Genomic DNA, 72,089 nt, shown 5'->3' with positions numbered 1-72,089 from the left:
GCTTCTAATGAACAAAACAAGCCTAGGTATAAATGTTAAAGGAATGGAAACTGAATATAACCTTTGCATGGATACTGCAAGCCAAGGCCCATGAATTTTTAACAACTCTGCTTGAGGATTTGTTGTCCAATAATTCCTCCAGAAGGTCATCTGGTTTGAAAGGTATTCACACACCTCCCAAATAGTATGTATGGATTCAAGCCAACAAAGTACCTACCATCTACTATGTAGTAATTATTTATCTCTTCCTTCAGAAGATTGTTTCGTGCAAGTGCCTTAGGAGAGTTTTTATGTGAGATCAATAATATTTTTGAATTTCTGCATGACCAAGAAAAATGCCAGAGTTAATCTCAGGGATGGTTAATAAATGTGACACTTAGGGAAGAACGGGATTAATATAATAGAGATGAAGTGAAACATAACATTCAAAAAAAAGACACTGTCAAGGTTGATATGCCCATATTTAGATTTACCATCTGTATTTTGGTTTATGGGAAGACACATGTATGCTTCAATTACTTCAACCCTCGTCATGCACATACACATACTATGCTTTTTTACTCCATTCTTGAACAGAGTGAAAATGCAGAGGAAAATAATTACAGACAAATCATAGGAAGAAAAGGTAAACAGACTGTGAGGAATGGTGTCTGCTATACTCACAGATCTACTACCATGCATATAAATCCACTCTTCTCCTTCCAGACTTGCCTGAGCAACTCTCTTGAAAACATATTTAGCAGCTCTACGGTTTGAAATGAGCAAAGTAACAACATTTTTGTGCATGGTTAAAAAGCAATCTCATCTCCACTCCCAAAATGCCTTGTTCTGCTTGCCACAACTTGCTCTGTTTGAATGGGTTTACAGACTGTCAAACTTCGGATTAATGGATATATACAAAATATGTTCTTGGAAACAAAAACAAACAAAAGGTTATCAGGAAATGTTAATACTGGAAACATGATTGATCAAATGGCTTTACCCACTCCAGGTGCTGGCTGTGATGGTGAATAATGTTACCAACAAATACAGTGAAGAAGGAAGTGATTCAAATTGTCCAGAAGAAAAAGGAAGCTAAGAAAGAACCATATTGTACATGGAAGTCAGAGAATGACAACAAATAGATGAGGAATAGGAATTGCTGTGTCTGCTCCACACTGTTCCTAAAGAGTAGTCTTCAGAGCAGATGGGAACACAGACTTGCTCCCACACAATTTACCTTCTTTCTGTAGTATCCAGGACACTCAAATGCCCTGGTCGCAATAGCAGGTTAGAAGTGCACTGATCAGCCAGGCCTGTCCCAGAAGGTCGACTCTGACTGGTCTTGTGCATTCTCTAAAAAAAAAGCATGTGATTTTGAAGAGACCTAAGGGATCCCACTCCAAATGTAGTGCAAGTCAATTGTCTGGTTTACGACATACGCTCCAAAAAGTTTCTGCTTGAAACTAGTGTGGGGGTAGTAGTGTTATAGAATCATATTTGTTGGAGAAGACCTTTAAGCTCATCAAGTCCAACCATTGAACTAGCACTGTCAGGTCCACCTCAAAACCATGTCCCTAAGAACCTCATCTACATGTCTTTCGAACACCTCCAGGGATGGCAACTCAGTCACTTCCCTGGGCGGCGTTTTCCAATATATGTGTCCATACAGCTTGAAATTGTAAATACATTCTTGTTACTTTGTGATAAATCCATGCTATGAGTGCTGAGCACCAATTATTTCAGGGAGCCAGTACAGTGTGCTTGAACATCATTAATCTGGCTCTGCAAAAACCAATGAGGCAGCATATCAGAATTCAGTTGTCTGGATTATTCCAGTGTTATCCATGACACTCCCGTAGTCAGGTCCCAAATCAAGAAAGTAGTGAATAAGTGTTCAAAAATGAATATTGAAAACAAGAAAAAATATTTTTAAACTAATTTCATAAGAATGGCTTCTGATCTGGTTGCTGTAAAACCAGAGAGACACTAAACAATTATCTATTTTTTTGAGTTTTTAACGAACATTCAATTCTCTTTTTCCATTTGCCACATAGATTAGGCCACTGAGAGACCCAAAAAAGAAATATCTTCAATGCAGATGTCAGTTCTGTTTAATGCTTTGCTGATTAATTCCTGTTTAATTTTAAATTAAATGAGCAACAACAGTAAATTAAGCCGAATATTCATGCCCTCTGCCCTACAGAGAAAACTATACGCCCCTTAAGAGCTCAATCCATCCATTGCTAAAATGGGAAATATTTAGGTGAGTGGGAAAGTGGAGACTCCTTAACCAATCACAGAAATTGGAATACAAAGCTTAGTGGCTTGGAAGAGAAAAGTGAAAATTTACTGAAGGTGGTTATGTAATTCCACCCATATAGAATTTAAATGATTCATGTGCCTGCTAGGCCTTATAAGACAATCTCTTCAGCCATATCAGCCATATAATTTACTCTGAATTCACTTAGGGATTTCATTGGCTTTTTTTTTTTTTTTTTTTTTTTTTTCCCAGAAAGAGAGCACCATCTTCAAACTAGAACTGCAGCAGATTTGTTGCGAAAGCAATAAAATAGTCTCTGGCACAGAGAGTCTTTTTCTCAGGAAATTAGAAGAAGGAAAAGTAAATCTGCTCAGTAAGTAATTCTGAAGTACAAAGAGTTGCAACAAAAGGTTTAGAAGTCTCTGTAAATGTGCAATTAAGGGAAATTAGTATAACTGTTAGAATTCCATACTGATTTTTTCCCTGTTTTCTTTCTTAACTGATTTACTTCTGTTTGGTCCACCATATTTTGAGTAATAACGGTAAATCTGAACAAATCCCTGAGCTATAAACAGGGATTTGTTAAGTGTGCATTCTGAATGGAATGAAAACTGGGGTGAATAGAAAATTGAGGCTTTCTTACTCGATCTTGAATTTATATTTTGTGCTGATGAACTCCACAGTCATTCAATAGCAAGACTTGCCGGCTAAGTACAGCAGCTGGAAACTCTTATTTGGAACAGAAGGCCAGGAAAGATGAGTTGTAAAATGAAAAGAAAAAAACAAAAACAAAACGAAGAAATAAAACAGTTGCTATGAATTATTACACTAAATGCTAATTTGTAGCTTTAAATCATTGCTGTCAGGCTAATGCTGTGGAAAACAAGATGAAAAGATACCTCACATGGCTTTATTTAATGATTTTGTCTGACTGGTAGGTATTTTAATCCATTTGTAAATTTGTACTGCAGTTGGTGTGTTCATACATGTGCACACAAAATAATATATTTCTAAGTGGCATATTTGAGAATAAGGGAAAATAATAAAATAAGGAAAAACAAATGTAAGAAGAATAACAGCATCTTTTGGATCTCATTTTATCTGAATGAAAACAACTCAAGGTAGAGAGTATATGAAATAAAGGTATAGTACACAGTCAAAACAAACAAACAAATCAACCCAAACAAATCCAAAAACTTCCCAAACCACAATACTGAGCAACATTTTCAAGAGTTATTAACAAACTTAGGAACCTGTGTCCTATTTTCAAATATGACATAAATGCTAAGGAGAGGTTTGTAATGAGACTTAGAGCATAAAAATCCCATTGTATTATTTTTTCTTCTGTTAGTGAAAATCTCAGCCAACTAGAGACCCAAAGTGAGTGTGTTAATGAAAGCCACAAAGGAAGAGATTATCCAGGCTCATATGACACATGATTATTTGCCAATTTATAGTGGTATAATTATACAACTGAGCCCACAGTTTCTTCAAGTATTTCTAAAAATGTGAATTAGATTCATAACTCACAATGTCTCAAGATTTTACTCTTTCAGGACTTCTAAAAAATTCTCCCTTTTTTACCTTTCTTGCATAATACGATTACAGACTGTCACATCAGCTACCAGCTATTTCTCAGAATTCAAAGATCCTGCTTAACAAAATACTGAAATCACATTAAAGGCACATGCTCTTACACAAACAACAGAATTACTGACTGCTTCATCATTGAGGTGAATACTCTTGCAGTTTGCTTATCTCCTTAAATGTGGGACTGCTTAAATGGAAATGCATCCTTCTGTATTTATGATTTGTCCAGTGTGTCACAGACTTGCTATAGGTTATGGTGATTCACTGCACATCAGGACATCTCTCTGAGAAAGTTTGTCGAAAAAGTTACTTGAAAGTTCATGTAGTTCTACTTCACAGTCCTATTCTCTAGTCATTTCAAAGTCCTGAGATACAAAATTAGTACAGATTTTCACACAAAGAACCAAAAAATGGGTACTTTCCCGCTTCTGAGGATATAGCTCAACTTAACTGGAAATTTGCCTATAATTTACATGTATTGACTGTTGCTGTCATCTTTTGTTTCTGATACACAAATGGATACATTTTTGCAAGGAAAAATCAGCCATCCAGAGTATCATAAAGTAGAAGAAGAATAAGATAATATTTGAAATGGATGATAACATATATTGAAGCCAGTCCTTATTTCAATGTGTTCTAATGCAGTTAGAATATAAATACACAACGTTTTAAAATAAATGGATTTGTTTCATTTTCTGCAACATTATTTCTCTAATCTGGGAGAAAGATACTTTTCTGTGGGAATTGTGGGTATATGCTGCATTTGATTAAATGATGGCAATTTAGCAATTGCTATTGGCCAAATTTTTTTTTATTTCTCCATGGAGGATGTTCAGTCCTGTCAGTGACTTATTGTTTCTACCTGTGCTTACAAATACGGTACTGTTATCCTTTCAGTCATATACCACAGCTCATACATCTGTCTCTCTATGCTTACTGTGACAACTTATCAGGAAAAAAATAACACGAAAATTAATCTGATCAGTCCATAACAGCTGCTCTCTGATGCTCCTTCCTCCTCAGAGTTTCTCCTGCTCCATCCTGGGTCTTTCCCAGGGGCTGCAGTCCTGCACATTATGCTGTGGTCTCCTCTATGGGCTGCAGTGGGACAACCTGCTTCACCATGGTCTCTTCCACAGTCTGCAGGGGAGTCTGCTCTGGCACCTGGAGCACATCCTGCCCTCCTTCTTCTCTCACCTCAGTGTCACAGGGCTGTTTCTCACACCTTTTTTCCTCACTCGTCACTACCATGCAGTGATTTTCTCTTTCACAAAGTCATCATTTACCACTTTCCACCCCATCTCCCCCACAATCATTTTTTCCCTTTCATTAATACACTTAAGTATGTTTTCCCAGAGACACCTCCATGGTGTCTGAAGGGCTCAGTCAAGCCCTGTGGTGGGTGGTTGGACCCACTGGAACCATCTGTGTCTGGCACAGGGCAGCCCCGACCTCTGATCACAGAGGCCCCCACAGCCCCCACAGCCAGTGCCTAGGCACGGACACCCAGTATAGAAACATACAATTAAAATGCATACAGTCAGTGTAGGCTAAAACAAAATTCTAATAGGAGTAACAGAGTCCAGAAAACAGACTAGTTTTTAAAAGGGAACCTGATACATACTCAGTATTTGCCAAAGGGGATTACACAACCACACGTGCCCCCAACCAGCAGAGGCCTTTCCAAGGATACCCTGTGCCTCCCTCCCGCCCTGTTCCTGTGCTGGCACTGGGCTGCATTGCGGGTGTCACAGCTCTTGGTGCTAGGTCTTTCCCACCCTGTGGCATGGTGACTAGCATTTAAAACTGTAAAAACTGTAACAAAGGTAAATAAATAAAATTGGTGTGTTCACTTTGCAAGAGATAACAGAAACTGGCATTTCTAGGCAGCTGCAGAAGCTGTTCAGGAAGCTGTTCAGTCTTCATTACCATGGTTTGTTGTCTCCACTGCCTCTACATAGTCATTTGTCTCTTCAAATGCTTCTCTCAGCTTTAATGTCTTCTAATACATTTTTTGTGTTGCTTTTTATTTTGCAGTTTCCTCTTTACATGCACCTCTTCGAATATTCTTTTTCCTGCTGTGCGTTCATCCAGGAAGAAGAAACATCACCACTAAGCAGGTATTTCCACAATGCATATTCCTTTGAAACATACATTCAACATCATATTTATTAAGCACACCATGTAATTTTGTTGTCACATAACAGTTTACTGCATGATCATGATTCTGTGAATGGGTTGTGTCACCCTACAAAGTGTTTGTTGGAATAATTACAGGCTAAATGTTGTTTTCAAGAGAAAAAATAAACTTTTTTCATAACCCATATAATAAAATGATCTACTTAAGTGTTTCTGCTCACTTCCTATCTAAGCAATTCGTCATCAGTAGAGAATCAGTAGCTGAGACCATTCAGAACAGAAAAATCTCTTATCCCAGGTCACAGGTGTGAACTACCTACTAAATGATACATTTATTATTTGATACTGCTTTTTGGGAAATGGAATTTCTTAACAAAGTTTCTTTTTTCTTCTTCTTTTTTTTTTTTTTTTTAATCAATTAACATTTCAGCCCTATTCATGTCTTTTAAATTCTTTCTTATACAGTTAATGGCATTTTGTTCTATATGGTATAAAATAAGCAGTGAATGTTAAAGACATTTTAATATCAAATTTGAGGCATCAAAATGATATCATTATAAAAAGCACAGAGATATTCCTATCTATAATGTTCTTTTTACCAAAATGCATAAAACATTTTACTTCAGAAATTACTAATGTATTTCACTGATCTAGAATAGCTAACGTTATCTTTTCAAATATCCAGTTCATAAACATTATAAGAGTTTTAACATGGTTTTATTGTTGGATCATCATAGTTGTTTGCCTCAGTGTCACATTAGAATTAAATTGAAATGTTAGATTAACTGTTTTTCTGATAAATGCTTTTGTATGGGAAATTCCTCCAGCAATGTAAAGCTGGCAAGGTAGCTTTACAGTACATAATTTCTAGAGCCATTAATGAATAAGTACATCCCAGGAAGAAAAGGATTATTAATACATCCTTAGGAGGTATCAAATAAGCACCTTTAGGACATGCACACATAATGTAAACCAGGTTTGCAATTTCTCTAAATTATGTGTCATATCATCTTTCTCTAAGAGTCTAAGAATGATAAAATGCAAACATGAATGTAGCAGAGCTCCACAAAGTGAACATATTGTAGTTGCAGCAAAAGATCTGAGACCAGATCAAAAAAGTACTAGGCACCTTTGAAATCAGTGGGAGTTAGGCGCTTACATACCTTTGTGTTTTGCTTCTGAAGTTCTTAATATTTCAACCCTGATGTTTTACTCTGTGGTGTTTCTAACACTCCCTTTTATAACAGAATAATTTCTGCTCTTAAGGTAAATTTATAATTACTTAGTGAACTTAGTAACTGCTGAATTTTCATGGCCAACAGTAGAATTTTTTCTTATCTCTCTGCTGTGCCTTTCTTCTTCCTTTTATATTCAAGAACTATAGGCTTTCCTTATGATCTGTATTATGTATCAAACACAATCATGGAATACATAACCTTTTGCACGTTTTGACAATTATGACTAATGTCATCATTGCTGAGAATTAGAATGCTGACAAATTAATAGTTTTGCTTTGAATTTCCTTGATGTCTGCCACTGAAATCTGCATGCAGACAGGCAGGTAGTTTTGTTGCTTCAAGGTAAGACCAGATCTAATTAACTCCATACTGAAGTACAAGAAGTATTCTCTGAGGTGAAAGGAAGTATAAACCAGGAAAGAAAAGGCTAGATATGAAAATATTACACAACATCTTACTCTGGGAGAAGAAAACATGAAGGTAAAGAATTTAATTTTTGTAATTGTTCACTGAGCTTCCCATTATCTAAATAATAAAAAATAATTTGGATAGCATGCAGCATATTCTGGAAGAGCATAGGAACGTGATTTCTTATGCTCTTACGGAGAAATAAGGTATAAAATATGGACTTGTATGATTAACAGTTTAAATTATTTTCTTAAAAATTTAAAAATATATAAAATATTTATCACTTAATGGGTCTTCATTATAACAAATCTAAGACAAAATATTTAAGCATTAAACTGGATTCTCTTTTTATCACTTTATCCTGTTCCTTGCCCTGCTCCACTGATGAGTGCAACCAAAGGATAAAAAAAAAAAAATAGATTCACGTGAGATACCTAAAATATGAATTATTGATGGTTACTGCCATGGGGCCAATTACTCAATTTCATTTCTTCCTTAGATATTGTACAGAGGAACAACACTGTTTCTTTGGTGTAATGTGAATATGTAATAAAAGTGCCCATAAAATCCATAGTGACTTAGCAGTTACTACCAAATATAAATTGATGTGCAATAGAGAAGTTGATTTATATCTTTTGCTCATGCACTGAAGCTACCAGTAAGTTGGTTGTATTTCTTCTGGACATTTTTAACATTGTACAGAAAAATCTTTTCTTTGTAGTGCATTTGTATTGTTGGTTTGTTTGAAGATAAATCTCATTTCATTGTATGGTTCATTCTTATTTTTTCTTGTGAAAATGAAGGTTGAAAACTGTTCAGTATTCTTTCACATAAGGGTCATGTACTACAGCTAAATACTTTGTCACACAGAGCTGCTACATGATTAACACAGAAATCTTCATAGTAATCCAAGAAGAAATTCTTTGCATCCATAGAAAGTCTGAATGAACTAAATACCACTGCTTTAGTTGGCAACTAATAATCTAGAATAATCAACTTTAAAAGCCTATATGTCGAGGGCTAACATAATGGGTTAGTTAAAAACTTATTGACATAGGCAGGTGAAGTTGTTCAGTTCATTGTGTTTGAATGTTAATTGAAAGCCATGACCCAGTAAAGCATGAATTTATGGATGATGTTGGAAAAAAAAAAAAAAAAAGTACCAGTACTTTTAAAATTGGCAAAAGTCCCATCAGACAATATTGTACATTTGAATACTTCATGACAAATATATCTGCATAATGATTTGCCTTAATCTTTGGGTTTGTGTTTTGTTGTGATTTTGGTTTTTGGTTTTTGTTTTGTTGTTGTTGTTTGTTTGCTTGTTTTGTGTACATGTTTGTGGGTTTTTTTGTTTTGGTTTGGTTTTAGTTTTGTTTTTTTCTCCCCTGGAGAAAGTACAGACAATGACGAAAAAGGAACAGAGGAGAGAAGGTGGAATGATACAGTAAATCTTCAGTGCTGTCTTTCCCTGGCTGCTAGATTCAGATTACCTGCTGATGTAGGCAGAGTAAATAGGTTTATTGGAGAAGGAAAGGATTGTGAAAATAAAAGGGCTGTCCTCTACTTCTACCCACCCAAGTCCTTGTAAATAAGAAACATTTTTCAATCATTTTCATTGATTTATAAATATTCCCATTATATTTTTCTTTCTGAGTTCTTTAATCAAAGATAATATTTTCTTACTATTAAAGTAATAAAAGAAGAGCTGAAAAATGGAACATACTTGAGAAGAGCATTTTGGGAAGTTCTTTGTGTTTTCAGTGTGTAACTGAGAGGGGCAGGTTGGTACCTGAAATGGATGGGTGACGTTGAATATGAGCCAGCAGTGTGCCCAGGTGGCCAAAAAGGCCAACAGCATCCTGGCTGATATCAGGAGTAGTGTGGCCAGCAGGACTAGAGAAGCAATTGTGCAACTGTACTTGGCACTAGTGAGGCCGCATCTTGAATACAGGGTTCAGTTTTGAGCCCCTTGCTACAAGAAGGACATTGAGGTGCTGGAGCGTGTTCAAAGAAGGACGACAAAGCTGGTGAGGGGTCTGGAGTGCAAGTATTATGAGAAGCAGCTGATGGATCTGGTGCTGTTTAGCCTGGAGAAAAGGAGGCTGAGGGGAGACCTTATCGCCCTCTACAGCTACCTGAAAGGAGGTTGTCATGAGGCGGGTCTTTGTCTCTTCTCCCATGTAACAAGCAATAGGACAAGAGGAAATAGCCTCAGGTTATTTCAGGGGAGGTTTAGGCTGGATATTAGGCAAAATATCTTCACTGAAGAGATTTTAAAGAATTGTAATAGGCTGCCCAGGGAAGTGTTTGAGTCACCATCCCTGGAGGTATTTAAAAGATGTGTAGATGTGGTGCTTAGGGACATGTTTTAGTGGTGGACTTGGCATTGTTAGGTTAAGAGTTGGACTCCATGATCTTAAAGGACTTTTCCAGGATAAATGATTCTGTGATTTCAACTACAGAATTAAGAAAGACAATTATAAGGATTCTTTTATGCAGAACTATAGTAGAAGTTCATTTAAATACAAGATATGCCACAAGTACTTTAGAATAAAATGATTAGTAAACTGTACCTGTGATAAAAAAATGGCTTATAACTTTCGTCTTGGAGTAAACAGCTATATATTTCCTTGATATATTATAATATCAGTAATAATCAGTAAACATTGCATATAAGCAGAAATTATTTTGCTTTTTCTAAAATGAATGAAGAATATTTGAGTGAAGATCTTGCAGGTCATTGCTCCTGTGCCTTGAGAGGTCACCTTCAGAGTTATTTTTGGATAGTTTTAGGTCATAACAAAATAAGCCAGGCTCTCTTTCCATGATTACCTTCCATTCCTCCCTTTTTTTGCAGAAGGGGTAGGACCTGAGGACACCCAGAAGCCTTTGTTGGCCAAGATGAAGGCCATATGTTAAGCTGTACAAATCCTTTCCAGCTTTTAGCATTTGCTTCCTTGGCATATCCCCGAGGAAACAGTGTAACAGCTTTGGAGAACTGCAGGACTGTCCTATACCTGTGATGGAGCTGGATGTACTGTTTTCTCATTTCTCTGAAAAGGAGCTTATTTTCATTTACTTGATCTTCAAGAAAATGTAAAGCAAAAGGTTTACAGTAACATCCATTTTATTGTGTTTCTAGTTTTTCGTTAATGTCCCAATTAAAAGCAGAATATTTTATTTGGTGTAAACCAATGAATGAAGAGAGGAGAGATAAGTGAAGAGAATGGCTACATTCTTTCATTTAAGAATTTTCACTGTATATAAAGAATTTTCTTCTCCCAATGTTTGTAAGAAATTTAATTTCTCCTAAGTCTGCAGTTTTAGAACTTTAGATTTTGAACAGAATGTTCCTTTTCAATGAGCGATGAATTAGTAGGCCTTACTGTGAGTGACTAATGTAAATTAATGTAAGCTGAGGACCTAGTTAAGGAAAAATAATCTCAGGAGAATGGACAAACATATTCTTAATATATGAACAAACTGTAGAAAAAAGATTATTAGAAAAAGTCCCCTCTATGCATGCATATACTGTTGTCAGTGTTTGGTTTCACATTTCATATATTGCAACCAATCTACCATATTTTTTCAAGATCATATATGAAGATATAGCAATAATTGCATCAGAAAGATTATCTCATCTTCTTTAGATAGTATAAGCATACATTACAGAGTTCTGCTTTAAGTACACATTTTTTTGCTCACACTGAACCTTCCTGAATCATTCCTCTTAAAAAAAATTGCTTGATCTATACTAATCAATCTTCATTTTACAGCCAATCAAAGAGAAAGAGATGAGAGCAAATCCCTATCATGTAATCCTTCAAAAACAATTAAAATGAGAAAAAAATCATTACAACCAAGAATTGATCTTGAACCTCCCCTGAAGTTCAGAAAATTGAGGAAGATATTTTACTCCTGTCATAATACTAAATAATTATTAATAATTATGAATTCAGGAATATTTATTCATTCCCTAATTTCTTAATTCTTTCTGGTTCTATGTATAAGTGAAAAGGCTCTAATATTAAAAAAAATATGATTCCTCTAGCATTTTGGGAAGATCAGTAATTAGAAAATGTGAGGAATTTTGTCAGTAAATAGTATTTCCTTTAGGTAATACAGAGCTATCAGGAAAGTGTGTGCCTAAAACCTGCATTCAGTACGAGCTTTGTTTGCAAGGCCAGCACTTGTAGCACACACATTATGCGAAGGCAAATGAAATGTGACCATAGGTTTGCAACAAATCAAACCCTTGTCCTTCCTTCTCTGCCTCACTAGGCAGTGGCATAGAGATACATCATAAAAACAAGAAAAAAACAGGATTCAGCTCCATTGTCTGACCAGAAAGAAGGGTCAATCAGAGTAAAACGTGCTGGCTGCACTTCATATATTCATCTGTTTGTACTTTCCTTCTGTACAGACTCTCTAAAGACAGAGAAATCAAACACACAATGTCTTCAGTATGAAAAATGTAAATTTTACTGTGCTATTAATAACATATTCAAACTTAATGTACTGATTACTGAGCAAATGATGAGCAGTGTGAAGCAACTCTATCTTCACTGAATGCAAAGGAACTAGATGGCAGAACAGTGGTTACTTTTATTGAGTTTTGAGGTTTTCCTCCATTGAACTATTTTTAACTGAATTTTTGACACACTTGCAGACAATATAATGAATTTAATTTAGATGGCAACTACTGGATACTCAGTATAAGCAGTACATTTAGGTGCATCACTCAGTTTCAGCAATCAAATTTAGAAACTTAAAACTCTCTCAGATGAGTAAATGATATTATTTTGTAGTAAAGCTAAATCATTACAAGAATATAAAATCTGTATCAGCTAATTGGACTTTACAGAAGAAGAAAATTTAATGTTGTTCAAAACAGAGTGCTGCACTGTGCCAGCATTTATTCTTTGGTGGTCTGAGTTGCCAGAGCCATATTTTATTGTTGGAAAGGATTTGGTCAATAATTTAGAAAAGTGGAGAACTCAAAATTCATAATTTGGAGTTCATGCTGTATTTCATCCTGATGCAATAAGAAGGGCAGCTCTTCAACTTTTCTACTGCACAACATAGATTCACAGAGCAATGATATCATTCAACTTGTGTATCAGAAAAAGACAGTAAAAATCCCTAAGTAGAGCTGTTGGCAGACTGTTGCTCTTATCTTTACAAAATTCACTGCAAAATTTATGGTGAAAACATCTAAAACAGTGTTATAAACAAAATATGTAAATAGCACGAAGAGTCTAAAATATATGTCAAAGTAACACTGAGCTTCAAAAGGGTATCATTGATGCAATCATGCCCAATTTGAAGGCAGATAATACACTAACTGACAACAAACAATCAAACAAACAAAAAAACCAAACCAAAACCAACCAACCAAACACACAAAAAACAGATAGTATAATTAAACTTACAATCTTATGTCCTAGAGAGTTTGCTGACATCCAGAAAATCAAACTCAAAACTCAAGCAGATAATGAATCATACCTTTATCAATTTTTTTTTTTTTTTCTCTTCAGATTCTCCAAAATCTGCACAGAAATTCAGAGGGAAAAAAGCAAAACAAAACCCTCCAACTATGACAAAAACAAACCACCTGAAACCTAATCGCACACCCCAAATAAACATGTAATAATTAAAAAAAAAATCTGTCTCAAGGTTCTAGGTTTGCAGCTTCATAAACATATAAAGACCAAGTCTTTTTATAGATTCCAGAAAAAATAAGTTGTGGGTTTTTTTGGTTGGTTGGTTGGTTTGTTGGTTTGGTATGGGGTTTTTTAAAGTTGGTTTTGTTTTTTTTTTTTTTTTTAGAACCTTTACTTCAGTTTATTTCTTTCAAGTTAAATCAGAACCTGCTCTCTGGCGTTTTGAGTGCGTGTAATTGATTTTGTTACAGGACCATTTCCCCAGATGTGATCACTTTGTTTAAATCTAATGAAACTTCTATTAAACTTGATATGCCTGAAATCATACAAACACATCCTCATCACCGTTTAGCAGCCTTGTTTAATTGACATTGGCAACTTTACACCTTTATCGCATGAATGAAGCACCATCCCTGTGATAAGAATGTGAAAAACCCTTCAAATACTAAGCGGGTTATAGAATATCAATTGAATAAAAGGGTGAGAAACAACAAAAAAAAACAACACATGACAAGTCAAATCAGTTTACTGTCCACACTCAGCAAAGATTGTTTCATTTGCATTACACTGATTTCAGCAATTCATATGTCATTTTAAATTTGTCACTTAGTTCTTCTAAGACTTCAATCACAGATGTACATCAGCTTCCACATGCAAGTATAAAACTACTCACAGCTTCTATGAGTTTGAAAAAAACAGTATTAATGGTTAGTAATCCCCTCCCTTGATAGCAGTTTTGGAAACTGTAAATATTTTCAAAAGTATTGCAAATAGTTTTGTTGTCCAAACTAGCATACTGTATAAAAACACACAGAAGGGGGAAGACAAAAAGGAGGTTACTGAAAGAATTCACACACCAGTGTTCTGTAAAACTGAGTATCAATTCTCTGGAATAAATGGAGTACCAGAAAGGTGTCTGGAACGACCTGATTTTGCCAATTTATATATTAAAAATGATAGTAAAATATCTGTATAGGCAGCAGATAAATAATGGTTTGACTCACTGCAAAATCATATTTTTAGTAGACTGTAGACATAGAAAAAAGTTATTAAAATATGAAAATCTATTAAAATGAGAGAGTATTTAATACATTTACAATATCAAGCTAATGTGAAGTGAAAGCTGTTTCAGTACATTCATTTAGTCTTCACAATAAATATAGCAGCTAGAAAATTCTAACCATAGTGTATTAATGTTACAGGAACATTCCTGTATAATAAATCTGATTTAAAGCAGGGTTTATAAAATCATGGGAGCACAGACTCTCTAAGAAGGTAAGATGAAGGCTCCACTAAGTCAGCTTTTGTATTTGCTCTAGTCTAGTGTTGATTTTTTGTTCTTGTGAAAGATTGTTCCAGAGCTGTACTTCAGCTAGAAAAACGTTATCATTGTTTCCATTTATACACCACACAAGCAAATCTGATTGTTTACAATTACCTTTCCATGCCATTATGACAGGGAATACAATTTGCTGGCATTTACCTGAACCCTTAGGCCAGTCTGTTGCTTCTGACAAGAAGAAATCTGTGGTAGGAGCTTTTGCCAAGAAACCAGCTAGGAATGAATATGAGTGAATTAATATGTGCTCTAACAACAAAGGAGAAATAATGTAAAGTTTCTTCTCACTCAGAAACAGAATCTGACACTCCATAGCAAAGATTCACGGAGGTACTGGACACATAAAATCAAACATAAGGTTTGTTCTTGTCAGCTCCATTGTTAGATGTGATGGAAATGTGTTATGCAAAATGCCCTGCAGATGAAAGACACAACAGGCAATACAAACACACAGAAAAAAAAAAAAAAGGAAAAAAGGAAAGTGTTTACATGAGCGAAGGAGGGGGAAAGAGACATGGTGTCTGAATCATTTGCAGAATAGTCATGATAAAAGATGTAAATCCTGTGTTCTGAACAACTGAAGAACAATTAATTTATCCTGCCTCACAGTGTACTTCTTCAAAGACTGACAGAACGATTTAAGGTGAAAATTCTGATTTTTTTGAGGTAGTTTGTGAGAACAAACCCAGACGTTTTTTGACCGTGTGGTTCTGGAGATATAATGGAGCATTTAGATCAGCACAGCAGAGGTTTGATCTTAATTTATCCCTCTTTCAGGCAAGATTTGTCTGCTATTATTATTATCTGCTATATATTATCTATGTATAATTATTACCTGTTCTCTATCTCGCCTGAATTATTTGTTTGCTATTACAAAGTACACAGATGGAAAATAAAACAACTCATAATTCAACCTTGTGTTTTACCTGTAATTTTTTTAAGACTTTTGGGAGTAATCTACAAAACAACTATGTATAAACTGTTAGAGCTGCACTCGCATGTAGCAGTAAACTGAACTGAGAACTTGTTGAACCTGTAGATAAGTTTTAATTTCCTCGTGAGATTTAATTATGCTGTTCAGATGGAAGGACATGTAGAAATTGCATGAAGGATTTTTTAATTGCAATAAGTTGAATTTTACCTTGATTTCACAGACTGAGGACATTTTTGGCTTTGTTAAAGTTGACTTCCAGGGTGAAAGACATGTTTCCTGACAGTTATTCTGATAGCAGATATCACAGGGGCAAAAGAGGCAGGATTGTTGTCTCCTAACAGCTGGCCAAGAAAATATGGAATGTTTATACCTAATATACTATTTTATGTATTGGACTGGCTTCCAAGAGCATGATCTCTTAGTTTCTCCGGGCAGGGCAGAAGAAGTATTATCATGTTTATAAAAACCTTAAAGAATAATCTTTAAAAAAAAAAAAAAAAAAAAAAAAAGCTTATAATATGGTTAGTTCATTACCAGTATAACAGTCAGAATTGTGATTGCAAGGAGGATTGAATGCCCCACATTATTAAAGAAAAGTTGCATTTAATTAAGATGTTACATGTAATTAAATAACAGAGCTACAGCTTCTCCCAAATGGTCTGTTTATTCAGGGCTTAGATGCAATGCAGAATTTTTCTTTATGTTTTTTTTCTCATAGTATAAATTGAGAATTAGCTGAAATGGTGTTTAATACTTATTTTCTGTTTATGCAAAAGTCACATCTGGTCTCATGACAAGCATCCACGATTCCTGTTTGCTGCCTCATGGAACAGCCCAAGCAACACTCCTAAATCAGTATGTTTCATGGAGAAGACAAGAAAATCTTCACCTTTGTTCTTGACAGGGAAATACATGTGACATTTTTAATATACATTACCTAGCATCACGGAATATCCTACATGACTCATTCACTATTGTTTGGGCCTTTTCCTCCTTTCCAGACCCATGTTCATACACAAAACCAGTTGAAGTGAATAACAACTACAGGGGTTCAGAAAGTCCTGCAACACGTATCTGCAGCCTGAAACTCCTTTTTTTTTTTTTTTTTTTTTTAAGAGAATTCTAGACTCACTGATTGTACTTGAATAAAAGTACAATAAAATTATTTTACAATTATTAGAAAGTTGACATACTTAAACTTATTTGCCTTTAAACTCATAATGTGAATGTATTGGAATGGATGCTAGCAATATGCATGCATTTCTGAGGTACCATACGCATTTACAAAATGGTTAAGCTCTTTTTCTGACCTCACTGAAGAATTCATCTGACAGTGAATCATGATAATAGATGTAGTTACATTTGCTGGAGTGTTTTCTTCTCCTTGTTTTCATCTCTTTTTCATAGTGCCTGATTTCTCAACTCAGGTTATGTTGACAATGTGTATTCACAATTTAGTTTTTCATCTGCAAAGGTTGCTATTAACCTAACCAACATGCCTTGATTATGTATGATTTTCTTTTCTGTTTGCCCTTCACTGTACCTTCACTGAGCTGGTTCTTCGCCCTCAAATGGACCAGCTTCACTTAATATATGATCACTTCTGGATCTGAAATGCAGGTCTATATCTCTCCCTAGTCTTGGATAAAAATTTCTATATTTATTTGGTTTTGTTGTGTTTTATCAAAATGAGAAGTAAAAGGTAGAAGTCTCAGGTAGATCCTAAGTCAGATTCCTGCTGTTTGTTCTGCCTTAGATTGCTGTTTGTGGTCATACAAAATTTCCCTCTCAAATCAAATTTATTTTTTCACAGAGGAAGCTCCACCTCCTTATTATGGATGCAACGAAGTTGCTGGTACTTATTTTCCATTTAATTATGCATTTACAGTACTGACACAGATTTTCCACTCAATACAATGCTGTATTTTGTGATTATTTTTCATCAATTCTCTCAAAGTAATTGTCCTCAAGGAACAGTATAACCCAAACCAGATCTGATTTTATTATGGTGTCCACAAATGTCAGCCAGGAAAATAACCTGTGGCTCCGCTTCAAATAAATATGTCATTTAATTACTACATTTTATTAGCTAGACCAAACACATACTTCCAGGTTCAACTCTATTTATGGTATACCCATCAATTAAAAAGCATACTTCTTTTCTTATAAAGGTATCCTAATGCATTCCACTGAGGACTGTATTTTTTTCTTTCCTGTATGGTACTTTATAAATGGAAGGACTAGGAAATATCTTGAAGTTTCTGACTTCAAAGTTAACTAACAAAGTTTTTTTTTTTTTTTTCCCCCTATTACATGCAAGTGGCAAAGTATGCATGAGTATCAGCATTTGCTCTTCCTCCTCTCTTCTCAATTTTTTATGGCCACAGATGCTATCGGCTATGCATTTAATAAGCCTACATACATGAAGTGCAGAAGTAGAAATAAAGAATGATGATATATTGAAAAATGATGATCAAAAGAAAATATTTTAATCTTAGATTTACATTTACAATATTTTTCTGAAAATTATGATAAAAGTTAGTAATTGATGTGGAGAGTCTCTGGCTGTGTGCTGTGAACAAGCCAGGGCTTGATGCGGCTGTGCTACACGGAAGGATTTCCCTGAGACACCAGAGACAAAAGGAAAGTAAACAGAAGCCGCTCTGCTCTCGACCCAGGCTGCAGGAGGGGCGTTGCCGCTGCGCATGAACAGTCTGTGAACAGTGCCCTGCAGCCAATCGCCATAGTGGGGGGGATGAGTGACTGTGAGTGTAACCAATTGTAGCCTGCGCTTGCCGCATGGCCTTTTGGTAGAGAGTATATAAGGCTTGGAAAAACGTGGTCTCGGGGACATTGATATTCAGTGTTGTTTAAGAGTTCATTAAAGAGTACGGATGGTAAATTCACATTGAATTAGACTCCTTACTCTCGCCCGGCCCGCCCGTTCGATCAAAGAGCTTATGCCGGCGTCTGGATTCGTCGAATTTGCTACCGCCACATTTGGTAGCAGAGGATGGTTCGTTAGCAGAGCATCACGCTTCGGATCTACATATGGTAGCAGAGGATGGTTCGTTAGCAAAGCATAATCGCTCCGGATCGAAATTACTGCGGTGAGCAGCGTTCATAAAAACGGAGCCAAGCCGGGGTGTGGGATAGTGTGCTTAGTCCGGTATCAAAAGACGGGCACCAGTCGAGCTGGCCACTCGCATCCTACGTTAAGACCGCGCTGATAAGATAATGGATATTGAAACAGCCGCGGCACTGCTGACGACTATTCTCTCTAAGAGAGGTATTGAATCGTCACAGGAAAAGCTAATCACATTGATTTTTTTAGCTCAGAAGTGGGGACACTTTGGGGAAGTTCCACTTTTGTTTTCCCCAACGGAATGGAGATCAGTGGGGGACACTATGTGGGACAAAACTATCAGAGGGGAAGAAGAGAAAGAAATTAAAGCTGTGAGAGAATTGTGGAAAACCGTATTAGAATCATTAGAAGTTAGGAAATCGGAACAACGTGCCGCCCTAAGAGCCGCGGAGGCGCTTGTCCCAGAACAAACCTGGACTGATAAAACTTGTCCAAAAGAAAAGAGGGGCCTGTGGGCTGCTCTGTGGGGTCTGCCTGCCGTTCGGGGTGGTCGCGGGGTCCCGGCTCAGCCAATACTTTCACAATCCGATCTGCAACGCGGATTAGAAACCGCGCGGCTCGTAAACAAAGAACCGGAAGTTTCCCCCTCCGAGTCTCTGGGGCAATGCGCCAAGAAGGCGGAAGTGCAACTAGTCGACTGTCCGGATGTGGGAGGCCCTGAGTGCCGCCCTCCTCCTACCGCTCCGCCTCTGCCCTGCCCCGAGCCGGACGCCCCCCCTGCCTCCGAGAAAAGCGTGAAGGCCGGGCCCGGACCGGCCGGACCGCAGCCGCCGGGGCCGGGGCCGCCTCAAACTTTGCCTCCGCAAGCACCCGCGGAAGTTTTTTGTGAGCCTCCTCCTACATCATTGGGCTCGCCCCAAGCAGTAGAGCAGTTACTGCAAGTCATTACCAACAAGCTTGAACAACTTAACTTAAGAGTGTCAAATGTAGAGAAAAATAAGGAACAAATTGAGTTTCAAAAACCAGCTTGCCTTTCACAAACAATGCCATCAAAGGTGCCTATAGACTCTACTGACCAGCCGCAGCCCCGACGTAGCAGATGGTCAGGGGTCATCAAAGATGCCATTCTAGAAGGTGATTGGTCTCCAGCAAAATTAGCCCTACCGGTAATTCAAAATATGAACACTCAGACAGCGGTATGGGAACCACACGATTGGAAAATTTTGCAGCAAGCAAAACAAACAATCACCAACTATGGTATACGTTCAGAAGCGACCAGACAAATACTGCATTGGATTTTTACCGCTGACTTATTGTGTCCCATGGACTGTCAAAATTTAATGCGCCTATTATTAACTCCAGCGCAATTCCTCCTGTGGGAATCAGCTTGGTATCAACGAGCGCAGCAAGAAACAGCAAAACACACCAGTCCAAATGACCCATTAACCAATGTGGTACCTGATGCCTATACAGGTCGTGGACAGTATGCTACCATAGAAGTTCAACTGCGATTTACAGCTGAAATTCACCGAAAAGCTGCACAACTTGCCCTAGATGCCTTCTTAACCTTACCGGGACCATTAGCTCCCTCATTCAGCGGAATACGCCAAGGCACCACAGAAGATTTCTCACATTTTATTGACCGGCTACATGAGGGAGTAATGCAAAATCCGGACTTATCAGAAGAAATGAAAAATCAAATGTTTCGGCTGTTAGCTTTTGATAATGCAAATTCAAAGACTAAACAAATATTAGCAACTCTGCCACCAGGATCATCAGTAGAACAAATGCTGACACGAGTAGCCAGATCAGAAGAACACCGAAGTGCAGAGGTGATGGCTGCCGCTTTCGAAGGGGTCATGCAGAGATCTCTCCGACAAGTTAGCCAGCAAGTCTCATCTACAATGCAACCAGTTGTAGCAGCAGTTCAGCGATCAACAAATAAATTCTGTAAATCATCATACAATTCCTGTCATCGCTGTGGAAGTAAAGAACACGTCCGTACGAACTGTACTGCAGCAGTTTGGTGTGACAGATGCCAGTCTAACACTCATGCTACAAAAATTTGCCGGAGATCGGGAAACGGTCAAGTGAGCGCGAACGGAGTGCGCGCGAGGACACAAAGAACATCTCCGAACCTGTATCACAATCAGCGACCAACTGTGAACCAGGCTTCTTTCACCTCAACAAGCCAAGCACCGCAGGAAGCCTCGGAGTTGATGTGGAGACAGCAGTAGATATAACATTGACCAATACTGCAATTCATAGAATACCAACTAATGCTAAAGGACCTTTATTTCGACAAGATAGTCTCATTGGAGGCCTATTGATTGGCCGTTCTTCTGCTAGTATCAAAGGTCTTATAGTAATACCAGGTATAATTGATGCAGATTTCACAGGAACTGTTCAAATCCTGGCCTATACTCTGCATCCGCCAATTTTTATTCCTTCTGGGAGTAGAATAGCTCAGGTAGTAGCACTGGAAAACTGCCTACCAATGCTTCCAGGAGTTCCTCCAGCATCCTCAACAGAAAGGCGTGATAAAGGATTTGGATCGACAGGTCCTGCAGTTTGCTTCACCTCATCAATGACTCAGCGTCCCATGTTACGTGTGCAACTATTTCAGTCTGATTCTACTGTTGTTGTAGAGGTAAATGCAATGCTTGATACTGGAGCTGATGTCTCCATCATTAGTCAATTCAAATGGCCATGAAATTGGAAACTTCAAAAATCAATCTCTTCCACTGTAGCTGGAGTAGGTGGTCAAACTACTCCAAATATAAGTGTTGATCCCATTTCGATTAGTTTCCCTGAAGGTCAATGTGTTACCCTTAGGGTGTATGTAATGGAATTGCCAAGCAGCCTTGAGGCGCTTATTGGCCGTGACGTCTTGGGGCAACTTGGTGCCGTGTTAACTACTTCACCTTTTCCTTAGTGGTCACTGGAAAGCAGTTGCCCAACCCTCCATTGACCTGGTTAACAGATAGCCCAGTTTGGGTTGACCAGTGGCCATTAACAGAAGAGCGACTGCAAAAGGCACGTGAATTAGTAGAAGAGCAATTAGTTGCAGGCCATATCAAGCCTTCTACTAGTCCATGGAATACCCCAATTTTTGTAATACCAAAAAAAGAGTGGAAAGTGGCGATTATTACATGACTTGCGAAAGGTAAATGATCAAATGCAAGCCATGGGTGCTTTACAGCCTGGATTACCATCACCTGTAATGTTACCAGAAAATTGGCATATTCTAATTATAGATTTAAAGGATTGTTTCTTTACCATTCCTTTACATGAACAAGATACACAGCGTTTTGCATTTACACTGCCTTCAGTAAACAAAGCGGAACCAGCTAAAAGGTATGAGTGGGTAGTGCTACCGCAAGGTATGAAAAATTCTCCTACACTGTGCCAAATGTATGTTGCATGGGCACTTCAACCTATTCGTGCATCATGGAAACAAACAATTATTTATCATTATATGGATGATATTCTGTTCTGTCAACAAGCTGAGTTCACAGAAAATTCCATAGTCCAAATTACGATCAAACTCAAAGAAAAGGGGTTGGTTATAGCTCCAGAGAAAGTTCAAAAGTCTGCACCTTGGAAATACCTTGGTTGGTCCATTTGTGATGCACAGATTCGTCCACAAAAAATTGAATTACATACTGATTTACAAACATTAAATGATGTCCAAAAATTGTTAGGGGACATACAATGGATTAGAAATTGCGTAGGCATTACTAACAATGATATAGCACCTCTTACTTCACTTCTAAAAGGAGGTGATCCAGCTAAGAAAATAAGCTTAGAGTCCGTGCATCTCAAATGTCTTTCTGATATTACACAAAAAGTACAGACAAATTGGTCTAGCCGAAGACTTTCTGATCGACCAATTTCCCTCCTTATTAGCAATCTAGAACATCCGTGTGCAATCATCTGCCAGTGGCAAAACAAAAACGGGGAATTCCCCATAGATCTTGCTACAGATTCTTCCTTTTGTGCCACTGTCAGATTGAAAACAGAAAATGATTTGCGATTATTAGAGTGGATTTTTCTCAGTGTCCAGCCAAAATTCAGTATTCAAACGAGACCAGAAGCAATTGGAGAATTGATTCGAAAAGGAAGATCTCGAATATTAGAAATTAGCGGTCAGGAACCAGATGACATCAGTATTCCGATAAATGGAGCCGATTTAGAATGGTGGCTGAGACATTCGATGCCTATACAGAATGCATTATTAGGATTTATAGGCAAGGTACATTCACGACAACCAAAAGGTAAACTATGGCAATTCCTTAGAACAAATCAGTGGTTAGAGAGAAGCAAAGTAAAAGCAAAACCTGTTGAAGGCCTTACAGTATATACAGATGCAGGAAAACGAAGACACCAGGCAGCATGTGTCTGGCAAGAGAATAGTCAATGGAAACAGCATTTAATTGAAGGTTCAAAAGAGGATTCATTGCAGACTTTAGAGCTCACGGCAGTAATATGGGCCTTAAATAATTGGCTGAAATCTGCTTTAAATGTTGTCACAGATTCTTTGTATGTAGCAGGTGTAATACCCAGAATGGAAAATGCCCTCTTAAGACAATCGAATAATCCTCGATTAGGAAAATTGTTTGTACAATTGAGAGCTATTTTAAATCAAAGAAAAGAACCCTGTTGTGTGATTCACATCCGCAGTCATCAATGGAATCTTGGTCTAGGTGAAGGAAATCAAATTGCAGATAGTTTAGTAAGTTCAGTACAGCACATGCCTCCAACAGATAAATTCCAACAAGCGAGACAAAGTCATGAGAGCTTTCATCAGAATGCCAGAGGTCTCCAAAGACAATTCGATTTAACTTTAAATGAAGCAAGAAGTATTGTACAGGCATGTCCTCAGTGTGGAAGCCAGATGTTAGGTATAGGAATCGGTGTCAATCCTCGAGGTTTAAAAGCCTTAGAAGTATGGCAAATGGATGTGACACATGTGCCAGAATTTGGAAGACTTAAATATGTGCATGTCACAATTGATACTTTTTCAAAAATGATATGGGCTACTGCTTTACCAGGAGAAAAAGCACTACATGTATGTAAACATCTTACAGCTTGTTTTGCTGTAATGGGTGTCCCAGAAAAGATTAAGACAGACAATGGCCCTGCCTATGTTAGCCAGAAAGTTAGAACTTTTCTAATGAAATGGGGAGTGAAACACGTTACGGGTATTCCTCATTCCCCAACAGGCCAAGGAATCATCGAGAGAGCACATCAAATGATTAAAGGGTATTTGAGCAAACAGAAGCAGGAAGAGTTAGATTGTCAACAGCGTTTAGCAAAGGTGTTGTTTACCTTGAATTATTTATGTTTAACTGGAGACCATGAGGAGCCTCCTGTGATCATTCATCATTATCAGATCAGACTAGGAAGGAAAAACACTTTACCGGAATTCATGGTGAGATATCGTGATCCCACCACTGGATTGTGGAAGGGACCAGTACCTGTTATTTTTAATGGTAGAGGGTATATGTGTCTCTCCACAGATCAAGGTCCATTGTGGGTTCCAAGTCGAGCAGTAAAGCCGGAGTTGAACCAAACTCAACCAAATCAACTCCCTGCAGCAGAACCCTCGGAGGTCACAGAGTGAGGTGTAACCTTTGCATTGATTTAGCTGTGACATGTATGCGTACTATAGTTATATAAGTAGATCTTTAAACACCACTACCTCTTGAGTAAGTTTATCAACACCCAGCACATCGTTTGTTATAAGTTGAGTATCTTTAAACCAAAGTTCTTGGAATTTGTTTAATCAATCCATTGCGATATTTAAATGGCAATGGAATACCTCAGGTTTATTGCAAAGTGCATTGTTTACGTTGATTGTTGTTGTTATTTATATGTTATGTATAAGTTGTTTTTTTATCACATATCAAAAAAGGATTAGAACACACAGCTAATCAATCCTGGCTTGTCCAAAAAAAAAAAAAAAAAAGGAGGAATTGTGGAGAGTCTCTGGCTGTGTGCTGTGAACAAGCCAGGGCTTGATGCGGCTGTGCTACACGGAAGGATTTCCCTGAGACACCAGAGACAAAAGGAAAGTAAACAGAAGCTGCTCTGCTCTCGACCCAGGCTGCAGGAGGGGCGTTGCCGCTGCGCATGAACAGTCTGTGAACAGTGCCCTGCAGCCAATCGCCATAGTGGGGGGGATGAGTGACTGTGAGTGTAACCAATTGTAGCCTGCGCTTGCCGCATGGCCTTTTGGTAGAGAGTATATAAGGCTTGGAAAAACGTGGTCTCGGGGACATTGATATTCAGTGTTGTTTAAGAGTTCATTAAAGAGTACGGATGGTAAATTCACATTGAATTAGACTCCTTACTCTCGCCCGGCCCGCCCGTTCGATCAAAGAGCTTATGCCGGCGTCTGGATTCGTCGAATTTGCTACCGCCACAAATTGATATGAAGTTGGTCTCACAATGGGGAGATTAAAAGCTGTATAATGGCAACAGAGGGACAACTACTTTGAAATACCTTGTGCCTGAGTCCAGGAGAATGCTGAAATTGTATTTGTTGTCTGGATATGAGAAAACTTCCTGTAAGGGGACAGAATGGATTAAACAATTAAATATTAGTTGTTTTCTCTTTCTCTCTCTCCTTCTTTTTGTCTATTTGTTTGTGTGTTGTTGTTTTTTTTTTTTTTCAATGTTTAACCATCCAGACATGGAAATTAAAGATTAGAAAGAGGTGAAAATCAGTAATGCCTTATCTTCAGCCACCACCAAAAATCAGTGTTTTTCTCCATATAGACTTTCACACTGTCATTTTATCATTTCAGCCCAAATTTCAGTTTGGATAATAGTAGCTTGGTTCTAGCAGTGGTTTCTTCTGTGATCCAGACTGAATGGAAAAAAAAAAAAAAAAAAAAAAAAAGAAGAGAAAAAAGAGTGAAATATAGACTCTTTTTTATTTTTTTATTCTGAGTCTCTAGTTATTTCAGTCTTCCTCATATAACAGAAACTATGGTTAATATACCTCCTCATCCAGCTGTGATGAGTCATCCTCTAGCACAGGAAACAAAAGCCCCAGATCTTCAAGTAATACAGCAGAAGTTGATATGAATTATTTCATCTATACAATGCCAGAAATACAAATTTATTTGTGGGTGAATATACTAGCTGATGCTTAACAAGGATATTATCAGAAATACAATAGGAAAAGGATAACCAAGAGAATAATAAGAATATAAATTGATCATATAAAATTCTTTCTCCAGGACATAGCAAGTCCTTTCAGTAGAAGACTGTCACATTTCAGCAGTATCACGTATCACTAAAGCATAGCATCAAACAGGAAAATTCCTTAATGAATCAGCAAGTACCACAAAACATTACATAGACTGTACGCATAAATAGGAAGATAACAAGTGGACAACTTCACTGTCAGGTACCTAAATGACATGTCATGTGACTATGACATGCTAAGCAAATTGCAGACACTGCAACAGCAGCAAGCACAGTAGTAATAGGAAATCTCAATATTTCCATAGAGATGAGGTAAACTCATGATGAGACATAATACAGAGATTAAAGAATCGTAAATTAGAAGAGATTTCTTTATGGAGTAACTAATGAGAAGGGAGAAGATCTGCTCACCTCAATGTACTTAAACTTAGAAGTAAGAAAGAGAAATCCAGAAAATTCCATGCCATAATTCTTAACTCCAAAAAGAACGTATACAATGAATGAGAAAGATAATTGAATATTAATTTTTAAATCACTCTGGATGCTGTTCAAAATTACACAGCATACATAAACATAGCAAACTAAAATGGACTTAAAACTGACAATTAGTTTAACTCTCCAAAATGCTTCTTAACTAAGACACATTAAAGCACATTGTTATAATTAAAATGACTTCCTTTTTAAAAAATTGAAATAATTTAAAAATTAACAGAATTTAAAATAGTATAAATTCTAGCAGGTTAAATATAAAATGATGAAAAGGCAGATCAAGAAATGTTTTGAAAAACAGCTTGCTAAATGTAGGAAAAGTACTAATAAAACTTTGGTTTTCAAACAGAACAGAAACAGGAAAATTGACAGAAAGTCTGTAAGGTCAGTAGATGAGGAAGTCGTAATAGGAATGTTCAAGAAATGTAAGAAGAGAGTAGAGAACTAACACACTATTTGCATTAGTGTCCACCACAAAGGAGCTACACAAAGTTCTTCCCAGAAATTTTGTTTAAATGAGGTAACTTGAAGAAACTATTGCAGGCTATCATGTCACTAGAACGTATTTTAGAACAAAATAGCCAGATGAATAGTAAGAAATTGTCAAGTATTCATCCATCACTCAGAAAGAACTGAAAAATGAAATTGTCAAATTACTAATCCCATAACCTATCACTTAATCATACTTATCATCAGTAGAATGAAATGTGGCAAATACAATATTTACTTTTTTACAGGACCCAGTGGAATCTGGAAAACTACAGACCAGTAAGTTGGCCTTCTGTGTTAGGGAAATTAGCACAAAGTATAATAAAGAACGAAAGAAGCTGGAACATGGATAAATATGATTAAAAAAAAATTCCTAACTTTCTCTGAAGGACACAATGACTTTGTAAACAACAATGATCCCATTATTGTGGAATCATACATAAGTTCACACATAAGTGCCTAGTTTAAGGTGAGATGGAAAACCCTTCAGATTTCAGGATTTGGTCTTCACTTACTCTAATGGAAGATCTCACACGTGTCTCATGTAGGTCTGTGAATTTCTGTGTCTTAATCTATTATTCATCCCCTTCAATTTAATGTTAATCATATCATAAACTGCTGGGAAAGCAGACTTTCTGAGTAACTGCCATCAGCATATTTGAAAATATAACACAAAAAATCTAGAATAGCGTTTGTCAGTTAATAAATACAGGGAATAAATCCCATCATATCTTTCTGTGACATTTGTGATATTCAACACGTTCACAAAAAAGTGGGAAGAGTATAATTAGTGTAGCTGTGAATAACAGCGACCAGAAAAAAAAAAAAAAATCTAGATATATAAAATGTGAAAAGTGCAATAGGGGAAAAACAAAGTAAAACACAAAGCAATCCTAAATATTTCACTTTGTGATGCACTCTACATAAAGCTTTTCCAGTTAGAAGGGTTTTCTTTGACTAATTTTTGACAGTTTAATGGCAAACAGCAATTTTCAGCAGAAATCTTAAGATAAGGGAGTAGAACATCTCACTTATGAGGAAAGGCTGAAGCAACTGGGTCTCTTTAGCTTGGAGAAGAGGAGACTGAGGGGCGACCTCATTAACATTTATAAATATGTAAAGGGTGAGTGTCACAAGGATGGAGCCAGGCTCTTCTCAATGACAACAAATGATAAGACAAGGGGCAATGGGTATAAACTGGAACACTGGAGGTTCCATTTAAATTTGAGAAGAAATTTCTTCACGGTGAGGGTGATGGAGCACTGGAACAGGCTGCCCAGCGGGGTTGTGGAGTTTCCTTCCCTGGAGACATTCAAAACCCACCTGGATGCATTCCTCTGTAACCTCACTTAAGTGTTCCTGCTCTGGCAGGGGGATTGGACTAGGTGATCTTTTGAGGTCTCTTCCAACCCCTAACATTCTGTGATTCTGTGATTAACAACAAAATAGATCATAAAGCAGAAATCATGAGACTTTATAAATCTCTAGAACATCTGCATCTTCAATGCAATGTGCATTTCTTCTTTCTCCATCTGAAATCTTTGGCAGAAACAGAGAAAGGCATGGAAAAAACGATTTTAAAAAGTAATTGCTGTAGATTAATTTATGTGTTGAAGAAATTGATTAATATTCTTTACTTTGAAAAAAGGATGAATAATGAATCAAATGGTAACAGTAAAAAAGTCATGGTTAACAAGAGGAAGGTGAATATACAGTGTTTATTCATAGTTTCTCACAATGATTAAGAAATCATCAAATGAAACTTTTTGGTTCAGACTCATACAAAAGTATGTGCTTAAGCTGTGGAACTCTTTGCCTTGGGATATTGGTGAATGCCAAAAGCAAAAATGGACTCAGGAATGATGCATATTAGTAGAACAGAATTTCACCACAGGCTAAACACAGAAATAAATGTAACTCTTTGTCTCTGAATCACGGATTCAGAGCTAGGAAGCTAGGAAGCTAGGAAGGTAGGAAGCTGTTACTGCACACTTATCTGTTATGCTCTCTCACAAGACGTTCAATGTTGGTCACGGTCTGGGACAGGGTATTTGACTGAGTGGATCTCCCATTGCCATGCTTCTTTCTTAGTCTATTATTTGGAAGAAAATGGCAGTCTTAGTAGAAATCAATTAAATCATCCTGTTTTTAAGAAAATATCAAGGAAAAATCGCTTAAGCTGAGTTTAAAGAATCTTTAGTGCTACCAAGATGTGATTGCTCCAGAATGAAGTTAACTACTTCTCCTGTCAGTTGTCTGGTTTTTTCATTCAGAAATTGCCTATCGTTTTAAGCTACTCTCTGACTAGCTGTCTTGGCTGCTCAACACATAGACAGGTGCTCAACCATGCCTTGTGACAGAAGATACTATTCTCCCACATATGCCAAAATGAAGAGTTTTTCCTAATTTTGTTCCATCAGAATTATCTATGTAAGGAACTCCTAATATTACAATGTTCACATCAGCTTGAATCATCTTGGCACAACCGAAAGAGTCAGTATGCACACGTTTTTGAGATCTAGAAGATAAATAATCTAGCAGGTACACTGTCACAATAATTTTTGTCTCCATTCAAGCTGCAAGAAAACTTTCTTATTCTAAACTGTTTTGAGGAAAGGATGGATGGATGAAAGGGAAAAAAATAACATTGAGACACAAAATAAGTACAGCAAAATTGTTATGAAATGATCACTATAATTTCTTTATTGAGGGCCTGCTCCAGATTTTGTGAAACCTGCATTAGATGTAGTTGTCATGGCAAAAACATTTTTAAATGTCATCTGTGATATGGGGTTGCAAAGAGTTTTCAACAGCACTTTCTATACCAGCACAGTGAAGTCAATAAAATACCTGTGCAGATCAGCCCTCATCAAAAGACCATTTTGAAGCCATTATTATTTTCTTCTTTGGGTTTTATGGCATATTCTTTTCACTTTACTCTTATAATCTACTTAGAACACAGGATCTTTAGGATACAGATAATCCATCACTTTGTGTTTGAATAGCTTTAAGCACCAAAAGATTTTGTTCTGAAATTTTAGGCACCTTCATGATATAAATTATAGTGAGAATAAAATTACTGTTATACTTAACCCAAATAATAAGATCTTAAACAGGCCCTCTGAATGAATTAGGTGATTTTACTTACACCACTAACTGCAGCTCAACAGAACTATTAATTCAGCAAATGTATTAAATTAGCAGATGATGACCCTTCATGCCTTTATCCATGGTAATGTTTAATGGCCATCTGTTTTGAGGCTTATGCTAATCACACTGTTTAAAATTCAGAGATCTTGAGTGCGGAGGGACCTATTACTCACTTGATTCACTGCCTTCAAAGGTGCAACATGGACTTAAAACACTCAGGTTTGGAGACATAAATGTATTTTCGTATGACAAGAAACTAAAGAGATTTTTTATGTTTAGCTTAAAAAAAGCATGCAGAAATAAAGAAATAAGAAATAAAATGTCTGGAGGAGAGAAGTTTACACAGGAGGTTGATTTTTAAACTTTCTTAAGCAAAATAAGAAAATAAAATGAAAGTCAAATAGCAGTAGAAACTATTTAACTGGGCCTTTTAATCACAATATAGAGGAATCTGTGTCGCTGACATAGAATAAAATAATTTCCAAAAGCTAAACAAAGTAATAAAAAGTAATAAAAATAATACAAATTCATATCATTACTAGTGAAAGATTAATTTTATAATGAGGGGTCAAATATTTATATTTTAATGTAAAGGATAGTCAATTAGGCAGTCTTTTTTAAGGAAATTGATTATTCCACCTGTGGTATTTTACAGAATCTACAGACATATAATGTGACTTTTAGTCACTATCCTTATGTTTATGTTGTCATGTTCTCTCTTACTGTGTTCTTATTTAAAATTTGTTTCCTTATGGGGAAAAGGAAGATTTCTGGAAAAAGCAGGACCAACCAAAGCTTCAAGAAATTGCCTAGGGGAGGCAGACAGAAAAAGATGGAAGAGAGATGTAAGGATTGTGCCTTTATGGAAGGAAATATCACATACATTTAAGGACCATGTACATATAATTCTAAAGTACACTTGACGATAATGGGGAAACAGAGGGAAACATCATATACGAATGTCATAGTGTTTGTTATCTTAAGAATTCAGTCCAGAACAATAACAATAGCTGTAAATCCTATATAGTCAGGACTCCGAAAAGCTTTAAAACTTACGATTTATGAAGACAAACTTGATATTGTAATTACCTGTTGCAAAGGCTCCATCGTTGTTCTTTGCAGTGACTGCTCTGCTCTGTGCTCCCATGATGTACTGGACTGGAGAGCACCAAGCTGTTTCTGTGTTGTACTTTTAACAATGGCACAGGACCACAGACAAGTCTAAATTTCACCCAGTAAATGCTGTGCAAACAGAAGTCATTCTCAGAGAGTGTTTGGTAATAATATAGGAAAATAACAAGATCTTTCTCAGATAGACCCTGGATTCCGCTTACAAAAGGCTTGTGTCTCTCATCTACCATTATGTAATACTGCAAAATATTGTATGGCCAGTATTAGACAGAATAGTCTGTGACATCTTTCTAAGTGAAACCTGCTATTATGCATTGACAAAGTAGACAGCTTTCACAGCCTGACCTCAGATTGTCCTTACAATGTTGTAGATCCCTTAAAGCAGGCAAGACGATCCCTTTTTCCACTGATGTGGATGCTTTGGAACCTGATTTGTACAATAAAACTTAATGCACCAAATGTGTACAGTTCCTCCTATCATTAATCTGTTTTGGATGACATATGATGAGATACCTTTATTGGCTATTCCCAAATTATATGTAGGACTAGAATAATCAGTGAACATAATGTAGGGACATGAAGATTCAGTTGTATATCAGTGTATATCCAGAAACAGCTTGGTGCAGTTGAGAAACCCTCTCCGTTCTAGCCTTACATTTGAGCTTTACTCTTGCAGAAGACTATTGTTAGGAAATAGACTGCCTTAGCTTATTGATTTTTTGGGTATAGTGCTTCTTACAGAACTTATTTAGAAACTATTTATGTAGAATTCACTTAGCATAAGTAAGTTAGCTTAGCATAACTTCTGCAAGCTGTGAACCTTTGAGCTTTCTGCATCATTAAGTAAAAAAAGGTACAGAGTCTCAAAGCTAGAGATAACGAGAGCTGTGTTCCTGGAGATAAGTAAGGGAACAGAACTGCACTTAACAGAAGACAAAACAGAAGAATGTTTTAGCAGCTGCTAGGAACTTATTTTCTACAGATGCAGGTGCAAAAGAGAAACTGAAGGTCAGAGCTTAACTGACAGCCCATCTGATGAAAACTGAGAGATCCAATGAAGAATGGGGAGACCCCAGACTCCGAGTTTGCAACTGTCCAGGAATGACACACGAGGGGTGGAGGCTTGGATCATGGGGCTATAATTGGGTAAGTTTTTTCCTGCTAAGGGTCCCTCTCCAGGAGGCACTCAGCTCAAGCTGCTCTTTGCGGTGCCTTGCAAAACATTTATTTTAGAAGAATTTCTGGAATCTATACGCCTGAGTCTCTGCTGTGGGAAACCTTGGGGATAGAGACTTTTCTAAAAACTGTGTCGCTTCATAAGAACTTGCTGGCTTGCTTTGGTAGATCTCTGAGAGGTTAAATGATCTTTTCTGTTCCCTGTATCGTAAAATACACATGTTCTAAAGAGTTTAATTCCAGGTTTTATTAAGGCCCTATTTTTATTACTTGATTCTTTACTAATTCAACTGAGCTTAATAAGTTGAATAAGTTAATTGTCCGCACGATTCACAAGGTCAAGTATTTCTGGCAGTTATTTTAGTGATCCATTCAAACTGTTGATCAGAGCTGCAGTATGGGTTTGTTCTGTTTTGTTTTGTTTTTTGAGTGTAAACACCCCCAATGCATTTGAATTAGTCATTCAGCAACATTTGATGAAAACTTCTCAGAATGGAAGAAACAGAGACATATTGAGACAATTTTAGTTACCTGGTTCAGGTCTGTAGAAGAGGTAGTCTGACAGAGGTCAATAGGACCTAGGGTCTCTAGGTAGGTCTTTTGTAAGAAACTTGCTGAATGTAGTACTTTGAATAAAGAACACAACTATTTCTTGTTTTGAAAATACCTATCTCTGCACAATAAATAGTAATATAAAATCTTTTTAGAAAGTAATTTTAAAATGAGAAATAAAAGTTTGAATTTTATCCTCTGCTTTGCAAGCAGCCACAATGGCAGACTTACAAACAATATAGTCAGGTTTGATGCTGTGTTCTGCATGAGATAAAAATTAAAACTGGACTGACTAATGATTCTCATAGCAGACTGTTCTGCCTCTAATTTACTAGAAAAGTGAGGAAAAAGGCAGATGTTTACTATTATTTTGTTATATATGCAGTGCATTATTTGACTTATTTATTAAACATAAAACACGTAAGCCAACTAGGTCCTCAATCATATAGGATTTTGCAGATAAAGATTAGCATTTTTAAAGTATTTACAAAAGCCATATGCAGCTAATGTATATTATACACCATATCAGGATATCGTACATGTGACCAAAAGTAATGTCTTAAAAGTTTCCAGCCAATACTGAGCATAAAGGACCATGGGTCCCATAAGGCTTTGGGATGTAACTTGAATAAAATTTGTTATTCCCAATGGCAAGTGTTCACTTGTGTAGTAATAGAAACTTGAACTAACTTTAGAACTACTTCCTATATGCAATGAAAAAGAATGAAAATTGTAAAAAGATATTGTCAGGTGTCAAGCCAGATGAAATGAGAATACTCACAATTATTGATCTTGAAGTCATAGAGGAGATGAAGAAAATCCCAGTCTTATGGATGTCCTCTTAACCCAGAAGCAATGCTATAGAGTCAGATTATCAGACCAGCATTTCAGAGAACATCTGCTGGTCTGTTCCCAATAGACTAGTGTAGTCTGTTAGCTGTTTGTCCACAGAATAGTTCCAAATATTTTACAAACTTTTTGGGCAATAATTGCAAAATATTGCCTCACTCTGAAAAAATAAACAAATCCTAATGACACAAGTATCAAAACAGTAAGATTATTTCAAACTGAAGTTTTTTACTACGGTAATACAGCATAAATTTAAATTGGTGCAAAGAATTCTAATTGGAATTCTAATTGAAATTCCATCTTAATAATGTTAATTAACATTTATAACGTTAATACAAATAATAGAATTATTTAAACCACTCACTGTCATGTCCAGGAATGGATATTAAAATGGGTGAATTTCCAGATTTAAGATGGCAACATTATAGAGTTTTCAGGAAGGACTGGGGGTATAGATCCAGATCAACATTGTAACTTCAAAAATCAAGGGAAGACAGCCATTGAAGCAATGGTAGATTGTAATTATAGTGGTGGATAAAGCACATTAGCACCAGGCAAAAACCATTTTAGTTAGTTATAAAGACACTCTTACTTTTATCAGTCCAGTTTCTTTGAAGTGATTTGGCCAAAATCTATTCTCATTTGCACAAGCACAATGTTGATTACTTGGATTATTTGTGCTGAGCTGAAGCTAGTTACACTTGCATAGCTGGGCACGTAATTTAGTTTAATAGCTGTGAACGGGTAATAAAAGTCTTTACATTTGTAAAATGATTTTTTTTTTTTTTAATGCATAGTGAGGAGAAGCCTCTACTTAACAAAACTACACTACAGAATTCGTGTGAGAAGAAAGAAACCATGTAGTTTTCTAGTTCAGGAAGGCTGAACATCCCACGGCAGCAGAAGTCTGTTTTACTGTAATAAGCAGATTCTGCACCTATTTCTGTTCCAAAGTATGGGGCAGTGAAACAAGTATCAGTACTTGCAGGTAAATGAATTTCAGAACAGTTTTCTCTTTTTGTAAAATAGTAAGCCAAAAAATTTCAAAAGCTTCCCCATAGGTATTTTAATCTTTTTCTTTCTTCAGTTTTTGCCTTTTGATATAAATTTATCTTTGTTTTTCCTTTAATGGTTTTTCCATTAGATAACAGAGTAGATTACCTAGGTTTTCAATCTTTGAGAGTGGAATTTTCCATTAAAGGTGGAATTTTCCATTTTCCTTTAAATATTGGAGTTGAAATATGCCCTTTTCACTAAGCCAATATACTCAATAGAGAATTATGGAAAACTTCATTTATTCTCTCCCATGAAAGAACTAATAATTTTAGATCTTTGTGGGATTTCTCTTCACTGCACACTGCCATAAAAAGTTGAAGTGATAATGTGACATAGATTAGAATGTAAACAGGAGCTACCTCTTGAAGCATTTAAAACAGGAGTGGAGGTAGAGTACAGTTAAATTCAGAAATCTCAGTGGAAGAGTTCCTGCTTCGAAGGAAATATTTTCTGGATGACCTAACATGGCTTGTCTCTTCTAAGAATTCTACAAAATGGCAAAATAAAGTTGTCTCTGATGTGTAGAGTTTTCTAATGCACATATTAATGGTCTACAGACCTAGAGTCAGAGTACATTTCTGGAACATTTTAACCAACATGATAAGTACTTTAGCAACAAAACCCAGAGGAATGTGGTGTTACCCATGTTAAAATACATGCAGAGATCTTTTCTTTAAAGAGTGCTATCTCTGAGGTGCTGCCAGGACAATTTGACAGAGAGGTCACCTTTGCAAAGTAATGTATATTTTGCCAGACAGATACAATCTGTCTTTATATAGCCAGGTTGTAAACTTTTGAAAAATTGCAGTTCTCATGTGCTTACTTCTCAGGAATCCCCTACTACCCATAGAAATGCCATGGCTTTCCTTCCTTGGAAGTGGGGCTGTTCACACAAAGGAGCAAGAAATAAGAAGGCTCAAGCCACAGCCTTGGCACATGTTACTCTGCATTAGGAAACTTTGCTCTTAAATTCACAAATATTCTACTTCCCAAACTCACAAATGTTTATGCATTAAGCACATGAATAGAGTCTTAGAGGAAGGAGCACTGTCATTTTCCTTCAGATGACTTGGATTACTCATTTTGCCCCAGTAGTGCTAAAGTGAGAGCCAGACTTCTCCACCTCTTCCAGTAAGAGACCTTTAATATTTGCACAGAAAGAGCTACTGTGTCTTATGCTAGTAACTGAGGAAGATTAATACATTACTGTAGTACAAAAATTGTGTGACACTGTGCTTTCTGATTCCTCCATCCCAAGTTACATTTTTAGAGTAATTAGAATAAGTATCATTTTGTCTTTTTTTTTTTCCTTATTGTTTCCTATATTCTAAAGCTGTGCCATCCAAAAGACATTCAGAAAAATAAAATCTCAGATACAAAATCTCTGTTTAAACATATTGAAGTTGATTTACTACATATACTAACCATAGGAAGAGAATACTAAGCTGTTCCCTCGGGGTTGCTATTAAAGACCTGAATCCATTATACTAGCAGACTCACATAGAGCTTCCATGTGACACATGTTCTAGTTTTTAAGTCTTAGGTATAAACAATTTTACCTGTTATCAAATCTGACATAGAAAAAACCCTCATTAATCTCATCTTTATGTACTGTAATGAGATTCCTGGCTGCATATAAAACAGTATGACATGTATGACCTATTAAGATTACAGTGCCTCTGGCAATAATTAGTAAATGCACCTTGAATTTTAATAAATAGACATTTGAGTCGTAGCCAAAGAAGGAAAGGGGGAAAAAAAAAAATTACAAATGCCATTCCCTAAAGCAAATAGAAAAGTTCAGTCTGATTATAAGCGGTTTTAATGTCTGATATGAATGTCAACAGGAATAACAAAATACCTGTACTGGAGTGTATGTCTCCTTATCTCTCTATACATAAAAATTCATACCAAAGGCATAGACAAAATTATTTGTATAAACCTATTGTGTTAAAAAAGATTTTTTTTTTAACTCTCCAGTTCACTGTGCTGCCTTACATACTTAAAATATAACACAAATTACTCACTGTCTACACTCGTGTGAAAGTTTAGAAGAAAAAAAAAAATCTTCAGCTTACAAACATAAATATAACAAAATAGTTAGGCATGAGTATAACAGTCATGAGTTCAGGGCCTAATTAAAGAGAATAGAAAAAGTAGGGTTTTTCTTGTTCTAATTTTGTTGTCATTTTTTTTCCTATTAAAGAACAAGACACAGAACAACAGAGAAAAATAAACCACAAAAATGACAGGTAAACCAGTTTTGAAAAGTGATTTAAGGACAAAGAAGAATTAAGTAAGGATCTTATCTACATGTGAAATGTAAAACTGAGATCCAGAACAACCTCTCTCAGCCATTGCCTGACTGTGAAGAAGCCCAAGACACCCAGGAAGCTCCTATCTTTCTTCAGCAGTCTCTTGGCATCTGCAATACTGCACTGTGTTCAGACCTGCTCAAAAACTAGGCAGAATAATATTTGTACCTTTAAATTGTAGTCAACTGGGAAAAGTAGAAGCCACTTGATCAAGTGAGCTGGAGGTCAGACCCCAGTGTTTCCTGTATTTTACAGATGAAGACAACTGGCATTTCAATGGCTCAGTCCATGACTTCTTCAAATAGCACTTTTAAAGTAGATGAGATACCCTAAAAAGTTACTTTTCTCTGCAGCCTTTAGTCTGCCATGATTAGTATAGATGCAGCTGTCTGCACCTGTTGTAGGTAATAAAAAGAGCTTAAACTGTAAATGCTAACAGTCAGCAGATAATTGAATGTGTGTGTGTGTGTATGGGCCAATGTTTGAAACTGACTTTTTGTATTTTCAAGCAGAAACTTGATACTTGTTAGCTGCAACAAGTATGGCCTGGTTGTAAATTCTGATAATACTTGGACTGAACAAAAGTGACATATCCTGAATGCTACAATTAATAGAGAGACATGAGAGAGAACCACCAGTTAGGAAGCTAAACACGTGCACATGCACTATTTCTGTGGGAAACGTGGGGTTTGGATTTCTGCGAAGAACACTAGTGTTCAAAATAAGGGCTCCTGATAAGTGGTCTCAGGTAGAAAAAAAGGATCTGAAAAGAAGGTGGTGGATATCTTGACTGGAATAAAGATAATGGAAGCGAGGGATGATCCTGGAGTTAAAGAGCTGAGTGGAGTTAAATGCTGGGGGATGCGCAGGGTCTTTTTCCGGAACTGTCAGCTGCAGGACGCTGTGCAGCACAAACTGGCACAACTTCCTGCCTGAACTTTCTGGGCAGCAGAGACCTCCTGGTGAGGAAAGTAGATTGGGTGAACATGGTGCTTTGTAGAGCAAGTGAATATTAGACATAAACAGGGTCAAAACTCTAGTATTGAAGATTCTTAAACAAATCCCAATATCCAGGTGCACTGCAGATTATTGATTACTCAGTCTTATCTGTGATAAAACCTCATGTGCCTGAAGTTGGGCAAGGTAAATTCCATCTAAATGGATGTGACTGGGCTTATCATGAAAAGCAATTGTAATCAGTTTCTTTTTTGTTATACAGTCATGAGAGGAGGAAATTGCCCATAATAAAAGTGTCATGGACCTCTCCAAGATGCTGAGCAACTGTGTCTCAATACCCATCTCAGACTAGCAGCACTCCTGCCTGTCCACAAACATCAGCAGCTGTGCAGTTGGGTCTGGGAACATTCACATTTCTTTCTTAAGCTCATGAAATCTGCCATCACACAACAAAGAACACAGCTTTGCTGATGATAAAAATCAAGCAAATAAGTAACACTCTATGAGAAAGTGATCAGGGGAAGGATCCTTATTGCCAGCATTAATCTAGGGTTTTACCCAGAAATTACATAAAGTGTGTGAATAGTATTGTAGGAAGAGACAAATCTCACAGATACAATGTTGCCTATAAGACTAACTGCAGCTCACCATTTTCATCAGGATCCAAAAAAATGTCATCCAGAAGATAAATGAGGTACCTCAAATGCCTGAAGCGAAATTCAAGTACTTCATTTCTCAGTAATGATACTATTCCCATTCTGTCTCATCTACTGCTTCATTCCAAACCAACCAAAATCTTTCATCCTTTACATTTTCAAAGTTAGAATTTCCTTCATATGTGAAGTTCTGTTTATGAGGATCCCAAGATATACTTCAATTTGGACAGGTTTGAATAGATCCGTGACGAATCCATGTCTATGCCCAATGACTATTTAGAAACTAGTTGGTTCTTGTCTGAGACATTTAATGAGCTTCACCTTGTGGATAATCTCAGAATATTTTGCATACTCTGCAGTCCATATCAAACCCAATGACAGTGACCTCTGCTATCAACATAGAAAATTTTTGAGTAGATCTTTTAAGGGCCATGAAAGCATCCACATGGGCTCCTAGAGTTTTTGCTGAAAGGGCTCTGGGCCAGCTCAGAGTCAATGCATCTTCCCAGTGGTTACCTTAAGGAGAGGCTCCCAGGTGCCATGGGGCTGAACTCTGACCTGGGGAGGCACTTTCAGTTGACAGTCTCACCTTGGTCGTGTCAAAGCTCCAGCTAAGGCTCCTTCTGTCCTGAAGCCAGGTGCCTGGTCATGGGCCCTGCTGACTCACAACCATCTGTGGGCCAACATCTCAGCCTGAGGACCCAGGGGGTTACCCCATGCCCTGTCCTGGGGCTGCATTTGCTACAAAGACTTCACTGTGAATACAACCTAAACCACATACATTAAAAACAAAAATTCAGATTTAAGGCTGATTTTGCCTAATTAGTGCCTGAAAGTAATCTCCAAATTTCAGACAGAACTCTGAGCTTGGTTTGTCTTAATACTTTAAATTTTCATAGTTATAACTTATTTATTTTACTTTCAAGTCCTGAGGAGTTATTTTTCATCTGCTCATTTACTTTCTTACTATTCTGTACTCACCTTTCTGTGGTAGTACGTATTAATTTAATATCCCATAAATTTCATCAGGAAAAGTTTATTGGATTCAGCAAAGAGTATTTTGTCCAAACCAGAGAAAGATCAAGCCTTTCCTTAAAAGAGGGACTTTTTCAGCAGCGAGGAAATTTACCTTGAATGATGCATAGCCTTGTTCAAATCCTTACGTTACATAAATGCTCAGATGAATGCTCTGTTCATTGAGCTGAGTCAAAAAGGTGTTCATACAAGAGACAAAGTGTCCTTAATAGCCAGTGCAGAAAAATTTAAGGCACCTTAGGTAGTCCTTGCCACAAAATTCTTTCTCTTGAATATAGAGTAATTCTATGAAAGTTAATCTCCTTTTAGTCTGTTTTGTTTCCTTTGTGATTCTTTCACTTTGTACAAATAATTAGCCATTTCCAGGGTAACACGAAGGGGCTGCCTCGAATACTTAAGTCTTTCATTCAGTGAATTGTTTATACAGAATGGAACGGCTTCAACAGCAGTCACTGGGAATAATGAATACAATAAAATATACATCAGAATTAGGAAAGCCAATGGGCATAGAAGAATCTTGGGACCTTCTCAGAGCTTATGGATCAGACACAACTGGAACTTGAACATGATTAGTGAAAAACAATGACAAACCTTTGTGCATACAGTGACATGTTGACAGTCGACAGTCATTACTGAGAAATGAAATCTCTGATTCATAACAGATAGCTCTATGAAAACGTCAGGTCAGTGCAGCAGCAGTTGAGAAAACAAACGTAATTCTAGAGATTATTATGAAAGTAATGGAAAAATACAGAATTTCATTATGCATTTTTTTTTAGAAATCCATGGTATATGGATACATACTGTGTACAATTCTTATGGGTGAAAATATTATATTAGAACTGGAAAAGGCCTGGAGATGTGTGATACAAAAGTTTAACAGTAATGAACAGTAGAAGGAACTACTGAATAGGTAACAACTTTCTGACCCAGATAAGAAGCAAGTGGGTTCTATAAAGATGTATAAAGTCATGTAAGTCATGAAGAAAATGCATAGGAGATTAATATTATAAGAACTAAAGAAAGTCCAGAAAGAGAAGAAGGTACTATATGAACAACTTCTTCATTCAGCATATATCCCTGGCACAGAACTTACATGGGTTCAAACATGGATTACGTGAATTCATAGAATCAAAGAAAAACTGAGGAGTATTAAAACAAGATTTCTGTCCTGTTCAGAATAGGCTTAGCTATCTCCTGTTACTAAGCATTGCTCATCACTGGAAACTGCAGGAGGCAGTGGTATAACCCAGTTGTGTTTTCATATTCTTTTCAATATCTCTCATAAATGCCTGCCAATAGCCATGTTGTGGTCCTGGTGTTTCTTCAGGTTTTGATGTTAGAAACTAAGTTCCAGAGGGAGGAGGCGAATCCTCCAAGGTGACACAGTCACTCAACATCAGAGATAGGGAAAAGAAATAACTGTCTCTTGGCTGTCACCCTTGTGCTTCATCCCTGAGACAGAAAGCAAGCATGGCCTGTTTAATAGATCTCTAAAACATGACTAGATGCATTCAGTACAAAAAAAAAACAAAAAAAAACCAAAAAAACCCACCACCACCACCAAAAAACACAAACCAAACCAAACAAACAAACAAAAAAACCCAACAAAATCCATATGCAATAAAATGGGTTTTAAAAAATAATACACTGCAGAGAGGATGAAGTCTGACAGCAGGCATTATGTCTCATACTGTGTCTTGTAGTGTGTGTGTTCTACACACAAACGTTACCATGTATTTCTCTCAATTTGATTAGGCTCAGCTGGATGCAGTGTTCTTGATTGAGGCACAATACAAAGAAATGCTCTTTTCTCTCTCTGTGAGAATGAAAGTGTCTCTATTTTTTTCTTTTTTCTTTTTGTTGTTTTGTTGTTGTGGTGTTTTTTGTTTTTTGTTGGTTTTTGTTTTGTTTTGTTTTGTTTTTTCCTTTTTTTTTTTTTTTTTTCTTCTATTTGCAGCAGGTTTCTAAGTGGTGTAAACAAATCCAAAGGCCTTGGCTCCCTGCTGTCTTGAGATACTCAGGGCACATGAGTATTAATCTCAGTGTACTTGAGTATGAAAAAATGTAGTAATAAAGTTTCAAGAAGATTGCTACATTTCTTATTTAGCATGCAATGATTTTACATAGCTCTAAGAGGAAGAAAGGCCTTCTCATATAAAACAATGTGAAAATAATGACTAGCTATGCAAAATTGAAGTCTTAGTTTCCATGGTTTGAATGAAAATGTTTGCACCTTACTTCTATCTAATTTTACTCCAATGAGCACTGAAAGTGATGCATTCATGAAGACCTAAAAGAAAATGAAACTGCCTAGTAGTATGAATAGCTCTTTGCTATTGCTATCATTTTTGAACATGGAGACTGCTTTCTCTGGAGGTATCACCAAGGAGGAAGATATTCCTAGAATGAAGAAAGGAATCAAGACACAGCACCTTCTCTGCCGAAGTGTCTATTGAAGTAAATGGAGTAGATTGCATTGTTCTACTGACTTATATGCTTATGTGAATGTTCAGATTTTCTTGAACCAACCATCTTGTTGTTATTTAACAATCAGGTTTGTGTAAAAAATATTCTCACTTAAAAATAAGGTGAATCATTGCAATGTCACTTATTTTACAGTGTATGTGGCCTTCTGTTTACACAGAAAGCACTGAGCACTTGACATTATCATGGCAATATTTTCAGTAAAGTTCACAAGAGCTTACCTTTTCCCTGACCAAAATAACACAAAGCAGTCTCTGAATGTCCTCATTGTTGTTACCCTATTTGCTTTGTTAGCTAGGGCCACAAAATTCCCAAGCACCTGTTCTACTCTCTACATGTTTTAATTCAGTGACCTTTATAGTTATTTTTAAATGAGATAGGCTCTTGTTTTCATGGAGATAATTCAATTAACACAATCACATTTAGCTCTAACCGTCCCTTTGCTGGAAAGAAAATACTTTTCAACTACAGCTCTAGACATAGTTACTTACAAGTATGCAGAAAGTAATGTTAAGATTCAGGCAATGCTTTTATGGCTATTATCTATATTTTAATAACAAGTTTTATTGTGTTTGGGAATATTTATAATTCATTCACAAATAAAAATACTAATCCATCCCTCTTCTTCTGCTTCCACATTTTACTAGTAAATTGAAATTAATTTCATAAGAAATACCCATATTTTGAAAACAAACAAACCAAACCAACCAACCAACAACAGAAAACTAGTCAACATTTTGAGGTAAATCACAACATTTTGAAAATTAGAAAAAAAAAAAAATTTGAAGAATTCAAAACTTCCTGAGTAAATTTTGCATATATTCAAAAATAAAACATGCATATGTTAAAAGTATAGAATAAATACATGCATAATACTAATTTTACTTTGATTTTTTCATATTTATATACTGTAAGTATCTGAATAAAATTAGTCTAAATATTATTAAAATAATACACTCAGATTTACCCCATTGAAAAAAAATTGCAGAACTATGTTCCTGTTAGACATTTCTACAGAGGAAACTGCATTTGTTCAGTGAAAAACACTTGTATCTAAAATATCTCAAGGACATTTTATTGTATCTTCTATAGAATTAGCAACAGAAGTATAGGAAGATAGATGCTTCATTCAGGCCCTGATCTTGTATACCATGGAGATGTACGGGAGTTTTCTCTCAGGTGTGGGAATAAAAACAAACAAACAAACAAACCATGAAGACAACAAAACCCAGATTAGAGGGAACCTAAATCAGAGCACCTTCTAGTCTTCAGTTACTCTTCTAGATAGGAGTTATTAGAAGAGTCAGTGCCAAGTCTCCACAAATCACATTCTCCTTCCGTTATGAGGGTGGAAGAGGAGTGGACACATGTTTTGACAAGGAATCCCTAGAAACCGTAATATTCCTGGAAAGTATTATTCTCAGATGAAAGACCTCGCTGAAGACCAGTTTGTCACACATCTCAAAGAAACACAAGAACGTACATGCTTTAATGACAGTAAATTCCATAATCTTTTTGAAAAATATTGGGAAAAGTTTGGAATTACCTTTTTAGTCAGAAATATCCATCCTGAATTTATATATTGCTGTGGTTAGTAGGATCATAATTCAGTCTAAGCCCCAGTTCATCCTGCTAAGATGTACTCAGGTACTTTTTGAGTAAGAGTGTTATACAACAAGTGATAGAAATGGGAGCCAGTGAATAATACATAAATCAAAATTGCAAGAGGAATTTAGGTTACCAGCATGCTGAGCTAACTGCAGCTTGACCATCACTTTGGAGCAAACAGAGATCTTCCTGGCCTCTGAAGAAGTAATAAGAACTACAGTAACTTTGGTCTGGCAGCTTGGGGAAGGTGCCGGGAGCCAGAAAGCTCAATTCTTTTTCTGAACTGGCAAAGGAGGGACTTCTGCTCTTTTGTGCTTAAGTTCATTGTGGAGATGGGAAAATTCAGTTGAAACAATTTCATTTTCATGAAAAGCTACAGTTTCAAAGAATATCTGCTTTGTTGCATGGTTTCCAGGCAGTTCCAATAAAAGTAAAATTCATTTGGGAAAGGCAAACCACAGTTATATTACCTTATCACAAGGTAACATTTGAAGAGTTTTTTGCCTCCTATATCACACTGCAGTAGGATATTACATTTATAATATTTCCAAACAATAACAGGCATCCTCTGCATGTTCAACACCCCAACTTGAACTGAACCAGTGCTTCTAGTCCCAGAATTACCAGTGGCATGAGAAGATCTGAATGATCCGAGAAAATCAGTCTGAAGCAACATCAAGTGTATGGTAAACCCACACAGGAAGCAGATGAAAAGCTGTGGATGTCCTCTCCAGTGCACTGGCAGGTGCGTATAACCCCTCTAAGGTTTTGGCAATGTTGTTTCACTGGTACTGTATGTTAGAATACTGCAGACTAACAGTTTATGCTAAGTGGGAATAATAGCTTGACTCTAAAACTCTTTTCATACACTTTACAATGAAGTTAGACTCCAGAGGAATTCTAACACTTCTAGACATGTCAATGTTTTTATTCTTTTCATGACATTAACACCTGTTACTGTCTGTATCAACTACTTAGCTTAAGATATTTCTTTTACTTGAGGTTTTCAGTTCAGAATTTCTTATTATTATATGTCAAATTTTGAGACTAGCTGTCTGCTGTCGCATAATCTTAATATTTCATCACACTGCTATCTCTTTTAAAAGCTCAACCATAGAATTATGTAAAGATTCAATATATGCAATAAATTTTATGGTTTTGTATAAATGCAAAATTAAATGAAGAAAAGTTTTTATTCCTCCAATCAGTATTTCTGATAGAAATGTTTTTCATGACAATGATGTGAAATAATTTCATAACTAGTGACAAAAATGGAATTTGCTGAAGCCCATTCTGGGACTGAACTTTATGCAGTTGGTATTTCTGTCAATGTTTTTTACAGTAGCTGCCTAGCTTCACTGTATAGTCCTGATATGACCTGAGCATGCTGAAATAGATTTTCTTTCTTTTTTTTTTTTCTATCTTTTTTAATGCATTGCTAAAACACAGGAGAAATTTAACTGGTCTTTATTTGAAGGATTATTGAGCTTTTCAAATTGAGGTGGACAAATAGACTACACTGGTTTCACAAATGAAATATACTGAAACATTTACTCAAAAATCAAGAGGTTTTGAAAGCAGAGAAGTAGTTCATGTGGACAAACAAGAACAGGAAAAAACCTATACTCTGTAAATAAAGGCAGTTTTGTTCAATCACAATATGTTGTGCTGCTTCTTTTTAAAACACCCTGAAAGTCTGCTTTATCACTTCTCACAAACTTACTTTTCTGCTTGCTTTGCCTATGAAAGGGAGAGCCAGATTTAATATTAAAACACTTTTCTCCTAAATAAGCACCTTTGCTGCCAGGCTCATGGTTTATTTAGGCACTAATACAATTGAACATTGGCACCTCTAATGCTTTTTAACTGGTAGAGATCTCTGCAGAGAATTTTGTAATAGACATATATGGATGTATTGTTTTACACTTGCGTGTGTTCTCACGCATAGTCATGCACGTGTAGTACTTGGTGATAGCTGGTAAAATCGCCATAGAGGGCTACTGCACAAGCCTAGGAGCTCACCAGAATCCTGTAATGTGTTCATGCCTTAGTAAAAACAAAGCAAAACAAAACCCAAACAAACAAATGAAAAACCCACAACAAACAAACAAATGAACAAAAAACTATGGAAATTTGTTGCCAACAATACCTTCTAACAAGCTGTAATTCAGAGGGGATTTTGAGAAGTATTTCCAACTGGTATGTGGCAATTTAGGATGATGGCAAAAAGTTAGCAAATGTTACAAGGTCCTTTACAAGGTCAAGATCATTTTTTACAAATTTCATAGGCACAGAAACTGACTATTCTCATGTTTCTAGTGTTATCTGACTAATGAATAACATATGCAATACTTTGTTTTAAACAATCTTGTTTCCTTAAATATCTGTTGCATTATGTTGTCACTGCATGTCATTGTCGAAACAGAATGACAAAGAAAAAATTTATTGATACCTATAATTGTTGCCATTATCTTAAAGATAAAACCCACCTTTATTGTTTTTTTTCTTTGTTTAGGGCAGTTTAATTAATTCTATGTTAAATAAAATCACTGTGTAAAATATAGAAGTAATATACAGAGAAATATAAGTCATTTGGAGGAATGAAAAATTCTGACTTCCTATAACTGCCTTAATCATAAAATGTTAGAATAATTTCCTCTAGAGTACTTTTTGGAACTCATTACATCTTAAATTATTTCTGGAGTGTGGCCCACAGTCAACAGGACATAGGAAGGGTCCTATCACATAGAATAATCTGCATTTTTTTTTTTTTCCCACAGAAAAGTAAAATCCATATGTCTTAATTCTCTTACACTGAAAGAACTATATCTGGAATTCTCTAACAGCTAAGACACTATGTAAAAACTGGCACTGCTTCTCTCATCTGTGAATACAGACGGAAAGTATGAGCTGCATGTAACTGCTCAGCAAAATGGTAAAACGGCTTATTTTGAGGAAAGAGTATGGATATTGCTGTCATGTGCATAGAGACAATTGCTTGCAACCTTATTGAAAAGCTTCTGTACTTAACACTTGAATTTTAATACATGTCTTTTGGTTAGTTCTAGGACTCTTCGTACAAGGACAACATTCTTTATATAGATTTTTGTTTTTTAATCACCTTATCCTTCTCTGGCATTACCAAGACAGCAAGTTCAAAGTTTGCTAGTGTACCTAAGTACTTTAATATAAGACATGTAAAGTCTTTGTTTGACTGAGTATGTGTTTCTGTGAAAGGATTCAGACCATAATGTTTCTACTGTCTTGGTTCTAAATGATCCTCCCAGGCACTGACACCAATCTATAAGCCACAAAAACATATAAACTTCAGAGGAAGCCCAGGCAAATAGTGCCTAAGTAGGGATTATATTGTTTCTCAACTGAAGTAATACCTGACCTAGAACACGGGCACAGGAATTGCCAGGTTCTGTCTTCCTCACACGTGACACAATCTTTCCTTTCTCATTACATCAAGTGCTTATTTCTTGTGGACTTCCTGTCCTCTTAAAAAAGGTGTGTTTTGCTTGTCTGTGTAAGTTGAACTTTTATACTTACCACATGTGATACATATTCATAGTACATAAACATAGAAAACAGACAGGAAATACTCTAAATAAGCATAGTGCATCTATAAATAGTTAGTGAGTAGTAAATAACCATATGATAGAAATTTGGTCAGTTCTGCATTTAGGTATGAAACAAGTGCCGACGAAAACATTATCTGACACAATGATGTACAATATATATGACACATAGTGTATAAATATTTATTTTAGAAATGCTGTAAAGGTTCTTTTCTAATATGAAGGTTAATTATTTTATCTCACAGCTGCTAGGTTTTTGATTTTGCACCCAAGCATATAAAAATGCATAAAAAAAATGACCAAAGGAAATGTTACATCTTGAAATAGTAAAAGAGAAAGCATATCACATTGCTCCAAAATGTGTATTTCTGCACACTTCTGTGATCCTGTTATTTTGTTTGGATCACACTTTTTTTTGAACTAGACATGAGTAGGAAGGCAGTGCTTGAACCTATGAGGAGTGAAGAAATAGTCCCAATGAACATCCCTTTAAATCTCCTGATTCTACAGAAATGATGCCTGATGCCTGTTCTGGACTGAGTGACAATTTTATCTAATTAAGCTGAACTACAGTTGTATCAAGGAGGCCTGTTCTCTCAAATGTGTTAGGGAAACAGACTTTCATGCTGAAAGAGGCAGCTTTTTTTCTTATTTGTAAGTAAACAAGTACAGCACTTTAGCAAAGCTGAAGAATACAGGTGGCCACCTTTTGTTTTGATATGAAAGATACAAAAAGCAGAAGCAGAAGTTCAGATATAATAACAGCATATAAGAATGTGTGAATATGTGTGTGTGCACATATGCATCTATTTCTGATGCTGTCTATTGATGTATATACACACCCATATGAAATGCCAGTATTTAGTCACATACACATGCAAATATCATTTGAGAAATAAAAAGCACTTATTCTAATCTGATTTTTTTTAACAAGAAACATTAAAGGAAGTTATGTAAGGAATTTTTCACATGTGACAGTGACACTTCTTGCTTACTAAAATTTGTAATGATACCTTAGTATCTTTCCATTTTATTATCTATTTTATCCATTTTATTTACCATCTCTGTCCATATCTATTATGCTGCAAAACTGTAGACAGAAGGAAAACACACTTTTTAGTAACTGCTATCTCAACTAATCTGTGATTAATATACTTCCATGTCCAGGCATTCTTAAACAAAGAAGGAGCTGACATACTCATTCCCCAATAATTCATGAGTCAAGACTCCTGGGCATAAAGTTAGTATTTTGCACCAGGGCTCAGCATGTGCAGAGTGTGAGATTTTTAAAGACTCTACAGTTATAGTAGATGCTGTCAGCAGATATTTCTTGTCTGCTGGAAAACAAAAAAAGAGTATTACAGTGTAACATAAGTTGGGTACAAAAATCAATTTTATTTCAGCCTGTAGCATATAGTGTTTTCATCAAAGAGATCTTTGAGTCTCATAATGAATTAGTGACATGTCGTATATGTAATGACTTAACATTTTGAAAACCACAGTATTTTCATAGCTGCAGATAGATTTTTTTTTTTTTTTTTTACTGTGTTTACTCTCAGTGGAAATGCAGGAATACAAATTCTAGATTTCCTTGGACATCTTAACTGGACCTCGTACAGCTGCCACTGCAGAAGGAAGTATCCATACTCAGTTATAATCTTCAATATAACAAACTGCAACGTGATAGCAATCTCTCTCTCTCTCTCCTTAGCTTTGAATCAGGCATGTTGAATTACAACATGCCTGGCAAGGTCAACCAGTGTTGGTTCAGCCCCTGACTATGCAGTCTGACTTTGGGATACACATCCTTCGACAGAAAATGAAAAGTGATGTTAAGATAGCTCTGAGCCACTAGCGATTCTTTCTCGCTGTGGGAGGGACACACCTGTTTCTTTCAAGAAAAAATATAAAAGTACAGTCAGCTGCCTGTAGGAAGTAATTGTAAGTGCTTTTTGAGCTATTTCAGTAGCACAAAGAACACCTGTTCTGATGCGTGTAGGGCCATACTACACATGAATTTTGTGTATTAAAATTGTGTTTAAGAGACTGGACCAGGTTGGGTTGCCAATTTTGCTGTGCTTACTTAGGCTTGTGTTAAGAATCTTTTACATTGCTCTGCAACTACGAAAGAAGGAAATATACAGGCATCAGAACTTTACTCTTACAGCTGTCTCGTGTTTTCTTTACTGTCAATTGCTGGTTGCACAAAAGATTTCTAAGGATATTGTTAAAATAAATGTGCTTGGTTTTGAGATATATCTAAGTGCTCACAAATTCAATAAAGGGCTTCAATGATTATAAACTCCAAACAAAATGCTGGATGTTGCAACCCTACCCACTGTGTTTTAGAGCTGCAATGATATCTTACATCTATGTTACACTAAAAATTTTGTACCGAAACTGAGAATTTTTCTAGCAACTACATTTCTAAAAGGCTAATCAAGGCTAATGGCTTCCTGCTAAAGGATAATCAGAAGAAATTAAGTGAGTGCACGCTTCCCACTCTTGTATTAAATATCAGGTCGATGCAACTTTTCTCATGGACTCAGACTTGGATTCTGAGTCCTTCTCACCCTCATGGTCAAGATGTCCTTCTTGGGTGGGGTGAAGAGAGCATACTAACATTGTACAAGAGTACAACATGCTGCGTAGCCTTCTTGTTAAAATTGCTGTGCTGTTTAGAAAGGAATATATGATTCATGGACCAAAAAGAAAGAACATCAGCAAGAGCATAATTCCCTAGCTTGGGATTTCAGTGGCAAAGTGGAGTCCTACTTCTTGTCTCTGTTACCACGGTTACTTCTGATGTTTATCTGGTGGTCACTTATTGTAAAATTCAAGGAGAAGAACAGCTACAGTGCACATCATCAGTGACCTAATTTTATCAATATTCTTATGGAAGGACTGCTAAACTAAAACAATTTGACAGACACTACAGTATATAGCCATTTAATGAATGTTTAGGAGCAGATCAAGAAATAGGATGGAGCTACACTTGTAAATGGAAAATAATCTGGTTTTCATTTAAAATATGGTATGAATTCACACTCAAAATAGGATTTATGAATCATTAAGTGCATAAGTATTCAACTTACAGTTTGTGGTTTTTTATTTTTTTTAACCATTGTGTTACACTCATTAATAGTGATTCCATTCATTTACTTTTGTCAGACTGTTTGTTTTTTAACAGTTATGATGTCCTGAAAATGAATCAGTCTTATGATGAAGATTTGCCCGCATACTTGGATTAGCTGTAGCTATGACACAGGGCCACACTTTTCTGATGTGATTTGCTTCTGGTATGCAACTGTTTCAACATCCATCAATTTCTAATAAAGAGACTTGTCTATGGGCCTAATAAACACACAAAACATTATGGAAACACAAAACAGCTAATTAACTTCATGAATTTAAAGCGCTGTCTTTGCACATGAAAGCTAATTAGTGATTACATGGATTTCTGAATCAAACTTCATTCCTTTGTCTTTTAATGTCGCTGCTGGCTTAAATTCAAGAGATTTGTAGCATTTTTCCTGTACTTTTCCAGAGAGGATGTTGGAGTTTATAGTTAATAAAAAGCTATATTGTCTATACACTCTGAATCTGCTTAAGTTTCATTGTCACTTATTTGTTTCACACAGTTGCAAACAATTTTTTTTTTTTTTTTTTTTCTCAGAGTTACACACTCAGCTTTATGAGTGAGACTGAACTCAAGCATGACTCAAGCAATAGTGCCCCAAATTTTAAACCTAGATTGTTCCTCATCTTCGGATAGTCATGTGGACAAATAGATTAGGAGTCTTCTGTCCCTGTATGCGGCTGACTTACAACTAAGCACAGCAGCACCTGAAGCTGAACTGAACATAGTTACATCACTCAGGAGGGTGAGAAGTTTGAGCTCCATACCTTGAGTAAGTAAGAAGGAAATTGTGAGGCAAACTTTCCATGTCCTTCTGACAAGCAATAATCATGGCTATGCACCCAAAGTTAGCAAGAGATTTAAAGTATTAATAATACATTGGTCTATTGCAGTGTATTACAAAAACTTTGGGAATGTCTGTGCTTCAAGAGTTTTCGAAAATTACCTTTTTCATTCTCATGAATTGCCTTGTTGCTATATCACACTCTAACTGGTGCAACACCTATCGTCACAATTAAAGCAGTTGTGGGTTGACCCCTGACCCAGAGATTGTTATGGAAGTGTGGAAAGTACATTACAATGGAAAAGAATACAGATTCTAGCTGGGGCCCTTAAATAAAACTAAGGCTTTTGTTGGTAAGACAGTTGTATTAGGATCCTGGCACAGCATGGGTGCAGACTGCATCTCTGCCACAAGCTCATGGGGCAGAAACATTCAGCAAGGCAGAGAGATGGGAAAACCATTCCAGGTAGGAACTACAGAAAGGAAGACTGCTACTCTCTGAGAAGGCAAAGTTGCTCATCATGGATGGAGATTTGCAGCAGCATTATTTCCAACTGTATGTGTCTTTCTGCCTCAACAGCTGTTGGGAAAACAATATGACATGGGAAGCAACAGTAGAGAAGGCAAATTCAGCCTCTGAATGAGCTCAATTACAAAGATGAGTAACAGTGAGACAGAAGGGTCCTTTATATAGACATCTCAAGAGCCATGAAAGCATGGATCAGCAATATCAAAACAGAGTAAAGATCAGTGGTCCTATTCCTTACAAAAGTTTCATAACAATCTTTTTGTCTTTATTTTTTCTTCACTAAGGTAATGGCATACAGAGAAGTTCAGTGACTTCTTGTTCAGAATGTAATTGCTTCATGAAGAAGATGCAAGTGTTTCAGCCAGTGGAAATTAAAGCAAATTAAGGACCAAGTATAAATTAGTTGTGTAACTATTGCAGAAGAAAAACCTGCCACAATGGCTAGTCTTAATAGAAGTTAATATGAAGTACGGAAAACAATTATCCTGCTCTACTTCAGCCCTGAAGTGAATCAATGTGTTGAATCAGTAACCAGTACTTCTGTATAGGGGGAAAAAATAGTTAAAAGTTTTAGAATATAAAACCTTCGAAGTAGAAAGTAAAAGAAAACCAAGAAAATTCTGCCAAAATGATAAGTGACAGAAGATGTGATAACTCTTCCTGGAAATATGTACAGGGACATCTAAAGAAAGACTCATTAATCAGAGAACTGAAAAGGAGTAATGGGCTTGAACAGTGAAAGGGCAATCTCAGATTGGATATTAGATATATCTGTCAAAGTACAAGCTCTGTTAAAGGAAAAGTCTTCCGGTATACTTAACATTACTTCACAAAACTCTCATTTTTTTCATCTTACTAATAATACCTTAGTGGTTTTATTTTTTATTGTCTCCTTATTTTTTTCTCTTCTTCATCTGATTAATTTGTTATTACATATTTTACTAACTGTGGGCTCTACTTTTTGCTTCTTTTTTGTTTATTTGTTTTTGCTATAACCTGAGATTCCAAAGCCTTCTGATTACCCAAACCACCTCCAGTCCTCACTACCACATGAGCTGTGAGGTCCAACCACACAGATGAGGAGGTTCAACCCAGTTACTACATCAACCTGCCTTTACTGATCCAACCCTTGATCCGATCCCATTTTCTTCCCTCTTGGTGACAGGTTTCCATTTTCAGATTGAACAGATAATTCGATGCTCTTCGCCCATAAATTATTTTATTTCTCTAAACTGTCTTTTAGTAAGTATATTGGCCCCTTAATACATGACTGGTAAAAGAGAAAAGTAGACATCCGTCACCCCAATAGAAGATTCCAAAAATCATATAGGCAGATTTCTTCCAGAAGATCATCTTCTGAATTTTCTTCCAGGGATCTGCAAAAGCAGTCCCACAGAGGGTGATGATAACTCTAAATGGTATACAAAAAGCTGGTATAGAGACTTCACTGTAAGTCAGCCCTTCTGGTGAATCCTTATAGTGGCAGAGGTATTCCTATATGCTTCTCATTTATTATGAGTACAAAGGTTCATTTAGGTACAGACCTTGCCTAAAATGGTACTTTATATCCTTGCCTCCCACATTGTGATGCACTAAAGAGCAGAGCACAGTCAGAACTACACAGTTGAAAACTGAGGGCTAAATGTCAAAATCCATCATCAAGTTCTGATTTCACACTTATTCGAGAATGTTCCAAATTTTTACAATTACAGAACTTTTTACTGAAAAGACATAAACCTGTGGACTTCAATGGGTGGTTTACTAGGGTCTACTGCACTAGAGCACAAAATCCTGAGAATAACCTAAAGATAACAATATTACTGGGGTGATTGGGAAAATGAGTTTACCAGATTGGATAGCACAGAGGACAAACAGTACCTATCCCCTAACTCTGAAATTAATAAGGAAGGTAGAAGAAACCTGAACAAACTGAAGAAACCTGTTATATGCTAGGGCTGCTAACATGAGTGGAAAAAAAATCATTGCAACATTGCACCCAGAAGAAATCATGTGAGAATACTGATTTTTGTAGCTACAAAACACTAAATGCCAAGTGAACATGGGTGAACTCTGAATTGCTTCTCAAAAAGTTTGTTCAATAGACAATAAATTACACCAAAACCTTCACAAAAGAAAAAAACAAACAAACAAACAAACAACCTCTCCTATGAAAAACTATTAATTCTCTCCTAAATAAATGCTGTATTTCATTATTAATCTATAAGTTTTTTAAAGTCTGAATATGCTTCACTCGTAAATAAATCAGGAATATCTAGTGTTGGAAATGAAAATATAGAGCTTCATTATTAACATATGTGTTACAAATAGCTTTTAAATAATTTGATATATAGGCTGAATGATCTAAAAATGATTCAACATTAGGCAGTTGAAAGAAGGTAATCTCAGATGTAACATTTCAAAATCCTTTTTTAATTCTGAGGTGAAAGCAGGGCAGCTTCAGAATAGACACACTGACAACAGACACAAACAAGTCTGATGTACTCCTTGCGTTTGTCTCTGTCTTCACCAACAAGGTCTCCCAGGCTTCTCTTCAGTGCCACCACAATGACTTGATGTTGGAGCATTTGTCCCATGAAGAGAGGCTGAGGAAGCTGGGCTTGTTCAGCCTGGAGTAGATAGCTTCAGGGAGACTGATCATTGGTGCCCTATCACACACTGGGACATATATTACTTTAATATCTGTGTTGAATATTTAATTTTACTTTCATGTCCTTTAATTTAATAATTGAAGGATTTAATAATCTAAATGTCTAAACTGTAAAACAGATTGTTAAGAAAAAGAGAGGGAAGAAAGTTGTAAGACTAGCGACAGCAAATTATACTCATTCCATCAGAAAAAAAAAGCAGGGCTTTGTCATATGTGAATTTATTGGATTAGGATGTGAATCTGTTAAGTAATAATGCTGTTTTGACAGTAAGTGATCAGGAGATTTTGATAAAATATTTATGAAGTTGTGTTTCTTTGACACCAATGATTGTGACTGAATATTTTTAATGTCATCATGACACTGAAAAATATTTGACAAGAGATTTATGAAGGCATTGTGATCCTAAAGATGGATGTAGATATGGAAGTGATGTAAATTAGATGAATTCATGAAAGACAAATATATCAAGGGCTATTAAGCATGAAGATATCATTTCTGACTCAAGAAGTCAGACAGCTTAAAGCTGGGAGGTTATACTGGGAGGTTATACCAGAGAAGTATCACTATCTGCTTGTGCTTTTCTTAAACTGTTTTTATAAGCACCATAGATTAATTACAGATGAAGAGAGGATATTATGTCAACTGGAACTTTGGTCTGACCTCATATGTACAGTCCAGTGTATAAGATACAAAGGTACCCTATTCTGAGAAAAACCTAGATGAAGATATGGATTAGGTGATGAAGATTACAACAGGGTATGTAAAAGCAGTTCCTCTTTAGCGTCTTACAGAAAATGTTCCTTTAAAATCTGTTAAGCATTTTATCTGGCCAAGACAGGAAAAAAAAAAAAAAAAAAAAGCATTCTAGATTTTAGGACTGATTTTATTTTGATGTTTTGTCTTTTTTTAAGGCTGTAAACTTTTTCTTTTTTTTTTTTTTTTTTTAAATAAGTCTGCTGCTTTAAAGAATCTTTCACCACCAGTAAATTTAAGGAACAAAATTACAAACTAGTGATGATACTTATTGCAATGGAGTGGGAAGTGCTTGCCTCAAAGAAAGATAATAGTGTGCAAAAATAAGCATGAACTTTTGACTGTGGTAAGAAGGCAAGGATGAGGTATGTGAGATTAATGAAGGTGTCCAGAAAACAATGGGAAACAGTGGCTTTAAAAAGCTTCACTATTAATATATGCTACTGTGCCCTGATGAAGTTACGATTAACATCTTTACTCTGTTGAAATTAATAACAAATGTCTTACCAATTCAAATGGAGATTAGATTTCAACCTAATTTTGATGTGCTGATGTCTGTGCCAGGGGTGTCAAACTCAGTTTCATTGGAGGTGACTGACTCCTGGTCTATGATGTTGACACAGAGAACTCCAACCTCGGCAATATGTGAGCTTGACCCAGCAGTGGAAATTCATTGCAGAGTAATGAGAGTAATGTGTTCATATAAAGCATCTTGGGACTGAAAGCAGCCTAACTGTACTAGGACATCATTGTATTTGAGCATTGAAACCATGCTAGGAAGGCTATGACAAATCACACAGACTTCTTTCTCAGCCTGAAGTTAAAATAAAAATAAAAAAAAGGTTCTATGCATTGCACTCTAATGTTCAGTTTAATCATGCCTTACATGTGAACTCTTAACTGCTATATTCATCTTTGAAAACTCCTCAAATCTCTTTGAACTGCAGTGAAAACTCAAAACAAATTAATAATAATTAAAAAAAAAAAAAAAGTGCTGGTCAAGTTTATATGCTTTGATAGGTACCTCACTCAGAAAAGAACCTAGATGAATCACAGAATCACAACATATTTGAGTCTTGAAAGGACCTCTGGACATAATCTGGTCCAAACCCTCTGCAAGTGCAGAACTTTGTTCCACTTCTTGAGGTTCCTGTCAGTCCACTTCTCCAGCCTGTCCGGGTCCATCCGAATAGCAACACAACCATGTGGTCCATCAACCACTTCTTCCAGTTTTGTATCATTTGCAAAGCTTCTGTAGGGATACTTTGTCCCACCATGAAGTAGAGAGTTCATTAATGAAGATGTCAAACATGACTGGACCCTGTATTGACTCTGAAGGTACATCATTAGTGACTAGCTTTCAGGTAGGTTCTGTGCTCCTGATCATAACACTTTCACATTGGTAGTTCAGCCCGTTTTCAGTCCACCTCAATGTACACTACTCTAGCCTGTACTTCGTCAGTTTGTCCATGAGGATGTTATGGATACCAGTACGAAAAACGTGGCTGAGGTCAAGATAGATGAACAATACCTACTTTTTTTCCCTCTTCTGCCGAGAGAGTAATTTTGTTGTAGAAAGCTACCAGGTTAGTCAAGCATGATTTCCCCTTTGTAAATCTGTGCTAACTACCTCAAATCACTTTTTTCTACTTATATATACTACTTAAAAGTGGCTTCCAGGTCAATTTGCTCTACTGCTTTCCAAAGGACTAAGATGAAATTTATTTACCTAAACTTCTTCTGGTCCTCCTCTTATTTCATGAAGACAGGACAGAAAAAAGGAGTTTAGGATGATAATTTGGGGATGAGAATGAGCCATTACCCCCAAATATAAAGCAGATTTCAAGTTAAATAGTATGTGGCTAAACCTGAAACTTCTGCTTCTCTTTTTCAGTTGTAAAGTATTAGTAATTTCATCTGAATAATCTAACAGTCAACATGAAAGACACCTAATTATATAACCGACAATTTCAAATCTCTTATGCTGCCTAAATAACCCAACAAAAGTTAAGTATATGCATTATATAAGCAAATACCCTTATTTGTTTTTAAAGATCATAAGAATAATTTTATTTAGTATTGGCAAGAATAGCTTAGTCTTATGATGTTACTGAGTTATTTTTTTAATCCATGAAATTCACTCCTAAAAGAATATGGCTCACAGACAGAGAAGATGTACATGTCCTGGAGGACTGTTGTCCTATGACAACAATTATTATTTCCAAGTAATTATTTCATAATGAAAACAAAGGCAAATATTGTAAAATAATATATATAAATGGAACAAAAATACTGACTCATTTGTGCCCCTGTGAGAGCAAACAACAACCAGGAAAGGATGACAAGAAAATCCAAGAGCTAAAACACAACCCTCCAAAAGATTAATCTCATCTAGCTTCAGGCATCTAAAAGTTAGGTGTGTAGTCTCACAAACTGTCTAGGCTTTAGATACAGGAAAAAAATATTTCATTTTGTTACAAACATATCTATTTTAGAGTGGCATCAATAACCTTCTAGCTAAAGTTAGAAGATATGAATCTCAACCTTCTTGTGCAACTTTAGGGATTTTTTCCTTTTTTTTTTTTTTTGTATTAGTTTTAGAGCTATACAGTCAGGATAATGTACATTTTGTCTTAAAAGATCAGGGGGAAATATATTAAACTGTATGAAATGTTAATAGAAATATACTTCCAAGTGGAACTAAGACCTGCTGTTACCACAGTCCTGGATAAGTCATTCGGTTTGTGCCAGCAGATCCACATACTGGAACAAATATAATATCAGAGGAAGTGATGGTACTAGCTGTGCTTTCAATACTTTTGTGGTTACACACATGCAAAATGAGTGAAGTCTACTAAAGCAAATAATAAACACCTACATTTATTACAATCTGCCTAAGTGCTCAGACTGCCTAAGGAAATATGAAGTTGATGGATGATGTAGATTTTTGATGACAGATGAACTGTCTACGTTTCTATTCTACATTACAACTCCTAAGTAAATGAGTATTGTCATTGACTTGTCTCATCAATCCTGTTAGTGAGATGAAACTGGCCACAGCAGGAATTAACTTGTCGAAATTTTTAAGTTACACCGGAAGCAGGTTGTGCTCTGAGATACGTAACTCCCTCTGAGTTTTGTGCTATTTGATTTTGTGCTTTTGAGGAAAGAACTTTGTCAAGAAGATTTTTTTTTTTTACAAGTTGTCTGTGAACATATAAGTCAATTTACCTATTTTTGTAAATCTTTTCAGTTCAGTGTGTGACATAATAAGACAGCATATGATTCAGAAGACTGTTAGAAGGCTAAAACAAGCCTGAGAAAGTGTAAATATGGTACATACTAGTGCTTTCTTTGTATCTTCTTTTGATCTCAGTGCTCTTTCAGATTTAATTTTAGTTTAAAAGACATTAGTAGCAGAAACCTGAAGGAGTTCACTGGCACCTTCTAGAGTGACCTTCTCAATAATGTATTTCTATATACATAATATATTCCCTCGTTTGGAAGAAGCAAAACAGTAATAACAAAGAAATCAAAGCTAAACTATACAGTGAAGAAAGCCTCCCAAAACCTTTGACCAGCTGAAGCCCTAAGGTGGTATTACTTAAACACAGAATTTGGAGACAGTTGTACAGCCAGGCCCAAAGGGCAAGAGAATACAGAGGAGAATTCAGAGAGATTGTGAGTCAGCTTTCATAATCATCTCCACTACACAGAGATTCAAAAATTTATTCCAAAAGTTGGTTCAAATTACTTTATGTTTAGAAAGGATATTTCTAAGCAATCTAGCTTGATATGTTATTTCAGTGTTTAACCAGCCTTCTTTCTAGGAACTTACATTTTGTTTAGAAGTTAAATGTTTCTAGGCTCTTTTACCAGTCCCTGAAATTTTATTTTTTCAGTAGAGCTGAAAATGAACAAAGGGCTGCCATCTGACCCAAACTAAACATAAAATCTGTGATCCCCTTCACATCTCAAATCCTTCTTTTTCTTCCCCATGTTACATATCTGCTTCCCCTTGTATTTTTCTGCTGAAAGTCCTTTCCCCCTGTTCCCTATGTGCAGCAATGAGGAACGACACATACAGATGCAGACAGAGATGCACACACACAAAGTTCTTGTTTGGAGTGAGAGTTGAGCTTCTGTTAACAGTTCTGCATTTATAGGTTCACAGATATGGGCCTGGACCAAGAGGTTAGACAGGATGTTTATTCAATAATTGTTATTCCAAACACAACATACTCATGTTGTATCTGTTTTCAGTCACGTTCCCATGCATATCTTGTGGGCAGCGTTCTGACCCACTCATTCACACGTCCAGGCCCAACATTCACACACAATACACACGAGGCCGTTCTCTGGTCCGAGATATCATTCTCACTGGCCTATAATTCCTTACACTCATAAAAACATACTTCTGTATAACATTTCCAAGGCCCTTTAGCTGGAACTGCACATACTGCCATTCCCACATCTATGTAAGCCTCAGCAGGCAAATCAGTCCAAAGCAGATGTACAAATGATCAGACAAGCTGTAAAGAGGAGAGGAAACTGTAGGCTGAGTAGATAAATTTTCTTGGAACTGCAGAACATGAACACTTCTGGTCCCCAAATGAATTGCCTGCTAGATAACCTTATTTCCATTGTCAAAACATTTTCTCCATTTCAAGTACCATATGAGTAAATGCAACGATCAGTTCTATTTTCTTGCTTTTCTTCAGTAAGTGTAATAGGGTAAACTCCTTAAATTCTGCATGATGGAGTCTGTCTTTCATCTTGTTGTTCACTTTGTGGTCCCTGAATTCGTTTTTGAATTCTTTAACTTTTCATATACCTATTGGGTTTATGTGGCAAAGTTTTGGTAGCAGAGGGGCTGTGGGGATGGCTTCTGTGAGAAGACAGCAGAAGCTGCCCCCATGTTGGACAGAGATGGTTTCAGCCAGCTTCAAGATAGACCCATTTTGACCAAGTCTTTAGTTGGTAGATATTTAGGAAAGGGTAAAATGCTGTGCCAAAGCACATGGGAGAGATGGCTCTGAAAAAAGGGAAAAAAATAATTTAAAGAAATCACTGGCATCATGACCTGATGGTTTCAATCATTAATGGCAAGAAGAAAACCTTAATATTTTACGGAACACTCTCCCACATGCCCATAATATAAAGCTCTCCTATACATTACAGTCAAGCAATACATGTCATATAAATCTCTGTTATTACTATTTTCTGTGCAGTTCATCTTTTAACTATTGACTAGGTTCAACTCCATGTGATGCATTGCTCTTTTTATTTTTCTTCTTTTGTATTTGTTCCTATCAATAGTAGGTCCATCATTCCATCACCTGTTTACTACTAAATACGCCCTCTCCTATTTTACACATTCATCTCAGAATGTCTCCAGTCGCCAACATCACTCTTTCATCTCCACTTGCTGTTAGTAACATTTCTTAATTGCATTTTGCAAAAGAAAATGAGAACTCCATCCCCCTTCCCACCCCTTCCTTTTTTTTTTTTTGTCTTTTGATGAAACCAGGATTCTGGATAAGGACAAAAATCAAAGGTTGCACTATGTCATAGAATCCTTAACATCATGAACACTGATTTAGATGATATTTTTTGTCTGACCAGTTACTAGTTGACTCACAAACCAGCTGAAGCTATGAAAGTAAACCTAAATACAAAGCATTTTACACGTCTTCCATTTTTCCATTAAATTAAGGCTCTCTAAGTGAAAATCCCAGGGCTTGGGGTCATTATATCAATACTTGATACTCTCTTGAGGAGTTGGAGTTTATAAACTCATGAATGAGACATAAACGCTATACACTCATTGAATCTGTAGCAATTAATCTTCCTCCAGTATGTTTCATGTTCTTTAATAGGAAACTGTACCCATATTATTTAGTCTGGATCCTTAAAGTTCAGAAGTGTTTCTCAGCATGATTAAACTGTGAAATGTATTTGAAACTGATTGTTTCTGATCCATATTTGCAAATACGTTTTATAATTCCTTAATAGTGAGAAGTTCCTATTATCTTTTGAGCTTTTGGACTCTGTTGTGAGCAACAGGAAAATACACTTTTGTTTTAACTTTTTAAGTATCATGTAAGACAACAAATCATGATTGTAAGTTATTGATACCAAAGAAAGAAGCACAGGTCAAGTAGACAGTGTTGCTTAATTGTGTATGTTGATGATAACTAGACTACAAAAAATAGGAAGAAATGACGTCTAAATTTTTACAAAAGATTACTTAAAAACTTGATCAATAAACCAGTCTATAAATGTCATTTCTAAAACCGTATATGTAAGAGAAACTGTTTTGTTGCTTTGTGTACTACTTAGAAAATTAATAATTTAGAATCCATGATATTCTGATTTCTCATGAAATGACTACACATATTTTGTCAGGTGACACAGTGGACAATAGAACGCATTATGGTAAACATGTACTGCAATTATATCACAAGATGCCTTTTCTCAAATGAAGTAGTCATGCAATGCATTTTCTGAAATTGAATTTTTGTACTTTCCTAATCTCCTGAACTGATCCTATAGAAGACTAAAGGGTACATTTACTTTACGACTGCTTCATATTTACCAGATTTGATGACATGAAGTATAAGGCATTAAAAAAATGTCAGCAGTTATCTTCCCTCAAATTTAAAAATCTAACTTGTAAAAGCAGACAAGTGGCAGAAAAATGGCAGAATTATAATTAATGTTTTAATTATTTGAGGTAAAATTGAGAAAAAAATTACAACATTTAAGACAAAAATAATGAATCACTCTTTTTCCGATGGTTTTCACTTTCCATTGATTCTAGACAATTTTGATTAGATGCCTTATTTTTAGACATTATTCATTAATTATGATACATCGCATTGAGTGATTTCTCCTAAATCAGGAAGTTTCTGTTTTTAACAAGACATGATTCTATGTCTGATGCAGTCTAGTTCCTTGCTCACAGAACTATGAGTCCTACTTTACTCGGTGATGAAGGAATGGAGTGTCCTTTATCACAACTCCTGTTGAAGCCAAATTACTCTACAGAGTAAAGATCATCATTATTTAAAGAGTAATGGTACCAAAAGAAAGCAAAGAGAACCCTTTTGTCAAGATGTACATTATAAGCCCAGGTAAAATTAAATTAGTATCCTTGCTTTCTGATTTTCAGAGATTTTTAGCTAGGACATATGAAAACTAATTTTCTTTGGAACAAGCAAAGATAGCCCTCAATGAAGAGAAGTCTTTTTCAATTCCAAGGTTTGAGTTCTATCTATAGATACCTAGGTTATTCAAACAAAGTGAAGATTTCAACAGGAAAGATTTATCTCCCCTCTTCTGCACAGGCAATTCTTTAAGTAAGTAGCAACTGTAATGAACTTGATGACGAGACATTTCATACCCCCATTATGCCCTCATTTTCTATGGCTTTCCAGTCTCTTCATAGAGGAACATAATGTTATCATAATGCAAACACTAGTACCACAATCTACTGAAAACTACTTTTCACTTTTAGACTTTCATTAAATAAGTCATTAACATTTTGGATAAAATGTCAATGTCATCACCACTAAAATGGTTTTGTCCTATATAAATCTGAATTTATTCTGTGTGGATGTGAGTTTTCCCAATGGCCAATGTACAATTACTGATTTTAGAATACAATTTTGTTTGGTAGAGAAACTTTTCTACAGGTACTGGAACTAGTAAAGCCAAAATTATGTATTAAAGTATGTCTTTTTCCATCTCATTGGATCCCAATATCCACCTGCTCCTTCCTCTAAGATTTTTTCTAAACCTGACTTATTCTTACATGGTATTTCCACACTTTCCTTCAACTCAGACTTAATTTCTCGTCCTCCTGTATTCCTGAGTCCTATAATTTAATTCAGTTCCATGTCTGTGTTTCAGCAAAGAAGTAAAGAAATGTGGTACAGCTCCTGTGGATACATACGTGAGCTAACTGGTCAGCTAGTATTCTGGCAAAGATCACCGAGCATCCGTCCACTAAGGAATAACAGCTGAGTTTGTTTGACTGTTTCTCATGGAAATGTTAATATAATATTTTCTTTCTAGCTAGCTGCTCCCTTTTATGAAATCTGTGGGAATGGGTATCTCTGAAACTTATATGCTAGTTAGATTTATGGGAAATTGAAAATAGGTCATGACAGACAAACAGATACTAGTAACACATTCAGACTAAATTAGTTTATATGTTACACATAAACTAGTAACACATGGGTAATAAGGAAAACAAAACAAAACAAAACAAACAACAAATTAACAAACAAAACCAAAAAACCCCAAACCAAAACGAAAAACCCAAACCAAACAAAAACATGATCATGGTTTAACCCCAGCTAGCAATCAAAACCACTATAGACGCTCGCTCACTCTCCTCCCCTCCTCCAAAGTAGAGTATTGAAAAAGAAGGAAGACACTCATGGATTGAGATAAAACAGTTTCATAAGACAGAATAATAATAATATATAATAAAGTAAATTATACTCAGTATGATCTCTCAGGAAACTCCTGTGTCACCAAACAGCGAGTCCCAGAGAGGAGAGCACCTTGGTCCCAAACAGCTGATCCCAGTGAGAGAGCAAACAAGCAAAAGGCAGGAAGGCCCAAAGGCCAACAGCAAAACAGCAGAACAGTGAAAGACTGAACTAACACTGAACTCTCAAGCAAATGAAACTTCCAAACAGAACAGAACAAAATTGAACTAAACTGAACTGACTAGCTAGAAAAAGCAGCTCTAATTATATATGGAGCACGATGTTGAATGTCAGGGAGTATTTCATTGATCAACCTGGATGTCAGTTAAGGTCTGTCCCATGTATGTCCCCTTTTTAACTGCCTTGCACCTGCAGATAGAAAGCCTACAACAATTTTGGACTCCCTCACAACGGTTGAAATACCAGTAAGTTCATGCATTCTCTTCAGACCAAAACCCAAACAGTAGGAAGTTAAACAGAGAAAATGAATTAGCCCTTCCAAAGGAAAACATAGGAAGCCTTGCATGTTATCACAATATTTTCATACTTAATCTAAAACAAAGGACTGTATTAGTTACAAAGAAGAGAAGTTTCTATCTGCATGAAGAAAATTAGCTCTATTTCAGTCAAACCAACACACTGACCAATAAAAAACCCCTACAAAACAACAATAATTCTTGCAGAATCCCCTGCTAAAAAGACAATTAGAAGTCAACTTAGGAAGACATAAATGAGATTTTGAAAGTTGTCACGTATTTATAATTTCTATGGTTGTTTCAACAGAATGGAATAATGAAAAATATGAAAGATTGCTTGGGAGCAATCAAAAAACTGAATGAAATATTTCTCAAAGATTAGGAAAAACTGCTTGGAATATTCCAATGAGGTAAAACCTTGTAGGGAAGAGGTGCCCAAGAAATCTGGTTAATATTTAAGGATGATCTCCTCCAAGCAGAATTTTTATCAAGTAGTCCAGCAAAACTTATCTGAAAAAGAGACTAAAAGTCTGTAAACCAGAATAGTAAATATCTGTGGGCTTTGAATTACCTGCCTAGTAAAAGATCATGAACGTTCCTTTCTATCAGTGATTGTGTTAAGCATAATTTGTAAGCAAAGTGCTAACCCAACCTCCCTTCTCAACATGGAGCCTTAAAGTTGATTGACAACTGCCACCTCCTCCATTTCGTGTGTCTGAGCAAGAAAAGGCTCCTCTGGGAACCTCCTGACTTTATTTCTTCATTGTTAGTTTCCACCATTTCTAAGACCCTAATTCGTACTCCTGTCTTTCACTCCATTATTTTCTGTGAAAATCTTGTCCAAACACAGTATGCAAAACTTTAACTTTTTGGTTGGTTGTTTCTCTGTGAACCACACTGGCATTTCTCCTCTTTCTTCTTTCTCTTGTTCATGTCTGGCCCTTTTTTCCCCCCTCCTCTTTCTTCAGCATCCTTTTTCTTCTTTAAGCCATGTTTGTTGTGGGGTTTTTTGCGGTTTATTTTTGGGGTTTGTTTGTTTGCTTTCTCCCCCCTTCCCTTTGGTTTTGTTCCTCTATTTTTTCCTGTGTTTTGATTCTCTTTATTATTTTATTCTCTTCAATGATTTGAAGCTGTAGTTGGGTTTGCCCCTCATCAGTCTTCCTGGAATACTCCTGTTTGCCAGTTTACTTCCTTGCTTCCTTCTACCCTTATCAAACAGAAGAATTAACATAAGAGACAGCCGTATCATATCTATCAGTTCTTGTCTCTTATTTTTGACATCTTTTTTCCAGAAGACAAGTTGTTCCATGTCAGTGCATTCTTGCCTTTGTTAAGAATATGCCTTCTCAAGAAACAGCAAGTCTGACAGCCTGCTCTAAAATAATCAATCAGATGTAACCTTCTCCAGATATATATGTATTATTCAAATAGAAATAGTGCTTAAAGGTCCAGATGTCCTGTTCCAACTGGGCTGGGTTGAGGGCAAAGGATAACTTTTGAATATTCTGTGCAGTAGCACAAAGTGACAATAATCACCCAAGAGGTTCAATTAAATAATGAATTTACTAAAAACACTCAGTGGAATTACAGTGAATAGTGACTAGGCAAAAGTTTGAAACTATATAATAAAACTTAGCAACACTTTGACAGGAGAACTCACAACAAAATTACTCTTATGTGCCCAGAACCAAGTGAGAAAGAGAGAGAGAGGGGAAAATAGAAGTGGTAGATTAAGATATCAGAAGGAAAGTAAGATATCACTGCTCCATAGGTTGGTCAGTCAGATATTAATAATAGTCTGCTGCCTAGAACTAGAATGTATCATGCTAGGTACTCGACAAAAACAAAGAAAAAATACTGTTTCTTGATCCCAAAAATATTCATCTAAACATGAAGGGCTGATAAGCAGAAAGTAAAAGAAAAACAGAAACAGAGAAATAAGAAAGGTCAGATTAATACATAATAGAAGAAAAGTGCAACTGTTTTGCTGAGGTAATCCAGCAAATTAGCTTTATGGATGTATAATCTCATCACACGAAATAATTAGAAGTAAAAATCATTCTCTTGATGATGGGTAATAATTTTCATTTTTTTTCTTATTTCTTCCCTTTATTTGTGACTTAGCAAAAAGGGCTTCTCCAAAACAAGAAGCTATATTTTAAAATAATAATTTTCCTAGACTAACTGTTGTTGTTGTTGTGGTTCTTCTTTTTTTTTTTTTTTTTTTTTCTGGCAGCGTAATCTGAAGTTACCCCTTCTCCTTCCATCCCCGCCTTGTTTATGTCACATCTACATTTACCCTAGCAACTTTGCTGTGTTATGTTGTTTGTGTGGCAGACAGGTACATACACCAGCTGTTAAAGACATGTTAGTCATATTGCCTCAGAAGGTAGCAAAGGTCCTTCAAACAAATATTGCACCTGAGATAGTCAAAACTCCTCAGGGATCCACTACCATATGTTTTGAACATGCATGCTTGACTCTTAAGGGCTTTATTATCAAGTTTTCATGATTTATCAGAAACTGATTTGTGCTATTGTCTTCTTTTTTGTGATTATATTTGTGTTGTGTTGATCTGTCTCACATAGGTACTATTTAGTAGTCATCCTTTAATATAAAAATAAAATAACACTTATTTTCACCCCTCAGTTACTCACCAGCATACATACTGTAAAGTGCAGCTGTCTTATAAATAAGTAACTAAAAAAATAGATCCAAGTAACACTTAAACAAGAAAATTAGTCTAATTATATTCTTCCATACAGTACTTCCACCTAATCAAAATTATAGTGTTATACTGTAGAATACTAGGGTTGTCATACAAACCTTTAAAATAAAGTCTCATCTTTAAATGTTAAAACAAGGCCATACAGAAGATAGACAGCAGATATCTCTTTTCTGCTTAAATTAAGATTATTTGACCTAACCTCATATCTGCCTAGACCTGAGTTTAGAGAGGATTCAGAATTGAAATTGAGATACAGATTATAAAATAGACCTCCATCTTTAATAGACTGTTTTCAGATCTTAATAATTCCATCTTAAATTCAATAATTTGGGGCAACCAGAGCTATAGTTCATATAGGTACTACAGATAGGTTTACAATAGGAATAGTGCTCCTGAAATACCTTGGTTTTCAGACAACAAGCGTAAGGTCCTCAAGGACCTGTATGACAACCCATACCCCAAACAGATCCTGGTCTACATTAACTGTTCTCTGTACAAATGGTACCAACCTAAAACATCCAAAGGAGGCAAGTCTCTGAGTAAAACAGTGAACAAACTAAACTAACACATCTCAGAAGCCTCACATCCTACTGTTATAACCTAACAGCCTTATCCTTTGCATTTCCCTCCTCCATTCACCAAGTGTAAGTTACCAAACCTCAACCTCCTTTGTTTTCAGGCAGGACTGAATTCTCTCTATGTCGGGAAAAGTGCCTGCACATATAGACCTGACTGCAGGTATATGTTCAGTAGGAAAGGTAGCGACAGGGGAAAAAGAAAGGAAGAAAACAAGTTTTACTCTTTTGCTTCCAACTATGGTATCATATTCATCAATGTGCATTTCCAGTATAGCATTGTACTTCCTCTTCTCATCTCCTTTACGCTCAGAGAGAGGCTGTAACATTGCAGTTTTCAAAGAGGATGCAGCTCTCTGCTGTTACAAGTCCACAGCAGAGCCTTGTCCCCCTTTCAAGGGCAATACAAAACAGGACAAAGCCCTTTCATTCACAGCAAGGCAAGCATTTACCAGGTTTAAGTCCTCATATGAGAAATGTGAAAAAATAGCATACTGGGGAAAATACTGTTAGGTTACAATGTTGTGTTCTGGATTGACTGGAAAAAAGAACAAGAGAATTAGAGACAGCAGTAGTACTGTACACTGTTTAACAGAATGCTATCACAAATATATATAGAGAAAGGCACAGTAAAATGACTGTTGATGAAATTGCCGCAATTGCTTCTCTGCCCCAAACTGAAACCTATTAAAGAAAAGTAAAAAGAAACAAAAACTACTGAGGAGGAAAGCCTGTCTTCTCCAGCTCAGTTCTGTTTCTGAGTGCCAACATTTTATGTAGGTTGTCATTAGGATGTTTCTAGATGCTTCCAAATTGAAATGAGCACACACATGGTACAAACAGACACTGAAACAATCATGTATGTAGTACAACCAGGAGGAGTTTGTGATATTCAGAGGACATTTCTGGAAAGATGGATAGACAGTATGCCTCCACATTTTTTTCAGACTTTATCACTAGAAAAGGGCTATTGGAAGGTCAAATACAAACCAAAATAAATCATTGTAGTTCTCAGGTTCCTGGCTGGAAAAGCATGGTGGCACTTCACACCAGCAAAGAACTCTCTTCAAAGACACTCTAACAAGCCAGGTGACTGCAAATTATATACATGAACAAAGTGAAGTGATTAGAGGGCTGGAATGAAGGGGTATGATTCAGAGAACTGGATCACATATCCAATAAAGAAAGGCTAAGAGAGTCAGAGGTGTTCAATCTGGATAAGATAAGGCTCCAGGAAGAGCTTTTTTCAACTTTTCAGTGTATAAAGGGGGTTTATAAGAAAAGCAGAGAAAGACTTTTTCACCAATGCCTGTAGTGACAGGACAATGGTTTATGGCAGGTTTAGATAATTTTTTAAGATGAGAGTCGGGAGTCACTGGAACAGGTTGTCCAGAGCAGCTGTAGATGCCCCATCATTGGAAGTGTTCAAGGTTGGATGGGGTTTTGAGCAACCTGTTCTAGGACAAGATGTTCATGGCAGGGGGGTTGGACTAGATGATCTTTCAAGATCCCTTTCAACCCAAACCATGCTATGATTCTATGACAACAGACTTAGATGAAAGTTTTGGTACAACATGCCTCATTGTTATTAATATAGTCAATTCTACACAACTGTACTTCAACAATATTATTTTATGTCCATTATAAAGGAAGGAAGACAGCATCACAGCATGACCTTATGAAAATATTTCTCAAGTTTATAAAACTCATTATTTTTTTCTGTAATAGGCACATATGCTAAACTCAACTGTCATAGATACTTCCACTACCTAGTCTGATAACTGTTTTTTGTCACAACATGACCTTCTTTCTGCAAAGAACAGAAGCATGCTAATTAGACCTATGAAAGGAAAAGAAATTTTCACTTTAGAAGCTCATCTTTTTATTTCTGTCTGCAAATTTAATATACCTTATGTATATGTATTTTGTTAACCATGTTACTTACATCTCCTGATTTTCATAAAAATTGTTGTTTTACCATAAGTAAAAAGACAGAGTTGCTAGTTTTTTTTTAGACACTATGCTTCATGCATGTTATTTCTCTCATGATTCAGTATTGCACTTTTTGAAATTTTTGTATTTGTCTTCATACAATAAAATCTCTGAAATGTCTAATGTTACTGAATTTGCAATAAACTAGCTTAAAATGGCACCTTAATAGGTTGTAACTGACGTATACATATGCCTTCTGTAGGAGTGGCAAATTCTACAGGACTAAGGTATTGATCATTAACACAATGATCCACGTCACAAGTAACTTAGTTTATCATAATCTCATTTCCTTAATGACGTAAGTAAGCATTTTAATTCAGGAGATACTCCAATAAATCAGTGTGAAATTGCATCTGAATGCTATCAGAAAGAACATTACTTCATTGGATGAAAAGGTAAAATATTTTCAGCAAACACTATGAAAACAGCAGAAAATTGTATCATGATCTTAATAACATGGTTATTGTTACCTACCCTAGCCAAGGACTTCAGGAAATATTAATGGTCATGTAAGCTGAAGTTCGTGGGGTTTTTATTGTTTACTCTTTTACCCTTCAGAAAGCTTAAAGTTGCATAAATTGGTGTATTTCAATGATAATAACAAAGCAGTGTGTAAATAATTTTTTTTTTTCTGTTAAAAATTGCTGCTCATACGTTCCCTTTGTATACTGGCTTTGTGTATTGTGTGGAAAAGAGCTGCATGAAAACAAGCTATCTCTAAACATCAAGAGTATTGAAAATTAACAAGTGCAGAAGGGAAAATCCTTCATTCTGAGTCACTATGTACCATCACTGTAATATGAGGTAAGTTGTTATATTGTGGTTGGATGTTGAGAAAAGAAGTCAGACTCTGGCAACATGGAGATCTGTACACATGTAGGACTGAGCAAAATGAAGATTTTTCACCAATGATGACACTCTGAAAAGAAACCATCATCCAAGAGATGCAAAACATTAGCCCTGTCAATAGGGAAACTAGGACTGAAGCAAGACGAGAGGTAAGAGAGTAAAAACCACTGTGGGCATGATAGGCATGGCAGGGGTAAAAATGACCCAAAGAGCAGGTCAGAGAGAATTCTTTTCTGATCAGAAAGAGATGATTGATCAGAAATGCTCACTTTTACAAAGTGCAGAGATTTTGAGTTTATACCTTTCAGAAAATAAAACTGCCTAAAAGTATGATAAATAGAAGAAAAAAAAAAAAAAAATCCAGCTTTTTGGGGGAATGTTATCTCTAGATTCTCCCTTTTTGCCTTTTTTTTTTCATTAATTGCAATACAATAGTATGGTATCATTTGTATTCTTTTTCCTTTGTATTGTATTCCATATAACAAGATTTGAAGGACGTCAAACAAAGGTCCTGTCCCTCTTCACCAACTGCATACATTTTTCTTTTATTTTTAATTTTGAAATTATATATTATTTACATAAACAAACAAACCAACCCTATTTCCCAGGCAGTCTTAAATCATCTGGTCACTGCTGCTATATGTATCACTAAAATATTACCCAGAGCTTTTATGAGAATAAAAAAATTTGTATATTTCTCTTGCTTGAAAAATTTATAAAACTCGGATTCAGATTTAAAATCAGAGCACATATATTACATCAACCCGTCATTAATATCAAACGACACTTTCCAAACTGCAGGTGAAATCCTGTCTTGAATTGCTGGTGACCAATCAAGATGAAAATTTTACTTGAGGATGCTCTAGAAACAATCTTCTTAGGATGGATATCTCAACAGCGGACCTAAATACTGTTAAAATTTTCATACAATACAGCTAATGAACCAGTTAGACATAATATGCTTAGTTGCAATAAGCATGGTAAGTTGTGAAGAGCTGAAAGTCCATTCATTGAATGGTAACCAATTAAAAGATCAAAAATCTCTTCATATGGACTCTCGATTGTATCATCAATGAGAAAAATATTTGTGAAGCAGATTTTAGAAACAAGTTAGCTTTTGTAAGATTACACAGTTGAGGACACAGACTTTCAATTTTCTGCATTATACTATTTTTTTTTCCTTCAAGCACACTTTGCATTTAGGCTGAAAAGATGGATGAACACCAACTGTTTAATGCTTTGAAACTGGAGTTCTAATAATAGAGCTCAAACAATACATGGTTTCTTTGTTATTGATCTCTGTGCACTTGGATATTCAGGCTTAGAGAGGACTGACAGAGTGTTGTCATCTGAAGTTCTTTACATGATTTTGGTGCTTTGTTAGAAGTCCTTGTAAAAATAAAAGCCACAAACTTTTCTGAGTAATAGTTTGTCAGAAACTTGTTAAACTGAAGAGAGAATAATTTATTTCTCGAAATATAGGAAAAATAAACTGTAGTTCAATTACATACTTCAAGTGCCTAGGAGAGCCTTGGAATACCATTAAAAGAGCACTTATGTTGTAAAATGAAAATATAAATGAGAGACCTCTGTTTTCAACTGAGCATAATTTAAAGATTTGTCTTCTTTTCTATGTAGGTGATATTTAGCTGACTCGACTGAAGGTCAGTTCAATTGACTAATAGTCCACTCAGCATGCCT

General features: G+C 36.1%; 1 long non-coding RNA gene across 2 annotated transcripts; it reads right to left on the bottom strand.

Annotated features, from left to right (window-relative positions):
- Positions 1-28,795: 28,795 nt before the first annotated feature.
- LOC139827088 (uncharacterized) lies at positions 28,796-63,860 on the bottom strand. 2 transcript variants are annotated; one of them, XR_011737283.1, is made up of 4 exons: positions 63,779-63,860; positions 33,628-33,855; positions 31,077-31,229; positions 28,796-28,979 (listed from the first exon to the last, which is right to left on the bottom strand). It is a non-coding gene; the product is annotated as an uncharacterized lncRNA (long non-coding RNA). The 2 variants fall into 2 exon arrangements; XR_011737284.1 differs by lacking the exon at positions 28,796-28,979 and adding an exon at positions 30,713-30,796.
- Between the last annotated feature and the right edge of the window lie 8,229 nt (positions 63,861-72,089).

Source organism: Patagioenas fasciata, chromosome 1 (genome assembly GCF_037038585.1).
Source record: "Patagioenas fasciata isolate bPatFas1 chromosome 1, bPatFas1.hap1, whole genome shotgun sequence".
Taxonomy (NCBI): Eukaryota; Metazoa; Chordata; class Aves; order Columbiformes; family Columbidae; genus Patagioenas; species Patagioenas fasciata.
This window is presented reverse-complemented; position numbering and strand designations above follow the sequence as displayed.